General features: G+C 34.9%; 1 protein-coding gene across 1 annotated transcript; it reads left to right on the top strand.

Annotated features, from left to right (window-relative positions):
• Nucleotides 1–28,114: 28,114 nt before the first annotated feature.
• Nucleotides 28,115–44,264, top strand: LOC100930022 (isopentenyl-diphosphate Delta-isomerase 1-like). The gene is made up of 5 exons (XM_003771816.2): nt 28,115–28,225; nt 40,842–41,004; nt 41,382–41,474; nt 43,166–43,296; nt 43,938–44,264. The coding sequence occupies exons 2-5, from the start codon at nt 40,863–40,865 to the stop codon at nt 44,253–44,255; spliced, it is 684 nt and encodes a 227-aa protein (XP_003771864.1). The 5' UTR covers nt 28,115–28,225; nt 40,842–40,862; the 3' UTR covers nt 44,256–44,264.
• Nucleotides 44,265–53,260: the final 8,996 nt, after the last annotated feature.

The raw sequence follows: 53,260 nt of genomic DNA, 5'->3' as shown, positions 1-53,260 counted from the left end.
ACAACTACAGCTGAGTGGAAAATGAATTGTAATGGGGAAATATTTGAGACCCAGAATTCAACAAGCAGACTGTTACATGAGGTGATGAGGGCTTTCACCAGTATGGAGATGGTGTCAGAGGACAGAAGGGGACATATGCAAAAGATTTTATTTTTTATTTTTTTTATTTATTTATTATTTTTTTTGCTGAGGCAATTGGGGTTAAGAGCCTTGCCCAGGGTCACACAGTTAGGAAGTGAGATTGAATCTGACCTGAGGTCCTCCTGACTTCAGGGCTGGTGCTCTATCCACTGTGCCACCTAACTGCCCCTGCAAAAGATTTTATAAAGGTAAAATCAATGGGACCTACATATTATTGGATATGGGGGGAGAAATTGAAAAGTGGAGGATAATTCCTTGGCTGTCATTCCCTTCTTCTAAACTCCTTCACAACAAAAGCCTTACTTCTACTTTAGGATGATAGCCTGCTCTCTCTGTGAGGACTCAGAGAGGGAGGAAAGGGGGAAATCAAAGGAGGTTAGAGAGTGTCGTACTACACAGAAATACATGTATATACTTTTTTCCATAGTTGAAACTACTGGGATGTGAGTTACAGAGAAATAGCTTCTAAAATCCACATGTGTTACCCACTCCCCCTACAATGAAATATGTAAATAAGCACATAAAATTTAACAACTATAAAATGTTTATAATAATAAATGAAAATACATAGAAATTCAACTAAAGTAAACATTAAAAGCTTATTCAACAAATTGAATTCTTTTGAATATTTACTTCCTTGGTGCTCTGCACTTTAGGAAATCATTTCCCATTTCAAAGAGTTAGTTACATTTCATCTCATGGCACCTTCAAACTTACTTCTTTAGATGGTGCTAGCTGAACTGAACTGTCCTGGTCAAAATTAATACAATTCAAAATACTGTGGATCTCTTCAATGCAAAGATCTCTTGAATAGCTCAAAAATGTTTTTTACATTGCTATTGAATAGTAAGTTCACATTAGTTTTGAAAGTAAAAAATAGCATTATTACCATTTTTACCAGAATTATTTGTCCCAAGTAGAACTTTACATCCAGCTTGACTTCATCAAGTACAAAGCCATGCCATACTAACTTTATGTCATTTATCGACAAGGTTTCTGAAATGGTAAATCAAGGAAATTGAAGAGTCATGTCAGGATAGTTTTGGAAATATGAGGACTGGTTATTATAGTTTGTACCAGAGTATGTTTTAATAGAACAGAAATAGAACAGGAATAGAAAATAATAATTTCTATCTAAGCGTTTCCTCAGGCCCACCCCCAAATTTCAAACTGTCCCTTGTTTTATTCTCCCTGAAAGATTTGAAAGGAGATGCAGGAATTGATTAACTAGATCAATATGAGAATCTACCAGGTTTATGACACTTGCAAGAAACTAAAGTACCTCTTACTGAAGGTCAGAACATTTTTGAGAAGATTCAAAAGATCCAATTGGCATGTTGCTTACCAGAAAAGTCTGGATAATTCCCACAGGTATCTGGGGAGCATCATATATCACCAGAAAAACTTATATTTTTGAAATCTTATCACCATACTGACTGATACTTAATATCTCAATTCCCTCATTTGCCTCTTCTCTCTGATTGGAAAAAGGAACAATTAAACTTCCTTTTTTTTTTTACATGACCAAAACGTTATTTTGCTGTACAAAAAGAATCAGACTCTGAAATATTGTACAATTAGCTTGTGAAGGAAATAAAAAATGCAGGTGGGCATAAATATAGGGATTGGGAATTCAATGTAATGGTTTTTAGTCATCTCCCAGAGTTCTTTCTCTGGGCGTAGCTGGTTCAGTTCATTACTGCTCCATTGGAAATGATTTGGTTGATCTCATTGCTGAGGATGACCAGGTCCATCAGAACTGGTCATCATATAGTACTGTTGTTGAAGTATATAATGATCTCCTGGTCCTGCTCATTTCACTCAGCATCAGTTCGTGTAAGTCTCTCCAGGCCTTTCTGAAATCATCCTGTTGGTCATTTCTTACAGAACAGTAATATTCCATAATACAATTAAACTTCCTAAAGCCTTTCTTTCTCATACACAGGGTGCACCCTGGTGGTATTATTTCAGTTTTTCAGTTTTCTTTTGGGTATTGTCTTCCCTCATTACACTGCAAACTCCTTGGAGTCAGGAATTATCTTTGTTTTTCTTGTTTGCATCCCCAAAATTTAGAACTCAGAAGGTATTTGATAAATGCTTATTGAATAGAATTGATGTCAGATAGCTTAGGAAAAAATGGCTTTGGAAAGTCCTCTGACCCGATCTCTGTATTCTCTCCCAATGAAGAAAAACTGTTCTACCAATTTACCAGTTGATGTGAATACTTCCCATCACTACAGTTGAAGTCTGATTTTATGAGGTCATACATATGTTATAGAAAAGGAACACAAGCATTCAATGGATCATGAACTGAGTAGCTTATTTCTCACAATCATGGAAGCCTGTGGCTTCTCGGTTCTAAGTCCAATTGGTCAAACATAGGTCCAGTGGTCCAATGGTCCATTCTTGTCTACATTTGTACCCTGATCAAGAGCTCAGATCTTTTTTTTTGTCTCTCTTCTCATATGTAATTATTATTGCTGGCCATAAACACAGAGGTGGAATGGAGGACAACCTTCAGGATGGTCAAAAAAGGGATGACAGAAACAATTACCCTCCCTTACAAATCACAAGGGCGTTGGGATAGTGTGTTAACTTTACATACTTGGAACCGATAGTTTGGTCAACTGACTATGATCAGATTACAAGCTGACTCAACGAATATTGGGTATAATAGGCTCTTGGTAAATAGACAAGTTAATCAGTGATCAAACATACAATGATTTCTGCCTACTAGGCAAATCCTCACAGATTCTATGCCTTTATTCTCATGAAATTACATAGAAAAGCATTTGGAGGTGATTATTCAAAGATTGCCATACTTCCAACTGTTGGATAAATAGGTAGAGAAAAGTTTTAAGTCCTTCTTTTGTATGATACAAAGTAATGACTGGGGTTGGCAGTTGGGTTCACAAAATAACCAATGTTGGCTATCCAGGAAGGTTCATTTTGGACTCTGTCCAAGGCAGATAAACAGCATTAGCTGGCTTATATGAAAACAATCAGGAAATTTGGGAGAATTAACCAATTAGTCCAGGAATCTCTGGGTGCTAACTAGTCTTGCTTATTGATCCTGAAACTATTCAGTGTTTTCTAAGGCATTTTTATATTAAATGAAGTGTTTTTAGTTTTAATTTTACCTGTAATATTACTCTCAGTGTCTTGATCAAGGTGAGAATTCTGAATGAGAAATTAAATATTGGGTTTTTTATGTGCTTTATTATATGTCCAAACTTTCATGCGAAATTCTTACTATTCATTGTTTATTTCTTTCTTACACTGGAGGAAGAGGATATATGTTCCTAGGCTTTTTATTCTCACTTGCCAGTTGCCTACTGGACATCTTAATCTATATGTACTTTACTGTGTGATTCTACTATTTAGTTAATTACAGTGGCTTCCTATTGTCTCTAAGTTAAAAGAAAAAATAATGATATAGATATATACACACTTAAACATATATTTACATAATTTTGAATATGCAGGCATGTGAATGTATGTGTATATTTTTTTATTTAGCTTTGTTTTGTTTAGCTTTAGCTTCACTCATGAGAGGAGAAATAAGGAGACAGAATACATAGAGTGACATGTGGCCTTTTCCTAATTAGATTCTTGGGCATGTTGTCACAGCAATTATCCTTGAAAGAACTCAAGAAATTTCTCATTGTCAACATTAGATCATTTTTTAATAAGCTAATATGGGGCTGTAAATATAGTCATGTTAAAAACATTACTGTGAAGATTTGAATACAATAATATTTAAACCTGAATATTGTCTCTTGAAGCCCTCTTTCTGAAACCCTTTCAAATGAATGGTTCTAATGTGTGAATTGTGAAGTTTGGGGAAATTTTTCCTGATATCTAATTAAATTTAGTTCCTTGCAACTTTTTTTTTATGGATCCTAATTCTAACCTTTGGACCAAATAGAACAAATCTAATACTTCTTCCATGTAGCATCTCTTCAAATATTTGAACAAAGCCATAATGGCCTTCCAACTCTTCTCCAAGCTAAAAATATCTATTTCCTTCAACCAATTTTCATAACCCAGGACTCTTTCCCAAACTGGTCAACCACTTCTGGACCACTTTCCAGTTTCTCAATGAACTTTTAAAGCTAGCATGCCCAGATTTGAGCATTAACCTCCAGATGATATTTGACTAGGGAAGAGGACAGAGGGACTAGTGCCTCCTTTTTCCTAAATGCATTTTACTTTTTAAAAAATAAATATATATTTTAATTTTTAAAAAAAGATTCTGCCTTACCACTCTAGAAATGCAGGGACCATTCATTGCTTTGTTGCATTCTAATCATCATCAGAGCTTTAACCAGCTCCATTTTCTGGCCTTGGGTGGTTTGTCCCCATTTAGGTAATTTGGTGGTCCTCCATTCTGGGAATTACCATATTGATTCTGAACTTAATATGATTGCTTGATTGGCTTAGCCAACAGTTATTTGGGCCCCCTGAGCTCAGGAGATCTACCTGTCTCAGCCTATTTGAGGGCACGGATGACAGGAATGTACCACCAAGAAACATTATTTTATTCTTAAGGCAGCCCAAAGACAGGTTTAACTTTTTGTCTCCCACATCATATTATTGACTCATGTTGTGTTTTATCCACTAAAATGCAAAGATCTTGTTCAGATAAGCTGCTATTTCAATTTTGCCTCTCTTAATTTGTACATGAAGCCAACTAGATGACTCAGTGGATAGAGCACTGGGCTTGGAGTCAGGAAGTTCTAAGTTCAAATGTGGCCTCAAATTCTAATAAACTGTGTGAACTTAACCTCTGCCTTAGGGAAATGGCAAACCATTCCAGTATCTTTGCCAAAAACAAAAACAAAAACAGAAAAAAAAAACCATATATGAAGTCATTAAGAGTCAGATATAACTTAACAGCAACAACAATCTCAACAACAACAACAAGTTTGTACTTGGAAATTGTTTGAATTCAAGTGGAAGACTTTACATTTATTCCTCCTAGATTTCATTTCATTAGATTAAGTGAACCCAGTGATTCTAGCCCAGTGAGTTTCAAACTTTTTTGTTTCAGGACCTCTTTTCACACCCAAAACTTATTGAACACCTCAAAGAATTTTTTGTGGATTATGCTTATATTTATTCTATCAGGAATTAAAATTGAAAAAATATTTAAAGCTGTTAAAAACAATGTACTTAATAAAACCCATATTAATATAAATAACATGTTACTAAAATATTTTCCAAAACAAAAAATAGTGAGAGTGAAATTATTTTGTATTTTTGAAAATATAAATTGGAAATTGCTTTTGCACCATCCGTGCAAATGTCAACAAGTTGTTATAGTATAAACCATGAGATTCAAAAAAGTTATTTAATACTTTCAACATTTCAGTATCATTTGTTTATTGCCATGAATTTACATAAAAGATCTTTTTTGATAATTAATTGGTACTGATATATAAGCAAAACAGTGAGTACTATCACATCTACAAGGATTGACAGATCCTTCCATTTGTAAAATTATATAGATGAAATATGAATTCCTGCTTCATATTTGCAGCTAAATCTTTAATTCACAGGTCTTTGGAAAAACTCTATACTTGTGAGAGAGTAAGATGAAAAAGCAAATAACATTTTATTATGAAAATGATTTTGAGTTTTTGATATTTTGAAAGGGTCTCAGGAATTTCAGGGGGTCCACAGACTGCACTTTGAGAACACTACTCTTAGCTTCTCAATGTCTCTTTAGATGCTGACTCTCTTATCCAATATATTAGTTCTCCTTTTCAGCTTTCTGTCCTCTGTTAATTTGGTAAGGATTCTATTTATGCTTTTTTCAAGTTATTGATAAAAAATGAGTATCCCTTTGACACTCCACTGCCATTTTGATGTTAAACTATTAACAATTATTCTCTGGAAGTAATCATTCAAATAGTAATGAATTCACCTAATTTGATGTCTTATTTAATCCAGATGTATCAAACTTGTAATCTGCAGGTAGCAAACGGTCAAAAAAACTCCAAAGTTCTGCTGGAATCAGACTAGGATGTAACAAAGGATTAACAAAATAAATAAAAATACAATAAAGATAAGTAATGTTACTTTGTGATTTTCCTTGTTTATGTGTGACAGCAGAATCCATTTCTATTTGAGTTTGACACCTTAGGGTCTATATCTTCTCATTTTTCCTTTTTTTTTATTTATTTTTTTATTTTTTTATTTAATAGCCTTTTATTTACAGGATATATACATGGGTAACTTTACAGCATTAACAATTGCCAAACCTCTTGTTCCAATTTTTCACCTCTTACCCCACCCCCACCCCCTCCCCTAGATGGCAGGATGACCAGTAGATGTTAAATATATTAAAATATAAATTAGATACACAATAAGTATACCTGACCAAAACGTTATTTTGCTGTAGAAAAAGAATCAGACTCTGAAATATTGTACAATTAGCTTGTGAAGGAAATCAAAAATGCAGGTGTGCATAAATATAGGGATTGGGAATTCAATGTAATGGTTTTTAGTCATCTCCCAGAGTTCTTTTTCTGGGTATAGCTAGTTCAGTTCATTACTGCTCCATTAGAAATGATTTGGTTGATCTCGTTGCTGAGGATGGCCTGATCCATCAGAACTGGTCATCATCTAGTATTGTTGTTGAAGTATATAATGATCTCCTGGTCCTGCTCATTTCACTCAGCATCAGTTCGTGTAAGTCTCTCCAGGCCTTTCTGAAATCATCCTGTTGGTCATTTCTTACAGAACAGTAATATTCCATAATTTTCATATACCACAATTTATTCAGCCATTCTCCAACTGATGGACATCCATTCAGTTTCCAGTTTCTAGCCACTACAAAAAGGGCTGCCACAAACATTCGTGCACATACAGGTCCCTTTCCCTTCTTTATAATCTCTTTGGGATATAATCCCAGTAGTAACACTGCTGGATCAAAGGGTATGCACAGTTTGATAACTTTTTGAGCATAGTTCCAAACTACTCTCCAAAATGGTTGGATTCGTTCACAACTCCACCAACAATGCATCAATGTCCCAGTTTTCCCGCATCCCCTCCAACAATCATCATTATTTTTTCCTGTCATCTTAGCCAATCTGACAGGTGTGTAGTGGTATCTTAGAGTTGTCTTAATTTGCATTTCTCTGATTAATAATGACTTGGAGCATCTTTTCATATGACTAGAAATAGTTTCAATTTCTTCATCTGAGAATTGTCTGTTCATATCCTTTGACCATTTTTCAATTGGAGAATGGCTTGATTTTTTATAAATTAGAGTTAATTCTCTATATATTTTGGAAATGAGGCCTTTATCAGAACCTTTGACTGTAAAAATATTTTCCCAGTTTATTGCTTCCCTTCTAATCTTGTCTGCATTAGTTTTGTTTGTACAAAAACTTTTCAGTTTGGTATAATCGAAATTTTCTATTTTGTGATCAGTAATGATCTCTAGTTCTGCTTTGGTCATAAAGACCTTCCCCTTCCACAGGTCTGAGAGGTAAACTATCCTATGTTCCTCTAATTTATTAATAATTTCATTCTTTATGCCTAGGTCATGAACCCATTTTGACCTTATCTTGGTGTACGGCGTTAAGTATGGATCAATGCCTAGTTTCTGCCATATTAGTTTCCAATTTTCCCAGCAATTTTTATCAAACAGTAAGTTCTTATCCCAAAAGCTGGGATCTTTGGGTTTGTCAAAGACTAGGTTGCTATATTTGTTGACTGTTTTATCCCTTGAACCTAATCTATTCCACTGATCAACTAATCTATTCCTTAGCCAATACCAAATAGTTTTGGTAACTGCTGCTCTATAATATAATTTTAGATCTGGTACAGCTAAGCCACCATCATTTGATTTTTTTTTCATTAATTCCCTTGAAATTCTTGACCTTTTGTTTTTCCATATGAACTTTGTTGTTATTTTTTCTAGGTCATTAAAATAGTTTTTTGGGAGTCTGATTGGTATAGCGCTAAATAAATAGATTAGTTTAGGTAATATTGTCATCTTTATTATATTTGCTCGCCCTATCCAAGAGCATTTAATATTTTTCCAATTGGTTAGATCAGACTTAATTTGTGTGAAAAGTGGTCTGTAATTTTGCTCATAAAGTTTCTGATTTTCCCTTGGCAGATAGATTCCTAAATATTTTATATTATCAGTAGTTACTTTAAATGGAATTTCTCTTTGTAACTCTGACTGTTGGATTTTGTTAGTGATATATAAGAATGCTGATGACTTATGTGGGTTTATTTTATAACCAGCAACTTTGCTAAAGTTGTGGATTATTTCTAATAACTTTTTAGCAGAATCTCTGGGGTTCTCTAAGTATACCATCATGTCATCGGCAAAGAGTGATAATTTGGCTTCCTCATTGCCTATTCTTATTCCTTTAATCTCTTTCTCAGCTCTTATTGCTATAGCTAGCGTTTCTAATACAATATTAAATAGTAACGGTGATAGTGGGCAACCTTGTTTCACTCCAGATCTTATTGGGAATGGTTGCAGTTTGTCTCCATTACATATGATGCTTACTGATGGTTTTAAATAGATGCTGCTGATTATTTTAAGGAAAAGTCCATTTATTCCTATACTCTCAAGTGTTTTTAATAGGAATGGATGTTGGATTTTATCAAATGCTTTTTCTGCATCTATTGAGATGATCATATGGTTTTTGTTAATTTGGTTATTAACATGGCCAATTATATTGATAGTTTTCCTAATATTGAACCAGCCCTGCATTCCTGGTATAAATCCTACTTGATCATAGTGTATTATCTTGGAGATGATTTTCTGTAGTCTTTTTGCTAATATCTTATTTAAGATTTTAGCATCAATATTCATTAGGGAGATTGGTCTATAATTTTCTTTCTCTGTTTTCAGCCTACCTGGTTTAGGTATCAGTACCATGTCTGTGTCATAGAAGGAATTTGGTAGGACTCCTTCATTCCCTATTTTATCAAATAATTTATATAGCATTGGGGCCAATTGTTCTTTAAATGTTTGGTAAAATTCACATGTAAATCCATCTGGTCCTGGGGATTTTTTCTTAGGGAGTTGTTTAATTGCCTGTTCTATTTCTTTTTCTGAAATGGGACTATTCAAGCAATTTACTTCCTCCTCTGTTAGTCTGGGAAGTCTATATTTTTGGAGGTAGTCATCCATTTCACTTAGGTTATCAAATTTATTGGCATAAAGTTGAGCAAAATAACTCCTTATTATTTCTCTAATTTCCTCTTCATTGGTGGAAAGTTCTCCCTTTTCATTTTTAAGACTACTAATTTCATTTTCCTCCCTCCTTTTTCTAATCAGATTTACCAAAGGCTTATCTATTTTATTGGCTTTTTCATAGAACCAACTCTTAGTTTTATTAATTAGTTCAATAGTTTTTTTACTTTCAATATTTTTAATTTCTCCTTTTAATTTTAGAATTTCCAATTTAGTATTTGATTGGGGGTTTTTAATTTGGTCTTTTTTTAGTTTTTTTAGTTGCAAGCCCAATTCATTAATCTTTTCTTTCTCTGTTTTATTCAAGTAAGCCTCTAAGGATATAAAATTCCCTCTTATTACCGCTTTGGCTGCATCCCACAAATTTTGGTATGATGTCTCATCATTGTCATTATCTTGAGTGAAATTATTAATTGTATCTATAATTTGCTGCTTCACCCAATCATTCTTTAAGATGAGATTGTTTAGTTTCCAATTACTTTTTGGTCTATTTCCCCCTAACTTTTTGTTGAATGTAGTTTTTATTGCATCATGATCTGAAAAGAAAGCATTTACTATTTCTGCTTTCTTGCATTTAATTTTGAGGTCTTTATGTCCTAATATATGGTCAATTTTTGAATAGGTTCCATGAACTGCTGAGAAGAAAGTATATTCCCTTCTATCTCCATTCAATTTTCTCCAAAGATCCAACATACCTAATTTTTCTAATATTCTATTTACTTCTTTAATTTCTTTCTTATTTGTTTTGTGGTTTGATTTGTCTAATTCTGAGAGTGCAAGGTTGAGATCTCCTACTATTACAGTTTTGTTGTCTATTTCTTCTTGCAACTCTCTTAACTTCTCCTTTAGGAAGTTGAGTGCCATACCACTTGGTGCATATATGTTTAAAATTGATATTGCTTCGTTGTTTATGCTACCCTTTAGCAGGATGTAGTTTCCTTCCTTATCTCTTTTAATTAGATCAATTTTTACTTTTGCTTGATCTGAGATAAGGATGGCTACCCCTGCTTTTTTGACTTCACCTGAAGCATAATAGATTTTGCTCCAGCCTTTTACCTTTACTCTATATGTATCCCCCTGCTTTAAATGTGTTTCTTGTAAACAACATATTGTAGGGTTCTGACTTTTGATCCAGTCTGCTATCTGCCTCCTCTTTATGGGGGAGTTCATCCCATTCACATTTACGGTTAGAATTACTAAATCTGTATTTCCTGCCATCCTAATAACCCCAGATTGTGCTTTACTTATTCTTGCCTCCCCCAACCCTCTTTCCCCCTTTTAAACTTATGTACCCCTCTTGTATCACGATACTTATCCTCTTTATAATCCCTCCCTCCCCCCCTTTGAGTCTTTCCCCCTTCCTTCCCTTATTACTCTTTTTCTTTTCCCTTTTCCTCTCCCCCGTTTTTAATGAGGCGAGAGAGAATTTTCTCTAAAACAAATGTCAATTATTTTTTCTTTGAGCCAACTCTGATGAGAGTAAGATTCACACAATGTTCCTCCCCCTCTCTAAATTCCCTCAGATATGATAAGTTTCCTTAGCCTCTTTGTGGGATGTGGTTTCCCTCTTTTTATCCCTCCTTCCCACCTTATTCTGCCATCATCCCTTTTCCATATCTACTTCCCTTTTTTATGTTATATCAGTACAATCAAATTATACATGTATTCTTTTTGTATATCCACAACAGAAATACAATTCTCAAGAGTTATTTTTACCTTTTCTGCATCTCTTGAGTTCTATTCTTGGAGATCAAATTTTTTGTTTAGTTCTGGTTTTTTCTTCAGAAACAAATGGAATTCATTTGTTTCATTAAATGTCCATCTTCTTCCCTGGAAGAAAATGCTCAGCTTAGCTGGGTAGTTTATTCTTGGCTGCATCCCAAGTTCTTGTGCCTTTCGGAATATCATATTCCAGGCCCTTCTTTCCTTTAATGTAGAGGCAGCCAGATCTTGGGTGATCCTTATTGTGGCACCTCGGTATTTAAATGGTTTTTTTTTGGCTGCTTGTAAAATTTTTTCCTTAATCTGATAGTTCTGAAATTTTGCCACAATATTCCTTGGGGTTTTTATTTTAGGGTTTCTTTCAGAAGGTGTTCGATGAATTCTTTCAATGCCTATTTTACCTTCTGATTCTATTACATCTGGGCAGTTCTCTTTGATGATTTCTTGTAAAATAGTATCTAGGCTCTTTTTTTCATCATAGTTTTCAGAAAGTCCAATAATCCTCAGATTATCTCTCCTAGATCTATTTTCCAAGTCTGTCGTTTTTGCAAGTAGATAATTCATGGTTTTTTCCAGTTTGTCATTTTTTTGTTTTTGCTTGACTGATTCTTGCTGTCTCAATGAATCATTAGTTTCTATTTGTTCAGTTCTAATTTTTAAAATTATTTTCTTCGTTAGCTTTTTTTACTTCTTTCTGTATATGTCCAATTGAGTTTTTAAATGTATTGTTTTGGTCTGTGGAATTTTTTTCCATTTCACTAATTTTTTTTTTTTAGTGAATTATTTTCTTTTTCCAATTCACAGATCCTACTTTCTTGCGTGTTCTTTGTCTTTTCCAATTCACAGATCCTACTTTCTTGCAAGTTCTTTGTCTTTTCCAATTCACAAATCCTACTTTCTAGTGAATTCTTTATTTTTTCCAATTCACAATTCTTACTTTCCTGAGATTTTTTTACTTTTTCCAATTCGTATTTCAGGAAGTTGTTGCTCTCTTGTAAGGCTTCTCTTTCCTTTCCCCATTTATCTTCTAACTCTCTTTTGAGACTTTTAATGGTCTCTTCTATGAGAGCATCATGTAAAGAAGGACAGTCTGATGCATGTTTGCTGCTTTGTCTCTTGTCCTCAGGATAAACCATAGCTCTGGGACTATCAACTTTTCAGTTTCCTCTTTCTTTCTCAGGAATTAATTCTCTTAATTAACATAGCTTCTGTGCTAAATAGATTCTTCCATTGTCAGAAGTGAGTTGATTCACATGGGCTTAGAATTCACCAAAACTCAGTAAAACTAGTCAATCTTCTTAGTGGCTTCTTTGATTCTCTGCTTCCAAGTTGTTCTTTGTTGAGTTGGACTTATTTCTAAGCTTCAAGCTTATCCAAGGCTTAGCCAAGTAGTAACCTGCCTCTTGAATTCTCTTCCTTTACAGAATTCTTCTTTACCTCTCAGAATCCATATTTTCTTAGTTATTAACCTAAGATTTTTCCAGTTCTTCATGAATCACTGAAGAATGTTGTGCTCTTCATTTACTTCATTATTGTCCTGGTATGATATGACTGCATTGTATTAATATCCTGTGCATATTAATTAATACTATGTGTGACACTGTTGTATTCTACAGTTTGTCATATTTGTAAAATAAGCAATTGCTGACTCAGAACTCTGAGCAGACCCATGTAATCCCTCACACAAATAAACTGTCAAAGCAGACAACTCAGCAATTACTTTTCTCAGAAGCAGATTTATACCCCCCAAATAAGTGAACTGGCAAAGGTAATTCCCTTAAAAGGTCAGTCCCTTACAGGAACACATATAACACATGTGATCAGGGCACCTGAAAGGAACTTTGGAACCACGACATCAAGAGAGAAGCAATTTTAGCCAAATGTAATTTGATGATAGCCACAAAAGACACAAGCATCTTTACAGCATCAGGAGAGTAACTTGCTCATACAGAGAGGCTCTGGTCACCCATATTCCTTGAATATAAATTTATACATGGTTCCTGAATGTTTATTCTCCCACAGAACCCTATCTTGTGAAAAAGGTATAGTATATACCTTTATAAAAGTTATAGTATATACCCTTACAAAAAGGTATAGTATAGTAAACAAGACATTTATCCTGGATTCAGGAAGACTCAAGTTAAAATCCAGTGGTATGGCCAGTCACCTGCCTAATTTTCTGTCTGCCTCAGTTTCCTTGATAAAATGAGGATAATAATAGCACCTACCTGAGCCAAAGTGGTGGAGAGTAAACAGGACATTGCCTGAACCCTCTCCAGCTCTTAGAATTAACATTAAATCAAGCCTTTAAATGAATTTTGAAGCAACAGAACCCACAAACATTTAGAGTGTAATAATTTTTCATCTTAACAACATATAAGGAAATGTAGACTAAGCAAATGTAAATTTCCCAAAACAGGAAAAATATGTACAATACTTTGTATATTGCATGAGTGCAAATGAAAATACATTCTTCATTTCTTGTTTTCATAAATTATTAAATCATATATTTTTTCATACAAGAGCATGCAGTGTTAATTTATAAAAAGGCATCTGAGTGGATGATGATTATTCTGCATTCTGTCCCCCATTTAGATTCTTTAAAAAAGGAATGTGGGTCTTACCCTAAAAAGAAAATCAAAGTGGAACATCAGGACAAAAGAATGCATAATGTTGCAAAATTTTTTGTTTGATTATCTAAGGACTTCTGTCCCAATTGGTCATGGGGGAATAAGGCCCAGTGCAGGTGTGGCAAGGGGGAGGCTTGATGGGAATCTAGTAAGAAACTCTTGGCCAAAATACAGCAGCATTGGCTACTTTCTTCTGATTTAGAAGGCCAGTAGATCAGCAGACCACCTGAGTTACCTCCAATACAACTACAGCAGGCAAATAGTAAGCCAAGCCACTGAACCCCAGAATAACAGGCAGGACTTAGCCATATCAATGCAGCACAGAGGGAAAGCCTGTAGCACCATGAGCTCCAGAGCAATCAGTGAGAGGTACCTGTACCCTTGTAAAAAGAAGCTTGGTATTTACCCACACCTAACACCCTATACCAAAATAAGGTCAAAATGGGGACATGATTTAGACATAAAGAGTAATACTATAAGGAAATTAGAACAAAGGATAGTCTATCCATTAGATCTGTGGAGAAGGAAGGAATTTCTATCCATTAGATCTGTGGAGAAGGAAGGAATTTGTGGCCAAAAAAGAACTATAGTACATTATGAAATGCAAAATTAATAATTTTTATTATATTAAATTTAAAAAGTTTTGTACAAACAAAAACAAAGCAGACAAGATCAGATAGGAAGCAGAAAACTGGGAGGGAGGGGAATTTTACATCCAAAGGTTCTGATAAAGCCTCATTTCTAAAATATAGAGAGAACTGACTCAAATTTATAAGAACACAAACCATTGTCTGTGATGACCGCATATTTTAAAATCAGCCGGAGTTAGGAATTCAGGTTAAGGGAAAATCTTCAATCTTTATTCTCAGTAGAGGTGAAGAAGGATTGGAGGTGAAGGGGGGAATCACGCAATATGTGCAGCTGCAACAGGAAGCCAGCCAGCAGTCTGTCCCTGCCTCTCTTCCTGCCCCTCTGCCTCCACCCACCAAAATCATCATTTCCTATACAACACATCAAAACTTGAACAAAGAGTGGGCAGGGCCATTTTTTCTCCAAGCATATATATTAATAGAGTATGGTCCAATTACTATTTAGCCTCACGTACTTGGGACCTCAGTGCATCAACTCGAGCTTCAGCCCATTACATCTCTCTAACTGATAAAGGGTCAAAGGATATGAACAGACAATTTTCAGATGAAGAAATTAAAACCATTTCTAGTTATATGAAAAAACGCTCTAAATCACTATTGATCAGAGAAATGGAAATTAAGACAACTCTTAGGTACCACTACATACCTCTCAAATTGGCTAAGATGACAGAAAAAGATAATGATGAATGTTGGAGAGGATGTGGGAAAACTGGGACACTCATGTATCATCGGTGGAGTTGTGAACTGATCTAACCTCTCTGGATAATAACTTAGAACTATGCCCAAAGGGCTATCAAATTGTGCATACCCTTTGATCCAGCAGTGTCTCTATTGGGTCTGTATCCCAAAGACATCATAAAAAGGGGAAAGGGACTCACATTGCAAAAATCTTTGTAGCAGCCGTTTTTGTGGTAGCAAGGACCTGGAAACTGAATGGATGTTCATCAGCTGGAGATTGACTAAGTTATGGAATATTAGTGCTATGGAATGTTATTGTTCTATAGGAAGTGATCAGCTAGATGATTTCAGAAAGGCCTGGAGAGTCTTACATGATGCTAAGGGAAGTAGTATTATACACAGCAACAACAAGATTATATGGTGATCTAGTCTAATGGATATGACTCCTTTCAACAATGAGGTGATTCAGGCCAGTTCCAATGGTCTTGTGATGGAAAGAACCATCTGCACCCAGAGAAGACTGTGGGGATTGAGTGTGAATCACAACATAGTATTTTCATTCTTTTTGTTGTTCTGTGCTTGCATTTTGTTTTCTTTATCATTTTTTCCCTTCTGATCTGACTTTTCTTTTGCAGCATGATAATTGTGAAAATATATATCAAAGAATTATGCATGTCTAACATATGTTGGATTACTTGCCATCTAGGGGAGAGATATGTATATATATATGTATCCCTTCCTATTAAAAATACTAGAGAGCATAGGAATAAATGGAGTTTTCTTTAAAATAATAAGTATCTATCTAAAATCACCAGCAAGCATTATATGTAATGGGAATAAGCTAGAAGTATTCCCAATAAAATCAGGGATGAAGCAAAATTGCCCATTATACCACTATTATTCAATATCATACTAGAAATGTTAGCTTTAGCAATAAGAGAAGAAAAAAAATTGAAGGAATTAGAGTAGATAATGAGGAAATAAAACTATCATTCTTTGCAAATGATATGCTTATTTAGAGAATCCTAGAAAATCAACTTAAAATTACTAGAAACAATTTACAACTTTAGCAAAGTTGCAGGATATAAAATGAACCCATATGAATCATTGACATTTCTATACATTACCAATAAAGCCCATCAGTAAGAGATAGAAAGTGAAATTCTAATTAAAATAATTGTAGATAATATAAAATATTTGGAAGTCTGCCTGCCAAGACAAAGTCAGGAACTATATGAAAACAATTGCAATACACTTTTCACACAAATAAAGTTAGACCTAACAATTGTAATAATATCAGTCACTTGAGGGTAGACCTAGCTAATATAATAAAATGACAATTGTACCTAAATTAATCTACTTATTCAATACCATACCACTCAAAGGGCCAAGAAATTACTTTATTGAGCTATGAAAAAATAATAACAAGATTCATCTGGATGATAAAAAGATCAAGAATTTCAAGGGAATTAATGAAAAAGAAAATTCACAGTAAGATGAACTAGCTGTACCAGACCTATAACTATATTATAAAGTGATGGTCATCAAAACTATTTGGTACTGGCTAAGATATAAAGGAGTGAATCAGTGGAGTATGTTAGGTTTACAAGACATTTATAGTCAATGATTATAGAAATCTAGTGTTTGATAAACCCAAATACTCCAGATTTCAGGATAAAAACTCATTGTTTGACAAAAATTGCTGGGAAAACTAGAAAATGACATTGACCAACACATAACACTCTATACCAAATAAAATCAAAATGGGTTCATGATTTAGATGTAAAGAGTGATACTATAAGCAAATTAGGGGAACAAAAGATAATCTACCTCTCAGATCTGTGGAGAAAGGAAGAATTTATAGACAAAGAAAAACTAAAGAATATTAAAAAATGCAAAATGGATTATTTTGATTAAACTTACAAGGTTTTACACAAATGAAACCAATGTAGCTAAGATTAGAAGGGAAGCAGAAATCTGGAGGAAAAAATTTATAGTCAGTATTTCTGATAAAAGGATCAGTTCTAATTAACAAAAACCATATGATCATCTCAATAGATGCAGAAAAAGCATTTGATAAAATCCAACATTCATTCCTATTAAAAACACTTGAGAGTATAGGAATAAATGGACTTTTCCTTAAAATAATCAGGCAGCATCTATTTAAAACCATCAGTAAGCATCATATGTAATGGAGACAAACTGCAACCATTCCCAATAAGATCTGGAGTGAAACAAGGTTGCCCACTATCACCGTTACTATTTAATATTGTATTAGAAACACTAGCTATAGCAATAAGAGCTGAGAAAATGATTAAAGGAATAAGAATAGGCAATGAGGAAACCAAATTATCACTCTTTGCCGATGACATGATGGTATACTTAGAGAACCCCAGAGATTCTGCTAAAAAGTTATTAGAAATAATCCACAACTTTAGCAAAGTTGCTGGTTATAAAATAAACCCACATAAGTCATCAGCATCCTTATATATCACTAACAAAATCCAACAGTCAGAGTTACAAAGAGAAATTCCATTTAAAGTAACTACTGATAATATAAAATATTTAGGAATCTATCTGCCAAGGGAAAATCAGAAACTTTATGAGCAAAATTACAGACCACTTTTCACACAAATTAAGTCTGATCTAACCAATTGGAAAAATATTAAATGCTCTTGGATAGGGCGAGCAAATATAATAAAGATGACAATATTACCTAAACTAATCTATTTATTTAGCGCTATACCAATCAGACTCCCAAAAAACTATTTTAATGACCTAGAAAAAATAACAACAAAGTTCATATGGAAAAACAAAAGGTCAAGAATTTAAAGGGAATTAATGAAAAAAAAATCAAATGATGGTGGCTTAGCTGTACCAGATCTAAAATTATATTATAGAGCAGCAGTTACCAAAACTATTTGGTATTGGCTAAGGAATAGATTAGTTGATCAGTGGAATAGATTAGGTTCAAGGGATAAAACAGTCAACAAATATAGCAACCTAGTCTTTGACAAACCCAAAGATCCCAGCTTTTGGGATAAGAACTTACTGTTTGATAAAAATTGCTGGGAAAATTGGAAACTAATATGGCAGAAACTAGGCATTGATCCATACTTAACGCCGTACACCAAGATAAGGTCAAAATGGGTTCATGACCTAGGCATAAAGAATGAAATTATTAATAAATTAGAGGAACATAGGATAGTTTACCTCTCAGACCTGTGGAAGGGGAAGGTCTTTATGACCAAAGCAGAACTAGAGATCATTACTGATCACAAAATAGAAAATTTCGATTATACCAAACTGAAAAGTTTTTGTACAAACAAAACTAATGCAGACAAGATTAGAAGGGAAGCAATAAACTGGGAAAATATTTTTACAGTCAAAGGTTCTGATAAAGGCCTCATTTCCAAAATATATAGAGAATTAACTCTAATTTATAAAAAATCAAGCCATTCTCCAATTGAAAAATGGTCAAAGGATATGAACAGACAATTCTCAGATGAAGAAATTGAAACTATTTCTAGTCATATGAAAAGATGCTCCAAGTCATTATTAATCAGAGAAATGCAAATTAAGACAACTCTAAGATACCACTACACACCTGTCAGATTGGCTAAGATGACAGGAAAAAATAATGATGATTGTTGGAGGGGATGTGGGAAAACTGGGACATTGATGCATTGTTGGTGGAGTTGTGAACGAATCCAACCATTTTGGAGAGTAGTTTGGAACTATGCTCAAAAAGTTATCAAACTGTGCATACCCTTTGATCCAGCAGTGTTACTACTGGGATTATATCCCAAAGAGATTATAAAGAAGGGAAAGGGACCTGTATGTGCACGAATGTTTGTGGCAGCCCTTTTTGTAGTGGCTAGAAACTGGAAACTGAATGGATGTCCATCAGTTGGAGAATGGCTGAATAAATTGTGGTATATGAATATTATGGAATATTACTGTTCTGTAAGAAATGACCAACAGGATGATTTCAGAAAGGCCTGGAGAGACTTACACGAACTGATGCTGAGTGAAATGAGCAGGACCAGGAGATGATTATATACTTCAACAACAATACTATATGATGACCAGTTCTGATGGACCAGGCCATCCTCAGCAACGAGATCAACCAAATCATTTCTAATGGAGCAGTAATGAACTGAACTAGCTATGCCCAGAAAAAGAACTCTGGGAGATGACTAAAAACCATTACATTGAATTCCCAATCCCTATATTTATGCACACCTGCATTTTTGATTTCCTTCACAAGCTAATTGTACAATATTTCAGAGTCTGATTCTTTTTGTACAGCAAAATAACGTTTTGGTCATGTATACTTATTGTGTATCTAATTTATATTTTAATATATTTAACATCTACTGGTCATCCTGCCATCTAGGGGAGGGGGTGGGGGGGTAAAAGGTGAAAAATTGGAACAAGAGGTTTGGCAATTGTTAATGCTGTAAAGTTACCCATGTATATATCCTGTAAATAAAAGGCTATTAAATAAAATAAATAAATAAATAAATAAATAAAATAAAATAAAATATATAGGGAGCTGACTCAAATTTATAAGAATATAAGCAATTCCCCAACTGATAAATGATCAAGGAATATGAACACTTTTCAGATGAAGAAATTAAAGCCATCTATACATACATATATATGTATAGATTATGTATATGTATATACATATATATATATTTGACAGAAAAAGATAATGATAAAATGTTGGTGGGGATGTGAGAAAACTGGGACTCTAATGCATGATTGGTGTAGTTGTGAAATGATCCAACCATTCAGGAGAATAATTTGGAACTATGCCCAATGGGCTATCAAATTGTGCATACCCTTTGATCCAGCAGTGTAGCTGCTGTATCCAAAAGAGATCATAAGAGAGGGAAAAAGAGTCACATGTGCAAAAATGTTTGTAGCAGCCCTTTTTGTAGTGGCAAAGAATCAGAAATTGAGTGGATTTCCATCAGTTGGGGAATGGCTGAATAAGTTAAGGTATATGAAAGTATATTAATTTATAAAAATATATATTAATATTATTGTTCTGTTAGAAATGATGAGCAGGCTAATTTAAAAAAACCTGGAAAGACTTACATGAACTGATGCTGAATGAAGTGAGCAGAACCAAGAAGATATTGTACACAGTGATAATGGGACTGTGTGATGATCAGCGGTGATAGACTTGATTCTTTTTAGTGGTGTGGTGATTCAAAGCAATTCTAGTACATTTGAGATGGGGAATGCTATCTGCTTTCAGAGAGAAGACTACAGAGCTAAATGTATATTGAAGCATAGTATTCTCACCTTTTTGTTGTTGTTATTGTTATTTGTTTGCTTTTTTCCCTTGTGTTTTTTTTCTTTATGATCTGATTTTTCTTGCATAGCATGGCAAATATGGAAATATGTTTAGAAGAATTGCACATACTCAACCTAGATCAGATTGCTTGCTGTCTTGGGGAGAGGGAAAGAGTGGGTATGAATAAATTTTAGAACAGAAAATTTAGCAAAAGTAAGTATTGAAAATTTTGCATGTATTTGGAAAAATAGAATGCTATTTTAAAAATCATAAATCCTACCTCCCTGAGCTGTTATATGCATCAACAGAAATATTTGTATATCACTCTATATGAATTCTAGCTATTATTATTAAAGTAAAACTCCCTTATCTTTTTTACTTCATCTTACATATTTTCCCTAGGACCAAGATTCACCATTGAAAATAGTCTGAATATAACAGCCTTTCAGTAGTATCATTTATATTATTAAATTGTCCATCTTTCTATTTTCTTTGACTTATATAATTTTCTCTTTGTTTCTCTGAATTCTTCACATTTTTAAAATCATTTGGTATTATGCTGTTATATTATACCAAAATTTATTCAGCCACTCCCCAATGAATGTGTATCCACTTGATTCCAGTTAGATTTTTTTCTTTTGTTGACAGTTCTGTGATTTTGTCAGTTTATGAAGATCCTAGTAGAAACATTCCTTCTACTGCTTAGAAAATATATCCTATAAATATGTTCTTACAGATTGCCCGTGGATATTTAGAGATTAAATTATTTAAGGATGATAATATTTCTGGTATTTGTTGGTTGAAGAATTTTGGAATTTCTTCACCAGGATCTTAATAAATTAGCACTGGATCAACAAAAGAAAAAAACTGTAACTGGAAACAAGTTGGGTACCCATTTGTTGGGGAGTGACTGAATAATTGTTGTATTATATAATAAACTACCACTGAATTTAAAAAAAAAAAACACCAAAAAGTGAAGAATCCATTGAAATATGAGAAAATGAGGATAATCTAATATAGATCAAGAAAACAGAAAAATAAAATAAATTTTCCTTGGGATTGGTATAGCCTTCACAGACTACTAATGGGGCATTTACTTGTCTATTTATAGGATCCTTCTTCCTGTTAATTGCTTTCCTTCTTTCTACCTTTCATGATAGAAATCCAACTCATAAATTAGTTTAGCTAAAGACTCCACATCTAAGACTTTTCATGGTTTGCAAACTGACAATTGTGTCTCTCCTATCACTCTTTGTTAGAACAAATGTTACCTCTTTCTAGAGTACAAATAGAATATAGCTGCTAAAGAAAGATATTTCTTGCTCAGCCATAGGCACAAAAGAGTCTTAAGAGTAAAGTTTTCTTTATTGATGATTTATTGATATTTTCACTTTTACATTAAATACCATTAATTTATGCTTTTATTACATATATATTTAATAATTGATCCATTAAAAAGTAACAGACAAAAAACTACTCATAATTAAAAATAATATGTATGATTTATCTAAACTATTCAGTTATGACACAGTTATTTTTCTAACAAATTTAGTCTATACCCAATCTCATTTAAGAATTCTACTTGCCTTGTTATTCTATTTAAGCAATCATAAGTATATACCCTAACCCCATTGTAACCATTTTATTAGAAAATTATTTTCATACACAGAGATTGTTTAGATCATTTATCTTAAATGATTATTTGAGTGAAAAGCTACACTAAGAAAAGGCAAATGTTTTGAATGTTAAGTTCTCTGAGAGCAGGGACACTGCACATGGCAGGTGTAGGGTGTATTCAGGGAAGACTAATATCTCTGCAATGAGGACTGCTGGGCACTTTGCATGCTGCTTTCCACCTTAGGTGTCCACCTGATCCGCCTAACTCTCACCCCGTGGCTCCAAGAAGCTGTAGCATGCACAGTAGCCACACACACGTAAACTATTTCAGCACTTGGGTTAAACCAGGTTGAGGGTAACCAAGGGATCTCATACTCTATGATGAATTGGAGGGTGTCTACTGCAAAGCATATAAAGAATCCCTGGTGGAGTGGGCAGATAAAAACAATTTGTTCCAAAGGCCATGAAGGCAGGTAAAGCAGAAGATGTGGAGAGCTTGGTTTGACATCAAAGACACCCAGATCATTTACTGCATCCCGAATCATCCCTACTCCTCTTGACTCTGTCCTGCCTCTGGACAGTGGTGACTCTGGAAGTGATAATAAGGCTGACAAATTAGTGCAACTCTGTCACACTTAAATCCAAATTACACATGAACCAAAAAGGTGCTTAATAATTAATGGATGAGGTGAATTAAATTGGATGAACCAGTTCTTCTACTCCAGGTTGGAGAGAGCAGGCTGTCAGAAATCCAGTCAGATTCCACCAAGATTTTATTTTAGGGTTAGAAGTTAGTTAGAGTTAGAAGACTAGTATGCAATAGGGGAGATAATGTTTGCTAATCCTAGATATAGAATATAGGACATAGGATACCCTACGGAAATCATAGTCTCATGTAGCTGGAAAAGAGACCTCATCCAACATAGGAGCAGAAGATCTCTCTTGATCTTGTTAGGCTTGTCATACTTGCACTGTATGAAGCTCTAGCATCTCACCTTTCTATATGAAAGACATGGGAAAAGCTGCTTTGCCAGGTTTGTATTATCCCCTTAACTGAGTCAAGTAAACTAAGAAGCAGTAAAAGAGTAGGAGGGGAGTGTGGTGGGATTATATATAGAAATGCATCTCATTTCACAAAAATCTTGGGCTGTAGGTACTATTATTATTCCCATTTTACAAGTGAAGGAAATGGAGGCAGACAGCATTTCAGTGACTTGCCCAGAGTCTCATGACTAGCCGGAACTGAGGCTGCATTTGAAGTTAGGTTATTTTGGCTCCAGAACCAGTACTCTATCCACTGTCCCACTAAGGAAGGGACTTCCCTTAAAGGGGAACTGAAGTATCTCCTGATACTAAAATTATAGGGGTTCAAACACAGGGAAACAAACTATTATAGCTTCAAAGAATCTGTGATTCCTCCAAATTCTAAAGATTCAGCAAGGTGACTTATACTTAGTATGTACTCAGTGTTTGTTCAATCGTGTTGAATAGTTGAATAGTGTTGAAGTAGGAGTAGTGGCAAAGCACTGAAAAAATTATCCCCCAAAATAGTTTCATTTTTTTATCTGCTCTCACAAAACTTTCAGATATTCTAAAGATCACTCATGACAGATTGCAATGTTCTGCCAAAAAATATTATTAGAAAAGAAGAAATCAGCATCCTCATAATTTAGAGACCTAGAAAATGTATAAACAAAAATAATAAAGACTAAATGCAGTATAAATGGAAAGTACATGCAAAAGTTAAATATGGATGATGTTCATGTCACTGCTGCTTCTGTCAACAAATGTATGAAGCCAAGAATTGACTCTAATGAATATGGGTCAAAATATCATTTACCAAATAACAGTAAGAAGGTCATTTTCCATTTAATGTATACTTCTTGGTACTATTTTTTTCACTCAAAGTCTGATAATTTGTATATTTTCTTAGGGTCAAATACCTGAGTTATATCACGTAACTTATCCCACCATTTAAACAAAAATAGTTTCTGCAATTATTCTGAACCATCCGGAAAACTTATCTTCACCTTCAGCTCCTTCTTCCAAGAGTTTTTTCAGTTTTTCCTTTGTAACATAACGGTAACCTTTCACCTCTCTGGATTCAAAGTGACATTCTTCCTTACCAACAGAAGATAACCAATTTCATGCTGTCCACAAAACTCATCTAATTTAATCTTGTAGTATAACCTTGCTACAAAATTCATATCCTCAAGGGGTATCTGTGGACAAATAGAATAGAATTAGCAATTTTGTAACAGAAAAATGTCTCATTTCTAAGCCCCACTAGACAAAATTCACATGCTCTTGAATCACTTCCCTTCTCTAGAACATCCTGGCACCAGTTCTTGAGTCTGTCAAATCAAATGTCCAGTCTCATCACAACCAGAAGCAGAATCTATTCAGGACTTTCTTCAACTTTGGAAGAATATTTTGTGGAATAAGACAGGTATTCAGCCAAATTTTTTCAGTACTAAAGCTACAATCTAATCACCATGCTAAAGAAACTACAGCAAAAATAAAGTCTTTTATTAACTGTCAATTTCTCATTGTGATAGATATAAAAAATTCAGAGACAAGTCTAAAATTCCATTCTAGCTTCAAGCCCTGACCTTCTCTCTTAACTTGTTTATTTGTACAACAAAAACTCCTGGGTAATTATAAAAACTCAACCACCAGATTTGTGATGAGGGAAGAGATGATAGATGGCCCTCACACTATGTCCTGCTATGGCAAGGTTTTCTCTGGTTACATCTTTAATAAATCAAGCTCTCAATAGCCAGTGTGAAAATCCAGTCACATTCAATTTCCACCATGTCACTAGTTTTTACCTTATGGCATTATTGCTTATAATATCTAATGCAATTTAATACAGTATAATGGAATAGAACATAACATAACATAATGTAATGTAACATAACTTAATATAACATAATATATAATATAATATAATATTCATTATGGATAGTAAAGCTAAATACCTCCTCAAGGGGTATTCCTAATTCAGCATGTAAGCTCCTCTGAGCTGCATGCCATATTCCAAGGGTACTAGTTTCTTCCATTTCCAGTGGTTCATATAATGGATGACTCGAACAACTGTCAGTAAAGGTCCCTAAAACAAACAAAGCAGACATTATCCTCAATCAGGTTTGTCCTTGGGAGACCAAAAGAAAAATCAAGTTCTCCCATGAAGTCTCCTTGATTTTGTTTTCTTGCAGTGCAGGAAACTATTAGCAATGTGTCCTCTGGGAAGTTAGAAGATTGATTTTGGCCATCTAGAAGTTTAGTCAAAATCAGGCTAGACTGCACAAAATCCAGAGTTACAGGAACTGCCCTCAGTTTATTGTCGGTAATGATCCAGAACTTGGAAGAAGCTCTTCTAGACTGAAACTGTAAAACCAACCCTCCCTTCCTTGCCATTAGGACTGGAAACTGAGTTTTAAAAAAGAGCCCAGGAAAGACCTTGAAGCTTCAATCACCTTTACATACCATTGTGTCATAAAATCCAGGAGCATTATCTCGATCCTTGCTGGGATAATTCCTTCTCTGTTTTAAGTATTGCTCTACACTTTGCTGTCTCCTGCCTTCGACTTTCTTATCTTGACCTCTATCCTTGATCCATATCCTGTTATGATCCTTTCCTGGAAATATGGCTTGTTCTTCCTCCCAGTGTCCTAGTCCTCCTTATCTGCCTTTGTTTCCCGTACAAGATTGTATACTCAAGTTATGTATTCTGTTTCCAAACCCTAGTTAGCTAAAACCCTATCTAAGTCCCCTGCCAAATGTTTTGGACAAGAGTCCCATGTGGTTGGCTAGCCTAAACTCTCCACACTAAAGATTAAAAACTAATCTCTGTCTGCCTCAGTTTCTCTGGTATTACAGTGCCTTCTGGGCATGTGGGACAATCTGTACAAATGCCCAGACTGGAAATGGAAGCACTAAGGCTTCCACTAGGGGACTGGATACAGACTGAGAGTCCTGGGCATCCTGTCATCAGTCAGCTATTCATAGAGCTACTGCATTAATGTTTTGGAGGGGTTTTTTCCCCTTCCCTGAATATCTGCAACAGAGCATTTTTGTCAGTCCACAAAGCTTACTAACAATAAAGTATGTCATTCCAATTTCCCATGGAAAAATCTGAAACCAGAGCTATCCCCACTTCCTTACTCCAATTATACATATACAGTGGAAGAGAATAATAACTTCTTCTAGGGCTCTTTCCCCTTAGTTCACAAATTTTGAGATATTTCATTTGCTGTTATGAATTACTTGGATTAATAAAATCATTAAAATAATAGAATACATTAGGCATGACATCCTGATTAGATCCAGATCTTACCAGAAATAAGTAGCTAAGATGGTCAGTTAAGACCACATGGGTCCTTAAATTCCTCCATTTTATGTCACTAGTCTTCAAGACAGTCCAGTAGTTTTGGGCTCATCAAGGTATAATTTGTCCACCAAAGTCAAATGATATAAATAAATTTTTAAAATGTGATTAGGAGACACATGGGTCTCATTTTCTGACCCACGTTCTTTTTCCTGACAAATGTTGAGTCAATGCTGCCCCAATAGCCACCATTGAAGCATTGACTTCTTCTTTCCCAAAAAGGAGAGTTCAGATCTGGAATTCACAGTAAAGCTCTAACATCCAAAGTTCTGTTGGATACTTCAAGGCCTCTGTCCTCTATACCACACCAAATGGATATTCCATATTTCATTTATATACTACCACTTTTTTTAGCAGTACATCAGGTTTTAGAATCTGGGGTAGACATCAGTTGTTCTAAAAAGTAGACTGCAATGTCCATATGTCAACAAATTGAAGAGACAGTCAAAAAAGCTATTGCAAGTTTGGCCTGCATCAGGAAGATACATAACTTCAAGGAATAGGGAGATAATAATCCCACTGTTCTCTGTCCTTGTCACATTTTATCCAAAATACTGTATTCAGTTCAATGGTGAATCATGTCAACATGATTTAAGAAGGATATATTGGTAAAATGAAGATTATTAAGAGGACAACCAAGTGGGTGAAAAACCTTGGATTCATGACATATGAATATAGATTAAAGGATACAGCATTTTAGCCTGGAGAAAATTCTATATGGAGGGTGCATAGTATTTGCAAACAAATATTTGAAGAAGTACCATGTGGAGGAAGGGTCTGGCCCCAGAGAACAGAACCTGATAGAAATGAAAGTTGTAAAGAGGCCAATTTGGACTTCACTTCAAGAAAAACTGCCAAACAGAACTTTCTAAAAGTGTTTTACCTAGAGAAATAATGCCTCTGCATTGGATATCTTCGAGCAGAATCTGTAGAACATTGTGTTTTCAGTAACGTTATGGTAGTTATTCTTTCATGGAATCCAAGGTCCTTTGCTACTCTCAAAGTAGCAAATTCTTGAATAAGCTCTCTATAAAAAAATTTTTTTTTAGAATATATTACATGGCTTAACTGATAGAAGTCAATTCCATATGGCCTATATTTAAATTGGCTCCATTATAATCTTCTGCCCCAAGAAGGTTACCTGGCTCTAGTGGAACAAGCAATATAATCCATGGCAAAGCAAGAAGTGAGCAGTTCCTTAATATGTAGCATAGGGTTATGTAGGGAAATCAGATTAGCAGCATAATAGGCCACACTATATTGAATTTCTCAAAAGAAAGGCAAAATGTATACTCTTGTGCAATGAGAGAATATGACAGTTAAAAAAATTGGTAATGTGAGACTAGAATTCAGGCATGAGATGTATATGTGGAATCATGGACATAAAGATGACATCTCCTTGGTTAATGGACTCACCTTTTTTCCCAATGAATTATTAAGTGAGGTCCTCAGCTGAGAGGGTAGGGACTGGGATTCTATGTAAGTCTTAGGAATACATGACAAGGTTTGGGATAGCTGCTATGCTATATGGGGATAGTGAATTAATTAGGGAGGGATAAGAGTATTGGCTTGATGCAATGGGAGCTCAGTTGAAATTAGATAACATGGATTGTGATGGACACAAACATGGTGGGATTCATGATTTTCTCAAGTTCTATTTGGCAACAAAGGAAGAGGATGATGTAAGAAATCTAGGATTGGGGCTTAGCAAGATATCATTGATCATAGGACAAAGAAGCAGTGGATTTGAAAGGGAAGGTAGTATGGAACTGAGTTGGTTTACTAAGAGATTGAGAGGAGGGGAAAGAATATAACAAGCCCAAAGATGATAACCTGAGAAAGAATGCAGAAGAGAAGGTACTCAAAGTTATGACATGAGCAAAGAACAGTTTCATAAGCCATAGGAAAAGATATAATGATAAAGATAATTAGATAAAATAATTTCAGAGTTCTTGAGCAAGAAAGGAGAATACTTGTGAGTGATGACAATATCATAGATATGAACTTGACTGTAACTCTTATTAAGCGAAGCCATAGATAGGGGGTGGGAATATAGTACATTAAAGAACTGTGTCTGTTCATGTTCTCTAAGAAGAAGACAAGGGTTAAGGTGAAGAGAAAGAGAGAACAAAACTCATTGAGGAAGAAAAGAAAATGTCCCAAACATTAATAGAAAACAATCACCAGTATCTACATTCTCATATCATATTGAGACAATATGAACCTCAAAATGGGAGATTTATTTAGTAAAATAATGGGAGATATATTTAGTAAAGTGGTAGTAGAGAGAGAATCTAGAAGTAGAAGGGGGAGAAGGAGTATTCCAATTCCCCCAGTGTGACCACTGAGTCAAGATTTATGAGGAGTAGCCAGTCTGAAAAAGGTAAGGGGAAATGTCACCATTAGGAAGTGAGGTCCAACTGAGTGCCAGGAGAGAGGAGAAATAAAGGGTCTGTGTGAAAAAATTATTTGTTTATCATGGAGCAGGCATTCCAAAGGTCATAGTGAACGGAATCAGCAAATCTGGAGTGGTACCTTATGGTTGGGGGTGAGACAGAGCTGGATAAGTACTCAAGAAAGTCAAGCTGGAGAAAAGGAAGAAAGTTTGAGCACTAGAAACTGGGTCAGAATTACTGGGATAGGGTGAATATAAGGAAATAGGAGAATACTAACTGTTGAAATTAAGTCCATACTGAGTATCATTGGTTAGAGAAAAATCCACTGAGAGGCACAGGATGAGACTCAAAGATCCTCCCATGAGGTTCAAGCTAATGGCAAATGGAGATGTTTTGTTCTGTGAGGCTTTGAGAGACTTGTCTTAGAGAAAGCAAGAGAAAGCAGAAAAGCGGGAGCCTGGTCAGGAAACTATAGTGTACAGTTTGCTCTGAAGAAGTTCTTGGGATGGGGAAAGGGAAGGAAAGGAGGGTAAGTATAATAGGTGATTTTTCTAGAGAATGTTAGGTTGAACTGAATTGAATATGTAGTTGCTGGCTATCAAGATGGACCTTGAACCTATCTCAAAGAGTCACTTGATACAATTTAGGTCTTGACTGATCACTACAGTTTCAAGCATCCTCCATTTTTTAGAAAATTCAATTAGTGGAACTCTAATCAGCTATATTTTAAGTGGATTTTATTTATGTATCCACCATGTTTTAATGCAGGGCACTGTTGAGAAGCAAGAAAAATCCAACTAGTCTTTCTCTGTACTGCAGCAATATACTTACTATTTACCTCACTCTTCAAATACCCATTAGATTTTATTACTTTACTTTCAAGTTCAAAATACCATGATGGTAGCTGACATTTGGAATATAAACTATTTTCCCTTCCCATGCTGGATCTTCCATGCTAACAAGGTAGAAATATTTGTCCTATAGGAAATATTCTGCCTTGGTCTACCAATCAAGATCATCTCTTGTTGTGAACCACAGGTTTCTTTGTTTGTGTTGATTATCTCAATAGATGCAGAAAAAGTATTTGGTAAAATCCAACATCCATTCCTATTTTAAAAAAACACTAGAGAGTTTAGGAATAAATGGACTTTTCCTTAAAATGATCAGTAGCATCTATTAAAAACCATCAGCCAGCATCATATGTAATGGACAAACTAGAACCATTCCCAGTAAGATCAGGAGTGAAACAAAACTGCCCACTATCACCGTTACTATTCAATATTGTATCAGAAATGTTACCTTTGGCAATAAGAGAAGAAAAAGAAATTAAAGGAATTAGAACAGGTTATGAGGAAACCAAATTATCATTCTTTGCAGATGATATAATGGTATATTTAGAGAACCCTAGAGAATCAACTAAAAAAATGGCTAGAAACAATTCACAAGTTTAGCAACATATAAATCTATGTAAATCATCGGCATTTTTATACATCATTAACAAAATCCAAAAGCAAGAGATACAAGAAAGAAATTCCATTTAAAATAACTGTTGATAGTATAAAATATCTAGGAATCTATCTGCCAAGGAAAAGTCAGGAATTATATGGGCAGAACTACAAAACACTTTCCACGCAAATAAAGTCAAATTTAAACAATTGGAAAAATATCAAGTGCTCTTGGATAGGTTGAGCGAATATAATAAAGATGACAATATTACCTAAATTAATTTCTTTATTTAATGCTATACCAATCAAACTCCCAAGAAATTATTTTACTGACCTAGGAAAAAATAACAAGATTCCTCTGGAAAAACAAAAAGTCAAGAATTTCAAGACAATTAATGAAAAAAAAAAAAAAAAAAGCACATGAAGGTGGACTAGGTGTACCAGATCTAAAACCATATTATAAAGCAGCGGTCATCAAAACCATTTGGTACTGGCTAAGAAATAGACTAGTTGATCAATGGAAATAGTTAGGTTCATAGGATAAAATAGTCAAAGACTATAGTAATCTGGTGTTTGATAAAACCCCAAAACCCCAGCTTTTGGGATAAGAATTCACTATTTGACAAAAATTGCTGGGAAAATTGGAAACTAGTATGGCAGAAACTAGGCACACTGGCCAACACCTAACACCATACACCAAGATAAGGTCAAAATGGGTTCATGATCTAGACATAAAGAATGATATTATAAACAAATTAGAAGAACATAGGATAGTTTACCTCTCAGATCTGTGGAAGAGGAAGGAGTTTGTGACCAAAGAAGAACTAGAGATCATTACTGATCACAAAATAGATAATTTTTATTATATTAAGTTTAAAAGGTTTTGTACAAACAAAATTAATGCAGACAAGATTAGAAGGGAAGCAATAAACTTGGAAAACATTTTTAACATTCAAAAGTTCAGATAAAAGCCTCATTTCTAAAATATGTAGAGAACTGATTCAAATTTATAAGAATTTAAGACAACCTCCAATTGATAAGTGGTCAAAGGATATGAACAGACAATTTTCAGATGAAGAAATTGAAACTATTTCTAGTCATATGAAAAAGTTCTCCAAATCACTATTGATCAGAGAAATGCAAATTAAGACAAATCTGAGATACCAATACACACCTGTCAGACTGGCTAAGATGACAAGAAAAAATAATGATGAATGTTAGAGGGGATGTGTGAAAACTAGGACACTGATCTATTGTTGGTGGAACTGTGAACAGATTCAGTCATTCTGGAGAGCAATTTAGAACTATGCTCAAAAAGTTATGGAACTGCGCATACCCTTCGATCCAGCAGTGTTTCTACTGGGCTTATATCCCAAAGAAATCTTAAAAGAGGGAAAATGTAATGTTCTTTTTTTCAGTTTTCTTGGGGTCTATGGGAGCAGCCTTCTTTTCAGGAGAATAATCACCAGAGAAGTAGCCAGGAGTTAAAGTCCAAATCCTTTATTGTCTCTTTGCCTGATGTTGGGCAGCTTTCTAGAGAGCCTTTCAATCTGGCCTTGGTCTTAGTAGGGAAAGTGCAGGAGGCCAGGCCAGCCACCAGAAAGATTGAAGATCAAATTGAATTTCTCCCCTTGGTTCTGAGAGCTTAAGCTCCTGCCTCCAGCCCTTTTTCTTCTCTGCCTCTCTGAATCTCTGACAACATAGCTGAAGGTCCTAACTTATAAGCACTACACTGAGTATAAACCAATCATTATATCACTAGGGAACCATTATTTGTTGTAGGATTAAATCAATCTAAATTAAATCATGCTAAACTAGATAACCATTGTCTTTTCAATTCCACTTAATCCTTTGTAAGCATCCTTGTTTCAAGTTCATAGTTCTGGCCCATAACAGATGACTACACATATTGGGCAATTAAAAACTAATTAGGAAATGTCACTTATAATCTAAAGTTTATTTCACCATCTCACATCAAGAAAAGGTCAAAATGGATACACGATTTATCCACATAGAATGATATCATAAATTAAGAGAGCATGGAATAGTTTATCAGATTTTCAGATAAGGGAGGAATTTAGGATCAAAGAAGATATTAAGAACATTATAAAATATAAAACATAATTTTGATTATATTGAATTTAAGTTCTTCACTAAGAAAATCAATGCAACTGAAATTATTAGGAAAGCAGAAAACTAGGGAAATTTTTTTTTGCAATGATGAGGGCCTCAAATATATAGAAAACTGACTGAAATTTATAAAAATAGAAGTGATTCATCAATTGATAAATGATCAAAGGATATGAACAGAAAGTTTTCAGACAAGGAAATCAAAGCTATTACTATATATGAAAAAGTGCTCTAAATCACTAATGATCAGAGAAATGCAAATCAAAATAACTGAAGTATCACCTCATACCTATCAGAGTATCTAATATGACAAAAAAGGAAAATGTTGTATATTAGAGGGAATGTGTGAAAACTGGGTCACTAATATGCCATTGGTAGAGTTGTGAACTGCTCCAACCATTCTGGAGGGCAATTTAGAACTATACTCAAAAGGCTACAAAATTGTGCATTCTCTTTGATACATCAGTACCATTGCTAGGTCTATATCTTAAAGACATCAAAAAAAGGGGGAAAGGACCTACTTACACAAAAAAATATTTATAGCAGCTCTTTTTGTGGTAACGGAGAATTATAAATCAAAGGGATGCCCATTATTTGGGAAATGGCTAAATAATCTGTAGTATATGATTATAATGGAATATTATTGTGTTATAAGAAGTTACAAGCAGGATGATTTCGGAAAAACTTGGAAAGACTTACATAAACATATATGAAGCAAAGTGAACCGAACCAAGAGAATGTTGTTCATAGCAATATTGTTTGATGAAGAACTGTGAATGACTTAGCTATTTTCAGCAATACAATGATCCAAGACAATCCCAAAGGAATAATGATGAAGCATACTTTCTATCTCAAGAGAAAAAAAAATGGTATTGATTAAATACACACTGAAGCATGCTACTTTTCACTGTCTTTCCTTCGTTATTTTCTTTTACTTGAATCTTCTTGTACAAAATAAGCAATATGGAAATCTTTTACATAATTTCACATATATGACCTATATGTGATTGCTTGCTGTCTCAGGGAGCAGGGAGTAAGGGGAAGGAGAGAGAGAATTTAAAACTCAAAATTTTAAATAAAAATTAGAAAAAAATAAAATAGAGATGAAGTATGTTTTGTCCTGTCTCTGTAGATTGGGCCTTTTCTGGGAGATTTCACTATTTACTAGGGATACTAGAGGAGGGGAAATTACAGAGGCATCAAATCAGGGAAGGAGCAGGCAATAAGCATTTATATTGCATTTATTATGAGCCAATTTATAAAGCATTATATATAGTACTTACTATGAGACACTGTGCCTAGTGCTTTATACATCTCTTTTAAAAGTTTCTTGTTTCTTATTACATCATCACAATCACTAAAAATATCCTTTTCTATCCCAGAAATCCATCTCTTATCAATAATTTTTTTTAGAGACAAAAAAAAGGCAGCACAACAGATTGCTACATTGCTACTCCTTGATTTGACCACAACACACCACACATTCTTCTTGATCTCCTTATTCCACTCCTATCCTTTTATGTACTCTTTCATTTCTTGTTGTCATTCTTAATCAGAGGACCAAAATGACTCATGATGTTGGGGTCATGTATCATGTGTCTGACTGTGGTTGATCAAACCAGTAGGAGCTCAGAAGGCTCTCTACCACAAGCTGGGCAAAATTAGTCCACATAAACATTTGGGAAGGAGTTGTCTCTAAATTTATGCATCCCATGTTTCTTTTGAGCTGCTGCAATCTACTTTGCTTATAGAGCACAATGCTTTCTTTGATGTAGGCATGCCATGCTGGATAGTCTGGTGTCAGTTTCCCTCCAATGACTCATAATTGATACCCAAGTTCTTCAGAAAGACCTTGAGAGTGTCCTTGCATCGCTTTTAGTGACCTCCTTGTGAGCACTTACCTTGTGTAAATTCTCCATAAAATGGTCTTATAGGCAAGTATGCATTTGACATTTGAACAATGTGGGCAGTCCATTGAAGCCGTGTTCTCTGCAATAGAGTCTGCACGCCTTCATTGTTCATCTCTATAAAGGAAAAGGAAATTGGAAAAAGGAAAATGGGACAATCACACCTAGAAAAAGTTAATAGTATAGGGATTGAATTTAATTTCTTTTATTTTTTCTGTTACATTTAAAATAAATTTTTACATTTGTTTTTAAAACTTTAAGTTCCAGATTTTCTCCCTTATCCCTACCCTTAGTCCCCATTAAGAAAGCACATGTGAAGTTATACAAAATATTTCCATAAAATCAAGTTGTGAAAGAAAACATTGATCTTCCCCCTAAAAAAAAAAAAAAAAAAAACCATCGAGAGAGAGAGAGAGAGAGAGAGAGAGATTGCTTCAATCTGTATAGAAACATTCTCTGGTTATGGATAGCGTTTTTCATTATAAATCCTTCAAAGGAGTTGTGAATCATTGTATTGTTGAGGATAGCAAAGTCATTCAGAGCTGATCATCCCAGAATATTGCTATTGCTTTGTACATGTCACTTTACATAAGCTCATAGAAGACTTTCCAGGTTTTTCTGAGAGCATCCTGATCATCATTTCCCATGTAACAACATCCCATCATAATTACATACCACAATATATTTAGCCATTCACCAATTGATGGGCATCTCCTCAGTTTCCAGGTTTTTTGCCCTATAAAAGAGAGGTCGCTATAAATATTTTTATACATATATGTCTTTTTCCTTTTTAAAAACCTCAGGGGATTCATGCCTAGTAGTGGTATTAGGTCAATGGATATACACAATTTTATAATCCTTTGGGCATAGTTTATATCCTTTGAGCATTTATCTCTTGAGGCATGATAGAGATTGAATTGTTAAAAAAAAGTTCAGTCTCAATGTTGGAACCACATTCCTAATTGTTGCTAATGATTAAAGTCATTCAAATCATGTTCAATGAGGGTCTTTTAGGTCAAGGCAGAATTCACAGGGTAACCAAATCCAAAAGGCTGAGCTAAAGTCATGAAGTTTACTGCAAAGTTTCAAAGTTTTGGGGGGACTATTGGGGAAAGAAGGGCAGGTGTGGAACTGGGGACTATACTAAGTAGTCCTAGGGAACATGATTTGACTTGTTAACAGTATTTTTGTTCAAGACAAGAATTTTTTAATAGCAATAGTGACATGCCTCTCCCCAATTCATTATATTTTAATTCACCGTGGATGGGCCTGGAAAAAAACACAAGTAAAGTTGACAGATTACTCTGGTGATGATAATTAAAGAAGTAATGGAAATATTGCTCAACTGTTTAATTTCTTATATCAACTAGATGAAACTGGCTTCTAATCTGTGTGGGAACTGAATAGAGTAGGCTAGAGACAAGAGAGTCAAGGCTCAAAAAGAAGTTCAAAATGAGGGAAACAATTTACAAACAAGGGGATAGATTAAATACATGTGCCAGGACCCCTCCCTTAGTGTGGGGGGGGCCTCCTTTAATGTGGCCAAATCTCAATACTTATACCAATCTCTGTATGGTGAGCTGTAGCCAAGATAATGAGGGGTAACAATAATGTGATAAGCTTGATCCATTGCATGTCTTCATCACCAGAACATGGATTTGGCAGATGTTTGTGTTTAGAGAACATTTGGTGCTGGTCAAAGCAATACAAAAATTACAAAATACAATTCTGGATTTTGCTGTAAAATCATATTGTTATGATGCCAAGTTTAGGTTATATCTCTGAAAAACAAGCTATCTCCTAGTATCTTGACATTTCTCATGTTCTTATTGTTAAACTGGGTATGTTTCCCAGAAGGAAAATTACTTTGATGAATCATGTGGAATAAAGAGTGAACCCAAAATATAAGATCTGAAGTTGGAGTAGAATCAGATGGACAACAAAGCCAGGATATTTCTTTTCTTTTGGAATTTATTTGGTTTTTCAAGTTTTCCACAGTTACATGTAAAAACAATTTTTAACATTTGTTTTTAAAACTTTGAATTCTAAATTCTCTTCTTTACTCTCTTCCTACCTCTCTCCCACCATTGAGAAGGCAAGCAATTCAATATATGTAATACATGTGTAGTCATACAAAAACATTTCCATATTAGTCATATTATAAAAGAAAATAGGTAACCCTCAAGAAAAATATACTTCAATCTATAATCAGACACTCAATTTTTTCCCTCTGGAGATGGACAGCATTTTTTTCTTATCATGAGCTCTTCAGAATTGTCTTTGATTATTGTATTGCTGAGAATTCATATCTGATGATCTTACAATATTGTTGTTACTTTGGACACAGTACATGTCACTTTACATGAGCTCATGGAAGTCTTACCAGGTTATTTTGAGAGCAACCTGTTCATCATTTCTTATGACACAATAGTATTCCATCACAATCGCATGCTACAATTTCTTCAATTACTGAGCATTCTCTTAATTTCCAATTCTTTGCCATAAGAAAAGAGATGCTATAAATATTTTTGTATAAAGAAATCCTTTTTTTCTTTTTAGTTTTTTTTTTTTTTTTTTAATCTCTTCTGGGATACAGACTTAATAATGGTATTGCCTGGTCAAAGAGTATATGCATGGTCTTTGAGCATAGTTCCAAATTGCTCTATGTAATGGTTGAATCAGTTCACAATTCCACAAAATGTGATTAATGTCTCATTTTCCCCATGTTCTTTCTAGTGTTTGTCATTTTTCTTTTCTGTCCTATTATCCAGTTTAATAAGTATATGGCAGTTCCTTAGAATTGTTGCAATAAGCATTTGTCTAATCAATAGTGAGTTAGAACTTTTATTTTCTTATGTCTATAGATGGTTTTATTTCTCTGAAAATTGTTCATACATTTTGATCATTCTTCAATTGGAGAATGACTCTTATTTTTCTAAATTTGATTCAGTTCTCTATATGTTTGAGAAATGAGTCTTTTTTGGAGAAACTTGATTTGAAATTTTTTTCACAGTTACTGTTGCTAATTGTATTTTCCTCTATCCTATTTCCCCAGTTAGTTGTTCTATTCTCTCTTCTTTCACCATGTCCCTTTTCTCAAAAGTATTTTACTTCTGACTGCCCCTCTACCAATTTGCCCTCCTTTTGTTCACTCTCCACTTCTGTTATCTTCTTCCCCTATTTTCCTACAGGGTAAGATATAGATTTTTGACCCCAAGTGAGTGTTATGTTATTTCTTCTTTGAACCAATTCTCATGAGGATAAAGTTCATTTACTCCCTCTTACCTGCCTCCTCTTCCCTGTACTATAAAAACTTTTTCTTGCCTCTTTTATGTGAGATAATTTATCCCATTCTACCTCTCTCCTTCCCTTTCTTCATTCTCTCTCACCCGTTAATTAGCCCATTTCTTGACTTTTAGATTTTTGTTAAAGTAGGGTTCTGTTTTCAGAATGGAGAGCGCACAATCCCAAACTTCAGGGTGTTGCACAGCTATTTTCAGAGATATTTCTAGAGACCTGGAAGCCTTGACATTTCTAAGGACAATTGTCCCAGCTCTGTGTTAGAAATGGGGTCTAGAATAAGAGGAGAATGGGATCTTTTAGTCAAAATATCTAATGCTACTGTGATGATATCCTGAACCTGGGAACAAAATGAGTCTTTAAAAAAATTTTTATTAAGGCTTTTTATTTACAAAACATATGCATGCATAATTTTTCAGAATTGACTCTTGCACAACTTTCTGTTCCAAATTTTTCCCTCCTTCCCCCCACCCTCCTCCCCTAGATGGCAGGTAGTCTAATACATATTAAATATGTTTAAATATGTTAAATCCAATATCTATATTTATACAGTTATCTTTGCTGCACAAGAAAAATCGGGTAAAGAAGGAAAACAAAACCTGCGAAGGAAAACAAAATGCAAGCAAACATCAACAGAAAAAGTGAAGATGCTATGTTGTGGTCCACAATCAGTTCTCATAGTCCCCTCTCAAGGTGTAGATGGCTCTCTTCATCACTGAACAATTGGAACTGGTTTGAATCCTCTCATTGCTGAAAAGAGCCACATCCATCAGAAGTGATTATCATATAGTCTTCTTGTTGCCGTGTATAATGATCTCCTAATGATTTCCTAGTTCTGCTCATTTCGCTTAGAATCAATTCATTTAAGTGTCTCCAGGCCTCTCTAAAATCATCTTGCTGGTCATTTCTTACACAACAATAATATTCCACAACATTCATATACTACAATTTATTCAGCCATTCTCCAACTGATGGGCATCCACTCAGTTTCCAGTTTCTGGCCACTACAAAAAGGGCTGCCGCAAACATTTTTGCACATGTGGGTCCCTTTCCTGTTATGGGCCAGAATGCTGAACTTGAAACAAGAATTCTTACAAGGTGCTAAGTCAGTGGAACTGATAGAGAAAATAGTTATCTAGTTTAGCGTGGTTCAGTATGATAGATTTAATCTTACAACAAATAATGGTTTCCTAGTGATAGAATAATTGGTCTATACTCAGTGTAGAGCATATAAACTGGGACTCAGAAAACCCTCAGAGGCAGAGGCAGAGAAGACATAGGACTGGAGGCAGGAGCTTAAGCTCTCAGAACCAAGAGGAGAAATTCAATTCAATCTTGGACCTTTCTGGTGGCTGACCTGGTCTCCTGCACTTCCCCAACTAAAACCAAGGCCAGACTGAAAGGCTCTCCAGAAAGCTGCCCAGCATTAGGCAAAGAGATAATAAAGGATTGGGACTTTAACCTCTGGCTATTCTTCTGGTGATTACTGAACTGAAACGAAGGCTGCCTCAAAGACCCCCAAGAAACCGAACCAAAGAACATTATAGTCATCTTCTTTTATCCCATCTCTTCTCTTCTTTCATAATCTGGATTGTACTTTAATTTTCTTGCATGAAGATACAAAGTGAAAATTTTTTCAAATTCTTTTATCTGAGTAACATGACCTAAAGCTTTTCCACCCTCTTAATTGCAAAAGATATGATGGGATGAAGATATAATTGACTTCAGGGGATAACTAGATGTTCTGTGTAAAAGTGCCTTCCCTTTTTCCTAATTCTCAAATTATAAAAGGCAACCCAAAATAAAAACTAAAGCAGAGTTTGAGATAATCACAAAGTGACTGTGAATTCAAGAACTGACATTAAGGTGAATTTCAATCTCCAATCAGGTCAGTTATAAATATGCATTATTATTTTTATAGAGATTTTCTTTACTATCTTCTGAAAGTTCCTTCTCTACATAATTGTCTCCCATGCTTCTCAATATTCTCAGAAAGACAACCCCTGGATGGAGAAGAAAAGAGATAGTTTTAACTTCTTACAGATAAGGAAATATCAGGATAAAAAGTGATTGCCAGCGTTTGGATAATTGGCATTGAGGGGGGGAAATTTTAACTTTTCCTTTATGGAATTCTTGCATTTTGTGGTATTTCATCATCTCTGGCCAATTCTGTTACATCTAATTTCAGAAGCAGAGAATACATGAGAATGCATGCAAAAAAAGACCATTGACTTTTTCCTAGATAACAAAATCTGGAATAGGCTTAAATGCATATTTTAGATTATTTAGAATTTTAGAATTGGAAATACTAAAATACCAGGGAACTAATAGAATTTATTGAGTTAGAAGGAATGAGAACATAGTCATGTCTGCATTTTAGGAAAATCCCCTTGGCAGCCTACTTTGTGGAGTGGGATGCTTTGGAGAGGATGAGATTTGAGGTAGGGAGAATAAATAGGAAGCTACTGCAATAGTCAGGCAAGAAATGTTGAGGGTCTCAACCAAGACAATGGCTATGTGAGTAAAGAGAAAGTAAAAGATGTTAGGGAGCTAGTAGCACTAAGAGAAAATCATGACTTGAATATGGTACTGAGGTTGTGAACTTGGGTGACCAAAAGTTATGAGCTAGTTCAGAAGAGGGGATACGTTTTGGGGAAAAGATAATGAATTCTGTTTTGATATGGTGTTTGAGATGTTTATGGGACAAATCAGTTTGAAATGTCAAATTTCATATATAGATACAGAACTGAGAATCATCACATTTATAGAGATCACCTAATCCAGCTTGTTTAAAGTACAATTAAGGAAACAGATCTACAGAAATCTTTGGCCTTGCCCAAGGCACCTATTGAGTTAGTTTCAGAGCATAGACTAAAACTCAGGTCTACTAATTTTGCTCTATTTCAGCATTACCATACTCAATATGGAAAATAAATCCTTGATTACAACTAAAGGTTATAAAATCAGAATTATCTTAAAAGAGAAATAACCAGCAGAAGTTAAAGATTAGTAGTAACACATAATTTGTTGAAAAGGACATTGGTCAGAATCTTTGATTTTTAGTTCAGCCATTTATGAAATGGCTTGGAAATTCGGACAAGACATTTATACTGGTTGAACCTTAGAGTCTTCATTTGTTAAATGGATATAATACAACTTATGTTACCCACACACATACACAAAAGCATCAAATGATGTGATGAATGTAAAAACTTTTAATGATTATATAATTATTGTTGTTCTTTTAATATTTCCAATGACATACCCAATTCTTTCACTTTTTTCTGTGATACAGGTAGGATAAAGACTGAAAACTATGTCAAAAGAAAATAGTAGTCACTTGGATATGTATCAAGTGGGGCGCTTGGCAGAGTTATGCATCATTATTGATGAAAATGATAATGTGATTGGTGCGGAGGACAAGAAGACATGTCATTTGTATAAAAACATCCAAAAAGGTACAGTAAAAAGATGAATTGTGTTCACTTCAGAAGAGTTTTCCCAGTGGTTTCCAGTCTGACATGTTGTAGAATGTAGGCTGTGCCCTCTTATAAAAGACTGGATCACCTTATGCTCTTGCTACTTGTAATGTTTTGATTAAAGATATGTCTCTTAATTGGGACGATTTTGACTTTCTATGTAATTAATGATATATTTATCAGGCAACTGAGAGAGTAGATGCTCACCAAGTCTTTCCTTATACTCTGTCTATATTCATCCTCATCTACAGTTTTCAGTCATGGTAATATGGCTGTGTATGAGTACAGTACAGTAAAGCAATGACCAAGATACATCTTATTAACTCTGTTTAAAGGATATCTTCATTTCTTTTCAGGGCTCTTACATCGAGCTTTCAGTGTTGTCTTGTTCAATAGCAAAAATCAACTACTGGTGCAGGAGAGATCAGACTGTAAAATTACCTTTCCAGGTAAGTATCTCCACTTGAATATTATTCTGTCTGATTTCAGACAGAACTCTCTTGTTTGGATTTGGGAGTAATTGATGACTATATTAGTGTCCCGGTCCCAGAGTGTCTATCACTGTTGCCTAAGGCAATGTGAAATGAATTTTACTAAAGTAATTTTTAAAATAAGCTATTTTTCAAAGACATGAACTTCAGAAGTAGAAACTCTCACTTACTTGGCAATCAAAAAATGCTAAAGCTCTTTTAATATTTGAAAATTGCTAGAGCTAAAATAAAGATTATGCCTAGGAGACTTAGGAAAAAACATTTATTATAGTTAGTTTACATTTCATTTGTATTTTATTCCTACAAATCCAACATACCTAAGCCCCAACCCAAATACTGAATTTACTTAAGTATGATCAAATAAAAAGGAAGAAAGAGATCAAGCAAATACAGATCCTGGATTAATTTTAAAAGTAAAAGCTTTGCAAATTTTTTGTATGTGACTCATCCAAAGATCTTCAGTGGACAACTAAAGAGATCCTAGGAGATTCTATCCCAAACTGATAATTTGAGTATTAGCAAAGCACTAAGACCAGAAAGCATTCATCTAAGAGTTCTGAATGAACTCAAACATGAAATTATTAAGATGTTGACAAAAATGTATAACTTCTTGTTTCAACTATTACTGTGCCAGGAAGGATGAAAAATGCAGAATGATATCGAGAAGGGAGCTAGGATTTACTCTTTTCTCTGGCTCCCAGTCCTGACATCCATTCCTTGTTTTCATTTTCTTTCTTCTCTATCTTCTTATCTCTATATTCCTTATTCTTTCCCAATTTTATCTTCTCTCTTTGGCATTTGCCATTTTGAGTTCTGATGACCTGGTGGTAAATACTCCAAAATGGATCAGGAATTCTTAAACTTTAAATTCCCTTTCATGTTATGGATCCCTTTGGCATTGTGGTGAAACCATTAGAACGCTTCTCAAAATAATGTATTTAAATGGATAAAATAAAAAGCATAAGATTATAAATAAAATCAGCATGTTGAAATGCAGTTATCAATATAACTATATAAATTAATATAGTTTGCAGTTATCAAAAGAGAAATAACTCAAATTCCTAGGTTTGGAAGCCCTGGACTAGTAATGTCTAAAGTCCTTTACCTCTAGAATCCTAAAAATTGCAAACACATGAACATATACAGGGTGAGATTGCTTTGTGGTTTTGTACAGGAGTTAAATGATATTTTTCTTACAAATAATTCCCAATGTTATGTTGGTGAGATAATCACAATTTATTGATTGCTTTAGGGAAGAGTCTTCAGTGAATCCTACATTTCTTTTCTGTATCATATAATAAACTATCATCTTATAAGCACAATTTAGTTGAGAATTTTTCTATCCAAAAATGCATTTTCTTAAAATATCTGTATTGGTACTTGTTTGTCATTTTCTTGATCACTGTAACAACCTTATGAAATAGATTTTCTTGCATGTTTTTTTTCCCACTGGATCAACATTTTACTGTTCAGAAAAAGGTCTTTTTTCCCCTCCTTTCTCTTTCAGTAGACCATATTGCAAGTGATATTCCTGGTGAAAGAGGGATAAATAAATAATTTTCACAAGAACATTAGTACTAAATTCTGTTTTGTTTGGAATATTACAAGAACACAGAAGAGTAAATATATCCTCTCTTTTATTCTTTCAGGGTACTTTACAGACTCTTGTTCTAGTCATCCATTAAGCAATACCCTAGAACTGGATGAAAACAATGCAATTGGAGTAAGGAGAGCAGCACAGAGAAGAATACAGGCTGAGTTAGGCATTCCTCTGGAACAGGTAACCAGTCTTAGGTCCCAGAAATGGTTATATCAACTACAGGAACTGAAAACTGATCATATGGGAAAAGTTAAAAGTGTTCTGTGCCTGGAGTTGGGTCAACTCTAAGATAATTGTCTTAAGTTACCTTGAGTGGATCTTGATCTAGTGATCAAATTACATTCATAGATAATATGGTAATGTGTTATTGATCCAGCATTGGAGAAATTTTAGTTCTTAATACCTAGAGTTCTAGTAAACTGGTGGGAAGCAACATGGAATAGTGGATAAAGTATTAGAGTAGGAATTAGGAGGATCTGGGTTCAAATCCGATATTGACTAGCTGTGTTATCTTAGGCATTTCTGTGTAAATTGAAGGGCTGGATTGAATCATCTTAAAGGTCTTCTCCAGGTCTAAATCTATGACCTATTGATTTTAATTTGTTGCTTCCATTGTCTATACCTGGGATAACAGGTTGCCAGGGTCTTGGAATTTTAGAAGATTGATCATAAGAACAAAAAGAAACTTCTCTCTTCAGCCTCATTTTACAGATGAAGAAGTTATGTGTGACTTACTGAAGTCATTTTTTAAATTTGCATTTAGAAAATGAAAGCTTTTTTTGCTGATAGGTTTGCTAACAGTGTACCAAATTTGGTCACAGGTTCCCTTGGATGATATCATCTATATGACACGCTACCATTACAAGGCTCAATCAGATGAGACTTGGGGAGAACATGAAATTGCTTATCTGCTATTGATGACAAAGGATGTAACTTTGAATCCTGATTCAAGAGAGCTGAAAAATTATTACTATATGTCAAAGGAAGAATTAAAAGAGCTCCTGGCAAAAGGAGAAAGAAGAGAAGCTAAGATTACTCCATGGCTAAAACTCATGGCAGAAAATTTTCTCTTTAAGTGGTGGGATAGTCTACCTAATGTGAATCATTTTCTTGACCATAAAACAATACACAGACTATAAAAACCACAAATTATTACAAAATTACTCAACCAAAGTCTCTGTTTTGGGATAATATATGGAATAGATTATTCTGATCTTAGAACTATTAATAAGGAATGTAGGGTGGGAATCAAAATTTTATTTGATTTTAGGATGTGGTATAGGTTATAAACATATCCAACATCTTTCATTAGACTTTCCATTTCCTGCTGGAGATAGAGAGTATTTCTCAGACTGATATAAAACATTAAACTAATCTGAGCTACTTTTCCCTCTCTCTGAATTTCTAGTTTTCACCTTGCCTGGGCCATACTGTGTATAGAGCATTAGATGAAAGGAAGTTTAGATAAGACAGAGTTCCTGACCTCCCAGAGTCGAAAAGATATGAAAAGTACATAGATTACCTTGGGATAAGATGATACACATTAAATGCAAAAGAAAAGTACTAGCAAAGTCTTCTAAGAAGCTGAAGAGGGACTGAACTATAGGTTTTATGAAATAAAGAACAATTCTTCATAGCCTAGGTTTTATCATTTACTCTGCTAAAATAAAAAATTCCTCAAACCCATGCCCTCTGCCAATGACCAATCCAAAGTAGTCTTACAACATACAATCTGCTTAAGTAAACTCTATTATGATGCTAAATATTATGGAATCTGTCTTTATTAAAGTAGAAGTCAAAGCTTGACTTGCATTGACATATCTATGTTTGGAGATTTTTATTCTTTAATCATTAATAAATTTAACCATAAATGGGAAATGGGAATGAAAACTAAACTTTGATTCTTATTGATGAATGATTTTAGCAAATCAAAAAGAAAAAAATGGTTTTTTTTTTCCTTTATGGGAAATGGGCTTTTCTGGTTTACATTTAATTAGCTATACTGTTAATTATGTCAAACTAACTTACATTAGGATGCATGAACAAATTTAAGCAATGTACACACTAAAAATTAATAAAATGATGTTGAAGTATATCCTATTGTCCAGATTTTTACTTAGTGAATAACATTGTTCAAACTAATTCTGCAAACTCTTATTAGAAGTAAAGATTTTCTACTACTATCTCTGTTCCCTTCTAGTCTAGGGATCTGTGGAATACACAACCTGTGGAAATGCCAGAATCAGACCAGCCAGAAATGAAAAGCAAGAGAAAGACAAGCAAAAAGACACTGGTATTCTTTCAAAGTGAAGACTAGGAAAAATAAAGAAGAATATTTTTGTTATCATTAGTTCTACCCTTAAATGCTTTCTAACCACATTGTTGGTAAGGAAACACAAATGAAAACAAAAAGTTGATAAATCAGTCAGTATATGAAAGGACTACGTGAAAGTTGGGTTTAAGGAAAAATTTTAACTTTCTCAGACAAACTGTTTCTCCTCCTATCTGGGCAGGTGGCTTATGGCTCCTGCAGAAACATTCCCATATGGCTCAATCTCTCTGCTCCCAAAGCTTCCCAGTCTCCCGCCAGCCAATGAGCAGACTGAAGTGGGGGTTTGGGCCAGTCAGAATGATATGAATTACTGAAGTAAGCAGGCCAGAATGCCTAGGGAAATACAGCTTAGAAATAGCAAGCTATGTACAGGATAGGCAAGTATGTTTATATCACCAAGCAGGTGTGATTACTTGGGAGATCACAGGGATCTAAATGATCTAAATGTAGTCATCCAGACTCAAAGGGTCCTGATTAACATTCTTACTTTCATTGACAAATCAGGTCCCCCAAAGTCTGGCTATATTTCCCCTTTTGTGTTCCATGAGTAACCCTATTAAGTGCTGTCAACTCAAACTCCCAATAATTGATTTAGAAATGAATATTTATTAAGGAAGACTATATTTGATACAGTAGAAACACACATCCCAAAATCCATGGCATACTTTACCATCAGGGGAATATTGGCTTCTACTGAGAGAGCACATGGAAAAAGAGGATAACATCTCTGGAAAATACTTTTGATAGATTTCTCAGAATATTCCCTTAGATTTAATATAGTATTTTTCTGTTAGACTCTGTAAAACCTTGAATATAGAAGGTAAAACATCCATCCTGTCCTTGATGCCTGATGTAGAAACTACCACAGCCCCTGCTATCTTAGGAATCCTACTAAAACACTTGATGAAATGTCCAACTCCAACTAGTTCTGACCTAGAGAGGTAGAGGAAGGAAGAGGGGCTTTCCTCCTCCTCACCATGCACCCTTGCAATGGTTCTTTCTCAAGAGTTGGGCTTGAATGCTCTCTTGGGTTCTGTTTACACTTGTTCACACTTAGTAGGAGTGTGTTCTCATCTGATAAAGATATCAATGGCAAATTACACAAAAGGAATCAATAAAATAATTAATTTAAAGTTTTTGTTTCCATAATTCAAGCACTTCAGTAAAATTGAGTCTGGATACACTTTTCTTATATCATAATCACTTCATAGGTCCAAATAATACTAGACTGATTTAATGATCATGAAAGTGGCAATACATTATGAAGTCCACAAAATGGAGCTCTTTTTCCTTGAAGGGAATGGATGAAGAAGGAGGGAAAGAAGCATTTATTAAACACATATTATGTGTCAGGCACTGTGATAAGCATTTTACAAGCACTGTTTCATTTGAAACTCAAAATAACACTGTGGAATAGGTGTTATCATTGTCCTCATTTTGCAGCTGAGGAAACTGAGGCAGACAGAGGGTGACTTGAAAGAGAACTACAATAGCATAATGTGATAATCGAAATAAAACTTCCAAAATAGTATTTAAGGTGTTTCATTGTTGAAACTCAAATCCATTAAAACTAATTTTAAAAGCAATTGCAATGCCTTAAATTTAAAAAATTTTTCTTAATGGGTAATAGAAAAAAAGTTAGAAATCATCATGAATAATTCTAAGAGGATGAATTACTGTGGCAATAAGGGAAAAGTTGTACATGTATTTGATGATATTGGAAAGCCAAACTTCCCCTGTCCAGAAAGAGAATATCTGGCATAAAGGAATGAAGCAAGAAAACAAATTCATCAGCTTCAAACAAATAACCAGAGATTCAATATTAAGAAAACTATTAACTTAATTGACTATATTAATAACCAAATAAATAGAAATCATATTATTATATCAATAGATGCAGAAAAAGCATTTGACCAAATATAGCACCCACTGCTATTAAAAATACCAGAGAACTAGGAATAAAAGGGAGTTTTCCTTAAAATGATAAATAGCATCTATCTAAAGAAATAATCATAGGTCCACAACAATTATGTCACTGTTTTGTTCAAATCACCTTCAAAGGGGCAGCTAGATGATGCAGTGGATCGAGCACCAGCCCTGAAGTCAGGAGGACCTGAGTTCAAATTTGATCTCAGATACTTAACACTTTCTAGCTGTGTGACCCTGGGCAAGTCACTTAACCCCAATTGCTTCAGCAATAAATAAATAAAATAATCTTCAGAGCTAAGTCTCCAGATAACTGTTCCAGATTTCCTATAGTACTAAGAAAACAGATAGAATTGTACTGAAATTACCATTCCATAGCAACAGCAAAACCTATAAAAACCACCAATTTAAATTAAATAAAACATTGTATATAAAATTGAATTATATGATACTTTTAAAAATCATAGAAGAAGCTGGACTCAGACACTGCAAAAGATAAGGTCTTCATTCTAAAATCTGCTTCCTCACAAAACCAAGCATTCTTCTCAAAGAAAAAAGAGGAACATTTAAAATTCAATGTGACTCTGAGCAATTCATAGAAAATAAGAATCAACCTTAGAACAACTTTTTGACTTGCACAACCAAAAGTAAAAAAGAACTTTTAGAAACAGAACATTTCATCAAATAAAATGATTCAAAATTGTAACTATTCAATGTTTTAATAAGGTAACCATAGAAAATTAAAAACAGTCACAGTGTTGCTTTGGGGAACAATGACAGAATGGGTGGACGGAGAAGACAAAAGAGGAAGGTGACAAACAAGGTGATTGCAAACAATATAAAGAAATATATTTTAAAACCAATAGTTAAACAAACACTATAAAGAAATATATTTTAAAACCAATAGTGAAATAATGAAATAATGTGAGAGAGAACAATACCACAGTGGAATAATTAAATAATGAAGGATGGGGATGGGAAAGAGGTCATTGTTTTCATAAATTTTTATGGTATAAAATATAATAATAAAAACTAGAATTTAAAAAGTATTTATTGTGTCAGGTACTGTTCTAAGTACTTTATTTGATTTGAACCTTACAACAATCCTGATAGATGGATGCAATTATTATCCCCATTTACAGATAAAGAAACCGAAGGCAAACAGGGGAAGTGATGTGCCCAGGAGTCACACAACTAATAAATTTCATAAGTTCAAATCTGAATTCAAGACTTCTTGACTTCAGATCTGGCTCTTTAGCCACTACACCAGACAAGTAGGATTGTATGGAGTGGTATTCTAGTGAAAATCTAGAATCTTGCTTTCATTGATAAAGGGAACTCCCAGAGAAGAAAAAAGCCTCTGTTCTAATAAAGAACAGTAATTGCTTTTGCAACCTGTGTCTTAGAGAGTTGTTAGGGTCATTCACTAAGGATTAAATAACTAATACATGATCATACAAGTAGTTAGAAGCTAGATCTGAATATAGGACTTCCTGACTCTCAGCCTAGCTCATTCTTTCTCCACTCCCACAGAGACTTAAATAATGAAGATTCACAAGATTTCACAAACACGACCTGTCATTTGAAGGGATTGAACTTGTGTATACACAGAAAAGGAGCTGTCAAATGGATTATAAAAATATAAGCCAAAAACGTGTGACTCATGGGAAACACACCTCTTACCAACACATGTACATAGATTTAAACTGATATGATGGATCAACTTTGACTCCATCGTGTTGCAAGCATGTTCTGGCTCACTCTCCAGAAGGTGAACTTGGCTCTGCTGCCTCCTGCTTTTGATGAACTCCGAATGGATCAGAGATAGCTCTGCTATACCAGCCACGTTTCCTCCCCTTGCTGAGTGCCATTTAGGTGGTCTCTTAAAATTAGTTACCTTTGACAAAGGGCTATGGATGTGACTGAAGTAACAGAACAACATCTTCCTCCATGCCTCAGTGACACAGATGAGGTCCTGGATATGCAGGTGGGCATTAGTAGAAAAAGCCATTGAATACTATAAAGCTGGGATTTCTCAGCCTTAAGCAGACCTTTGTTCAAGTAGACTTTGATTACAATCCCACTCCAAATGGAAGTCTCTGGAAACCCCACTTTTGCTGTATCTAATCAGAAAGCGAAGTTATGATGTCACACACAACCCTCCCCAAATTATACTTCTCCTATAAAAGGACTTGAGTGTACCTCACTAATTTGCTAACTCTTTTTTGGGGTAGCCTAGCTCACTCCTGCCTCATGGTATTTTTCTCTTGGTTATAGCTAACTACTTTTTTGGGTTAGTCTGCTTACTAAGCATCACAATAGCTAACACCTATTAGGACTTTAAACTCCTTTTAAGGTTAGTCTCAAAGTCTCCCACTTATGGTGCTTTAATAGGGTTTTTCTCCTGGTTAATTATGAGTTCCTTGAGGGAACTTGTCCTTGTTAATTGCTAACTTCTCTTGGAATTTAGGGGGCTTTTAGCAATGTGATAAAATCTTTGTACTTTGAATTGGAGGATGTCTAACCCACAAATTCTTTTGAGATGACTTGTAACACTGATCCATAATCCCAATATACTTTTGGGATATCATCTCTGATGATTGGGTAGGTAACTTTAATAACACAATTTTGCGTCACTTCCTGCATAAGTTTGGTCCCATCCGAGCTCCCATTGCCAGGTCTTCTCACCATGAAATTCATTTCTTGCTCCTTAGGGTCATAGGTATGGTCTAACTACAAAACCCAGACCCTGAAACTGTACATTTGGAATGTCCTTCTTAGCTTTCCAAACTCAAAAAGATTAGATTCCACAGCTCTCACCTGAAACAGAAAAGAATAGAGTCTAAGGCCAAGGACACCAAGGCAAAGAGAATTGACCACAAAAACAGAATCTTTTATGCATACTTGTGGGCCAGTACAACTGAAGGACAAATGCAAAGAATAAAAATTACCCCAAGAATACAATTTGGCATTTGAGAAGAAGAACCTAAATAAATCAATCCTAGAAAGAGAAATTAAATAAGATTTTCCTGAACTTTTCAATCAATAAACATTTATTAAGTACCTACTATGTGATAGGCTCATGCTAGACATTGGTGATATAAAAATAGGCAAAAGACCATCCCTGCCCTTAAGGAGTTTACAATCTAATGGAGCACAAATGAATTCTATTAAATAATCAAGGGATTAAGGCCACAGAAGAAGGGCAGGATTTAGCTTATTTGAAAATAGAAATGTATCCTGTGATTCAACAGTTTAACTCTTCAGGTCAAAAAACTAGAAGATACGCTCCTTTTGATATAGAAATCCTCAAAGACCTGAAAAAGGCTTGGACTCTTTATGAGGCTACATCAGCTTATGTTAAGATGTTATTACAGAATTTGGCTTATGAAGTCTTAACCCATAGGGACTGGAAATCTATAGCAAGGGTATGCCTAGAACCTGGACAAAACTACTTGTGACTTTTTTGAATATAGTGAGCTCTATAGGATACAAGCCCAACAAAATCGTCAAAGTGGAGTTAATCCTCCAATCACCTGTGACCAACTAACAGGCGTAGGTTCTTATGCAGACATCCCAGTACAGATTAATTACTCCATAGCAGCATATAAGCAAATTGCAGCTGCTGCTATCAAAGCGTGGGCTTCTCTCCACAATAAAGACGACAAGAGTGAGCACTTCACAAAAATTGCACAAGGGCCAAATGAACTCTTTGCTGATTTTGTGGGATGTCTGCAGACAGCTATCATATGAACTAATGGTGAAAATGCAGCAACAGAAATTATGATAAGGCAACTTGCTAAAGAAAATGCTAATGAGGTTTGTAGAAGAATTATACTAGAACTGCACAAGGATGCTCCTTTAGAGGAGATCATAAGACGCTGTGCCACAGTAGGCACAAATGCCTTTTACAGCCAGCTATGATGCAGACTTCCCAAGATCCCAACATGGAAAGACAGGGTCCCTTTTGGCAAGGGACTTCCAGAGAAACTCGTCAATGCTTTCAATGTGGCTTCCATTGGGCCTCAGAATGTAGACTTATTCAGGAAAACGGGATGAGGGGGCCAGCCCCAGGGCCCAAAGCAAAAATACTTGGGGCATGATGGCCGTAGATGGTACACCCAGAAAGTGCCTAGAAGTCCAGTACCCAGACATGACCAATCAGCCAGAAAGCCATCTGATGGGAGGAAGGGATTACAATTGAGGAAAATAGAGTTGTATGTAGCTGGGACAATTGAGATACCCCCTGGAGAGGTGAAATCTGTTCCTCCCCAGCCTATGGATCCCTTGCCTCCAGGCACAGTAGGCTTGACCATTTCACTTCCTGAGAGTACTTACAAAACAGTGTCCATCCATACACTGATGTGGGAAACTGGGGAATGTGTAGATAATATCCCAATCACTAGTACAGGTAGACAATGTGTGACTTATCACCCAGGAGAAGTAGTAGCATCAGGTTTACTGTTACAAACCCCTAATAAGCAATCTGGTGATAGTCACCCAGATTCTGACTCCAAGCAACAAAATCCAGGAATATACTGGACAGCAGCTGTAACAGCTGATCGACCTATGCTCACGATCTATATAAATGGTATATACCATTAGAAGGATTGGTAAACATTGGTACAGATTGTACAGTCATTAGCAGTACCAACTGACCAGCCAATGACAAACATTAAAGCAGAATCTACATGTCTGGAGTAGGAGGATCAATAGCAGCTGAAGTTAGTGCTACCCCTTGGTAGCAAAAGATGGACTTTTGAAGGCGAAATAGGAGTTTTTACTCCTTTTATAGTTGAAAAAATCTCCATCAATCTTTGGGGAAGAGACATTTTACAACAATTAGGGTTAAAAATGAGTACTTCGGTTTTTTAGGCAGGGCTGCTGTTGTAGGCCTGTTCCTATCCAATGGAAAACTGATACACCAGTGTGGATACAACAGTGGCCCTTAGGTAGCGATAAAATTAAGGCCTTATTAGATATAGTACAGGAGTAACTTGACCAAGGATACTTACAACCTTCTCTAAGTCCTTGGAATTCCCCAGTATTTGTGTAAAAAAGAAATCTGGAAAATGGAGGATGTTAACTGATTTAAGAAAGGTAAATGAACAGATGGAAACCATGGGAACTCTTCAGCCTGGACTTCCATCTCCTACTTAATTGCTTAGGGAATAGCCTCTTTGAGTTATAGACATTAAGAATTGTTCTATTCTATCCCTCTAGATAAGAAGGATATGAGAAGATTTGCCTTTTCAGTGCCCAGCGTTAACTTAGCTGAGCCTTATAAAAGATATGAATGGACAGTTTTGCCACAGGGAATGAAACATAACTCTACTATGTGTCAGATGTATGTTGCTGCTGCTCTTGCTCCAGTAAGAAAAACATTTCCAAAAGTAATGTTATTACATTACATGGATGATATATTGGGATGTGCACCTGAGGAACAAATGTTAGAAGCATGTCTACAAAAGACCATAGAAACACTAAGGAGCTACAAATCATACATAGTGCCAGAAAAAAATCAAAGACATGCTCCTTTTCAATATTTAGGATATGAAGTATACCCTAAGGTGCTTACGACTTCCAGGTCCTATTTTTGAAGCTGCTTGAGCTTTATGTTTACAATTTGGAATAACAAGAGAGGAAGCCAGGGCATAGTAAAAGCCTGTACGGCTTGCCTTCCTTTCCACGCTTCTACACTACCTCCAGGGAAGAACCCTCGTGGTTTGAGACCCAATGAAATTTGGCAAATGGATGTGACCCATTATAAATCTTTTGGTCATCTGTCTTTTATCCACATTGTGGTAGACACCTTTTCAGGATTCACTTTTGTAATACCAGCAGCAAAAGAGACAGTCCGAGTGGTCACTGAATTCCTTATCCAAG

The sequence above is a fragment of the Sarcophilus harrisii genome, chromosome 5 (assembly GCF_902635505.1).
Source record: "Sarcophilus harrisii chromosome 5, mSarHar1.11, whole genome shotgun sequence".
NCBI lineage: Eukaryota > Metazoa > Chordata > Mammalia > Dasyuromorphia > Dasyuridae > Sarcophilus > Sarcophilus harrisii.
This window is presented reverse-complemented; position numbering and strand designations above follow the sequence as displayed.

Excerpts from the sequence above, each read along its gene's own strand:
- LOC100930022 (XM_003771816.2), top strand. The coding sequence starts at position 40,863 with ATGTCAAAAGAAAATAGTAGTCACTTGGATATGTATCAAGTGGGGCGC. Across the intron at positions 41,005-41,381 it reads GTATAAAAACATCCAAAAAG|GGCTCTTACATCGAGCTTTC; the intron begins GTACAGTAAAAA and ends ATTTCTTTTCAG. Across the intron at positions 43,297-43,937 it reads TAGGCATTCCTCTGGAACAG|GTTCCCTTGGATGATATCAT; the intron begins GTAACCAGTCTT and ends ATTTGGTCACAG.